Source organism: Ictidomys tridecemlineatus, chromosome 8 (assembly GCF_052094955.1).
Source record: "Ictidomys tridecemlineatus isolate mIctTri1 chromosome 8, mIctTri1.hap1, whole genome shotgun sequence".
Lineage (NCBI taxonomy): Eukaryota > Metazoa > Chordata > Mammalia > Rodentia > Sciuridae > Ictidomys > Ictidomys tridecemlineatus.
Window position 1 is genome coordinate 118,891,776 of NC_135484.1, and position 72,089 is coordinate 118,963,864.

At 41.9% G+C, this 72,089-nt stretch overlaps 2 protein-coding genes and 1 pseudogene across 2 annotated transcripts in view; all 3 read right to left on the bottom strand.

Moving 5' to 3' along the window:
* The window catches only part of LOC101976594 (butyrophilin subfamily 3 member A2-like), a 19,171-nt gene extending 2,488 nt beyond the window's left edge, over positions 1-16,683 (bottom strand). Inside the window, 8 exon segments of the mRNA XM_078018536.1 lie at positions 9,156-9,182; positions 11,512-11,538; positions 11,630-11,650; positions 11,929-12,129; positions 12,236-12,517; positions 15,304-15,516; positions 15,519-15,677; positions 16,665-16,683. Of these exon segments, the coding sequence (XP_077874662.1) occupies positions 9,156-9,182; positions 11,512-11,538; positions 11,630-11,650; positions 11,929-12,129; positions 12,236-12,517; positions 15,304-15,516; positions 15,519-15,677; positions 16,665-16,683 (949 nt within the window).
* Positions 16,684-29,039: 12,356 nt separating this feature from the next.
* Positions 29,040-31,537, bottom strand: LOC144365786 (protein cornichon homolog 4 pseudogene; annotated as a pseudogene).
* Positions 31,538-39,769: 8,232 nt separating this feature from the next.
* Positions 39,770-53,248, bottom strand: LOC101976868 (butyrophilin subfamily 3 member A2). The gene is made up of 9 exons (XM_078020235.1): positions 53,145-53,248; positions 51,281-51,628; positions 48,223-48,504; positions 47,916-48,116; positions 47,633-47,653; positions 47,514-47,540; positions 45,676-45,702; positions 41,527-41,553; positions 39,770-41,172 (listed from the first exon to the last, which is right to left on the bottom strand). The coding sequence occupies exons 1-9, from the start codon at positions 53,215-53,217 to the stop codon at positions 40,496-40,498; spliced, it is 1,683 nt and encodes a 560-aa protein (XP_077876361.1). The 5' UTR covers positions 53,218-53,248; the 3' UTR covers positions 39,770-40,495.
* Between the last annotated feature and the right edge of the window lie 18,841 nt (positions 53,249-72,089).

The window sequence follows — 72,089 nt, forward strand, 5'->3', positions numbered from 1 at the left end:
ACCAAATTAAAAACTCAAACGAGAATATTTCAAATAGACTTGATCAAGTAGAAGTCAGAACATCAGATAATGAAGACAAAGTTTATCAACTTGAAAAGAATATAGTCAACACAGAAAAGATGCTTAAATCCCATGAGCAATCTATTCAAGAGATATGGGATGTCATAAAAAAAAACAAATTTGAGAGTCATCAGGATAGAAGAAGACATAGAGATGCAAACCAAAGGAATGGACAACATATTAAATGGAATAATTCTAGAAAACTTCCCAGAGATGAAAGATGGAATGGATTGCCAAATCCTGGAAGCCTACAGGACCCCAAACATTCAAAACCATAATAGACCAACTCCAAGACATATAATTATGAAATAGCCAACATACAGAACAAGGAGAGAATACTAAAAGCTACGAGAGAAAGGAGGCAGATTACATTCAGGGGTAAACCAATTAGGTTAACGACTGATTTTTCATCACAGACTTTGAAAGCGAGATCCTGGAACAATATATTTCAAAAGCTGAAAAATAATGGATTTCAACCAAGAATACTGTATCCAGCAAAATTAAGCTTCAGATTTGACAATAAAATTTAAATCTTTCATGATAAACAAAGGCTAAAAGAATTCGCAGCAAGAAAACCAACACTGCAAAGCATTTTGAGCAAAATACTACAAGAAGAGGAATTGAAAAATAGTGCCCAAAACTAACAGCGGGAGGTATCTCAGTAAAGGGGGAGGAAAATAACCAAAAAGTAAAAACTAGCCAAACTAAAATAAATAAATAAATAAACATGACTGGAAGTACAAATCGTATTTCAATTGTAACCTTAAATGTTAATGGCCTAAACTCACCAATCAAGAGACATAGGCTAGTAACCTGGATCAAAAAAAACAAATCCAACAATATGCTGCCTCAGGAAACTCATATGATAGGAAAAGACATACACAGGCTGAAGGTAAAAGGTTGGGAAAAATCATACCACTCACATGGCCCTTGGAAGCAAGCAGGAGTGGCCATACTCATATCGAATAAAATCAACTTCAAACCTAAGTTAATCAAAAGGGATAAAGAAGGACACTATATACTGTTAAAGAGAACCATCCACCAGCAAGACATAACAATTATCAATTTGTATGCACCAAACAATGGAGCTGCAACGTTCATAAAACAAACTCTCCTCAAGTTCAAGAGTCAAATAGACTACAGCACAATAATTATGGGTGACTTCAACACACCGCTCTTGCCATTAGACAGATCCTCTAGACAAAAATAGAATAAAGAAACTATAGAACGCAATAGCACAATCAATAACCTAGACTTAACCGACATATATAGAATATATCAACCATCATCAAGTGGATACACGTTCTTCTCAACAGCACATGGATCCTACTCAAAGATAGACCATATATTATGCCATAAGGCAACTCTTAGTAAATATAAAGGGGTGGAGATAATACCATGCACCATATCTGATCATAATGAAATCAATGATAAAAGAAGGAAGGAAAAACCCTGTATCACACGGAAAATGAACAATATGCTACTGAATGATCAATGGGTTACAGAAGACATAAAGGAGGAGATAAAAAAATTCTTAGAGACAAATGACACTACAGACACAACATACCGGAATCTATGGGACACAATGAAAGCAGTTTTAAGAGGGAAATTCATTTCTTGGAGTTATTCCTCAAAAAAATAAAAAACTAACAAATAAATGAACTCACACTACACCTCAAAAACCTAGAAAAGGAAGAGAAAAACAACAGCAAATGTAGTAGAAGACAAGAAATAATTAAAATTAGAGCAGAAATCAATGAAATTGAAACAAAAAAATTAAAAATTTGATAAACTAAAAGTTGGTTCTTTGAAAAAATAAATAAGATCGACAGGCCCTTAGCCATGCTAACGAAGAGAAGAGAGAGAAATCAAATTACTAACATATGGGATGAAAAAGGCAATATCACAACAGACACTACAGAAATACAGAAGATAATTAGAAAGTATTTTGAAACCCTATATTCCAATAAAATAGAAGATAGTGAAGATATCAATAAATTTCTTAAGTCATACAATCTGCCCAGATTGAGTCAGGAAGACACACACAATTTAAACAGACCAATAACAAAGGAAGAAATAGAAAAAGCCATCAAAAGACTACCAACCAAAAAAAGCCCTGGACTGGATGGGTATACAGCAGAATTCTACAAAACCTTCAAAGAAGAATTAATACCAATACTTTTCAAGTTATTTCAGGAAATAGAAAAAGAGGGAGCTCTTCCAAATTCATTCTATGAGGCCAACATCACCCTGATCCTGAAACCAAAGACACTTCAAAGAAAGAAAACTACAAACCAATATCTCTAATAAACTTGGAGGCAAAAATTCTCAATAAAATCCTGGCAAATCGAATACAAAAGCATATCAAATAATTGTGCACCATGATCAAGTAGGATTCATCCCTGGGTTGAAAGGCTGGTTCAATATACGGAAATCAATAAATGTTATTCACCACATCAATAGACTTAAAGACAAGAACCATATGATCATCTCAATAGATGCAGAAAAAGCATTCGACAAAGTACAGCATCCCTTTATGTTCATTAGAAAAACTAGGGATAACAGGAACTTACCTCAACATTGTAAAAGCTATATATGCTAAACCTCAGGCAAGCATCATCCTAAATGGAAAAAAACTGAAGGCATTCCCTCTAAAATCTGGAACAAGACAGGGATGCCCTCTATCACAACTTCTATTCAACTTAGTTCTTGAAATACTAGCCAGAGCAATTAGACAGATGAAAGAAATTAAAGGCATAAAAATAGGAAAAGAAGAACTTAAATTATCGCTATTTGCAGATGACAGGATAATATATTTAACAGACCCAAAAGGGTCTACAAAGAAACTGCTAGAGTTAATAAATGAATTCAGCAAAGTGGCAGGATATAGAATCAACATGCATAAATCAAAGGCATTCTTGTATATCAGCAACAAAACTTATGAAATGAAAATGAGGAAAACCACTCCATTTACAATATACTCAAAGAAAATAAGATACTTGGGAATCAACCTAACAAAAGAGGTGAATGATTTATATAATGAAAACTACAGAACCCTAAAGAGAGAAGTAGAAGATCTCAGAAGATGGAAAAATGTACCCTGTTCATGGATAGGCAGAACTAACATCATCAAAATGGCGATATTACCCAAAGTTCTCTACAGGTTTAATGCAATGCCAATCAGAATCCCAACGGCATTTCTTGTAGAAATAGATAAAGCAATCATGAAATTCATATGGAAAAACAAAAGACCCAGAATAGCAAAAGCAATCTATACAGGAAGTGTGAATCTGGAGATATAGCGATACCACAGTTCAAACTGTACTACAAAGCAATAGTAACAAAAACAGTGTGGTACTGGTACAAAAGCAGGCACGTGGAACAATGGTACAGAATAGAGGACACAGAGACCAATCCACAAAATTACAACTTTCTTATATTTGATAAAGGGGCTAAAAGCATGTAATGGAGGAAGGATAGCATCTTCAACAAATGGTGCTGGGAAAACTGGAAATCCATATGCAACAAAATGAAACTGAATCCCTTTCTCTTGCCATGCACAAAAGTTAACTCAAAATGGATGAAGGAGCTAGATATCAAATCAGAGACACTGCGTCTGATAGAAGAAAAAGTTGGCTATGATCTACATACTGTAGGGTCAGGCTCCAAATTCCTTAATAGGATGCCCATAGCCCAAGAGTTAATAACAAGAATAAACAAATGGGACTTACTTAAACTAAAAAGTTTTTTCTCAGCAAGAGAAACAATAAGAGAGGTAAATAGGGAGCCTACATCCTGGGAACAAATTTTTACCCCTCACACTTCAGATAGAGCCCTAATATCCAAAATATACAAAGAACTCAAAAAATTAAACAATAAGATAACAAATAACCCAATCAACAAATGGGCCAAGGACCTGAACAGACACTTCTCAGAGGAGGACATACAATCAATCAACAAGTACATGAAAAAATGCTCACCATCTCTAGCAGTCAGAGAAATGCAAATCAAAACCACCCTAAGATACCATCTCACTCCAGTAAGATTGGCAGCCATTATGAAATCAAACAACAATAAGTGTTGGCGAGGATGTGGGGAAAAGGGTACACTTATACGCTGATGGTGGGGCTGCAAATTGGTAAGGCCAATTTGGAAAGCAGTATGGAGATTCCTGGGAAAGCTGGGAATGGATCCACCATTTGACCCAGCTATCGCCCTTCTCGGACTATTCCCTGAGGATCTTAAAAGAGTGTACTATAGGGATACCGCCACATCTAAATTCATAGCAGCAAAATTCACAATAGCTAGACTGTGGAACCAACCTAGATGCCATTCAATAGATGAATGAATTTTAAAAAAAATGTGGCATCTATACACAATGGACTATTATGCAGCACTAAAAAATGACAAAATCATAGAATTTGCAGGGAAATGGGTGGCATTAGAGCAGATTATGCTAAGGGAAGCTAGCCAATACTTTAAAAACAAATTCCAAATATCTTCTTTGATGTAAAGAGAGCAACTAAGAACAGAACAGGAAGGAAGAGCATGAGGAAAAGACTAACATTAAACAAAGATGAGTGGGAGGAGAGAAAGGGAGAGAGAAGGGAAAGCTTATGGAAATGGTAGGAGACCCTCAATGTCACACAAAATTACATATAAGAGGTTGTGAGGGGAAAGGGGGGGGAAACAAGGGAGAGAATTGAACAATAGCAGATGAGGTAGAGAGGGAAGATGGGAGGGTAGGAGAGGGGGGATAGTAGGGGATAGGAAAAGCATCAGAATACAACAGTCACTAATATGCCATTATGTAAAAATGTGAGTGTGTAACCGATGATATTCTGCAATTTGTATTTGGGGAAAAATGGGAGTTCAAAACCCAATTAAGTCAAATGTATGAAAGATGATATATCATGAGCTTTGTAATGTTATGAACAACCAATAAAAAAAGTATTGTGTCCAACTGCTATTTAAAAATAAATATATAAAAAATTAAAATAAAAAACATGAAGTATGGAGGGGCCACTGCAGCCTTCTCATGAAGACTAAACCAAAAAGCTTAACACCCTGGGATCAAAAAGCTGGATATCAATCTGAAACGTCACTATTCAGGTTTAACTACAAAATAATGCTTTCTCAAGGCACAAACACAAAACCATCCTAAAAACTAGGTTATCTTGTTATGTGATACAATTGAGGTTATCAAAATTTCCAAGACGTCCTTTTACTTATAAAGAACTGACTGTGCTGAACTTGTAAGGTTAACTCTAAGCCATGAGTCAAGAATTACATCTAGCTTAGCTGAACTTGGAGAATGACTATAAATCATGAGTGCAGGGAACTCAGAGAAATTTTGCCAAGTTAGGTGGCAATGAAGAGGGTTTAGGATGGGAGAGAAAGAATTTCAGAGTAGGAAACCAAGATATTCAGTGAGAGGTGAACACTAGTGACTTTTCTTCTATTTTTCACAGGTCAATAGGAGCAAAAACATCCTTACAGATACATCCTTACAGATACTAAAAAATATTGGGCCTACTCATTTGCCTCATACAAGAATTCCCTGAAGATATTGAAAACTTCCAGCTATAATAGGACCCATTGTCCTAAACTCCAGAGTGTGTGAATATGTTAAATACATGCCTAGGCAACATTACCAATGTGATTAAGGTTCAGGTTCTTGAGCTGAGGAGATTATTCTGGATTCTCTGGGTCAGACCAAACTAATCACATGAACCCTGTAAACACAGACCTTTCTTAGGTGTGTCAGAAAAGCAAATAGAATCACAGAAACAAGATCAAAAACAATTTGTATTGCTGGCTTTAAAGATAGAAGGACATGCCCTCAAAAGAAAAATTGCAGATGGCCTCTAGAAACTGAGCAAGACAACAGCCTCCAGAAAGGAATACAGCCTTGTCCCTACTTTGTTGAACTTCTGGCCTATAAAGACGTAAGGTAATATATTTGTGTTGGTTGAAGCCATTAAGTTTGTAGCAATTTGGCAGCAAATAGAAAACTAATATTCCTACATAGGTGTCACACCCAATGTGGAACAAAGCACTGTTAGAGAAATGTGCTTGCAGAAAGCATGAACATCCCTGTCTCCTGCACACAGGAAGCTGAGGACCCAGAAAATTCACACACTCTGCTAGAAGGTGAAGAGACAGGTGCAAGTGAGCCAGTGAAACAGAGAAGTCTGAAGATCAGAGGAAAAAGCTCAATATCAAACAGGAATAAGTGACCAAGAAACTAGACATTACCTCAGGATCAGGGGAAGGAGAACCAAGCAATGAGATGAGACCTGCCTTTTCTCATGAGACACCAAACAAGGGTCTTATGAACCAGTTTATACTAGCCTCCTGATGATGAGGACCTGAAACAACTAAGAGAAAACACATGATCCCTCTTCCCCCACTGTCCAAGGCCACAAAAGTCTCCTTCAATTCCATACTCTCTTTTGGGAAGAAGATATGAAGGTCATTGACCAAAGCAAAGTCTACATATGCCATACACTCCAAAATGTCAACTGGAAAGCTATTGCCTCCAACAGGAAAGAGCCTCAGGAACAAGATTAGAATAATTAAAATAATAACTAAACAACATTTTTGCTTTCTTAAAGATATGTGTTTCAATTTGTGCCCTCCATTTCCACTAATACAAGTTCAATCAGATACATTGGTATTTCCATCTCTGTTGAGTTGCTTCATAGAAACTAGATCATATAAAATGACTGAGCAAATGCAGATAATCCTGAGATAAAAGTAAATTTTGCTCACTTTTCACCAAGACATTAGTTGGTATCTTATTATAAATTTTACATATAATAACTGACTGAGATTATCAAAGAAGAAGAAAAGAGAGAAAAAGGAAGCAGCCAGGGGAGAAAAGGAGAAGGAGTGAAAGAAAAAAACTTTTGAAACTTTCCAGTGTGTCAAGTACTATGCTATTGCCTTAATGTACTCTTTACATACTTCCCACAGAAATTTTAATTTAAAACTCATTGTTATAATTTCATGAACAAGATGAGATCAGACATTTGTCCACCTTACACTGTGGACCTGTAAATATGAAAATGTTGCCAAGTTATGTGGCAATGGAAAGGGTTTAGGATGGGAGAGAGTGTTGATTCTAGTGTAGTAATGGTGTTTACTACACCATAGTGTACATAGAATTACAAAATAAAAGAGTATGCAAGTTATACATGAAAACATACAGACATTAATTCAGCAGAGAATGGGGAGATGGTAAAAAAGACTATTTGATCCTTATTTTATAATAAACATGTTCACAAGAAAATCATTAAGATTTTCAAAGAGTGTTCCTCACACATCTGAATCCAAAGCCTCCTTGATGCCATGACTCACCCTTCTCTGTCACTCAGAGCCTATATCCCTGATGTGAAAAAGAAACATCCAGAGCAGGAAAAGGGCATATTATACAAACTCAGATGACACAGGTCCTAAACTAACCCCCAGAGTTAAATGGTCCTCTGGATAATCTTTCATTGCAATGGAAACTGCCTTATCATATGGCTGACCTATCTGCTGCTGGAAGGTGGAGGTGGTCTCATTATCACAGGCAAACTCAATGAGATGATTACTTAGGAATGGCTTAATGGAATTCATACACACACACACACACACACACGTATTCACTGAAAATTCTCAAAGATGTATCAAGGAGTTGGACACATTTCATGCACACAAAGAGCCTGCAAATTCTCTTCACACTCAACTCAAACCATCTTGGATGCTATTTTTCAACTCTCACTGCTTCAGCACAACCAAAATTTCACTGTGAATCTTGGGCACTCTACTTTCCTTCTCACCTCCAATCTTGTCCACCTCATCCTTTCTTCTCTGATTTATTCCCAATCCTTTCTCAGAGAAACAATTTTAAATTCTTCAGGTTCCTCCTTTTATAATCTTCACACATTAAAAAAAGCATCAAAGACCAAGGCCAACAGGCAAAGCAAAATTCTCTTAAATGCAGAGAAAATTGTTGTGAACACCATAACTTACATTTTGTTCCTGTAATGTAAACACAAACACAGAACTTTGCATTTAATTTCAAATAGTTCACAGACCCCCTAAGCATTCTTGACCCCAAATTCTGAACACCAGAAACTCATTTCTCAGTCACAAAAGTGCTTAGAAGAAACCTATATAAGACAGCAAGTCACAGTATGAGGGGGCTGAGAGAAGACCAATATCCAGAGGACAAGAAAGAAACAAGAAAACCAAAAACCTGGACCCAAAGGATAGAAATCTGGGGTAAAGGTAATATAGAATCAAGGTCCCACATTAGGAAAATGAAAGTCCTAAGTTGTCAAATATGATTTCTGAAATTTCATGGAGACCAGCAATTCCTATTTACACAGTTCCAACCCTGCTCTAACCAGGTTCTGCTCAAAACTGAACTCTCCAGTGTCACTGCACCAACAACAAATACCAGTTGAACCCAATGTTTTCAGGGGGTATGTGAACACTAACCTGCAGGGGAGAATGGGTCTAGAACATGTTCACTCCTCAGCACCACAACATGAATAAAAATAAAGTAAAAATTTTATAAACATCTGGGAAATTACCAAAATTGAAGAATGATTTAGGGCTGAGGTTGTGGCTCAGAATTAGAGTGCTTGCCTAGCCTGCATGAGATACTGGGTTCAATACTCAGCACTACACAAAAAATAAAATAAAGGTGTTGTGTCCACCTACAACTAAAAAAAAAATGTTTAGGAAAAATAAAAAATGATTAAAAGACAGGGATGTGAGGTGAGTTCTGTGGTCCAATCTCAAGGAGAAGTCTCTGTGGTCTTCCAGTACAAGTTACAATCATTTTTCTCTCCATTTAGGAGAATTTTGCTTTCCTGTTGTGCTTGGCTTTTGGTTAATTTGGGCAGGGGACAGATTAATGTGTGATGATTAGGAAAGGGAAAAACATGAGAAATTAAAAGTATTTGCTGGGAGGGGTGGGAAACAAATTAGAGAAGAGAGAACAGGAAAACCCATCCCATCCTGGGTGGAGGCCACTGATACAGAAGGGCAGAGGAGGATCCTGGAGGAAGCAAGGGCAAGGAAACATCAGAGTCACGTACCTGCATACAGGGGGGCCTTCCTCCAGGCTGAAAGGGAACACACAGTGGTGAGACCACAGCTAAAACAAGCCTGCTCAGCATGAATGTACCTGTCCTGGCCTCCCCTCCATTCTAAAGATGAGACTACCCACAGGAGGAGAGAGCCAGAAAGGAGATGGCCTCGTGCAGTATGCAGGAACCACGGGGTGTTGTGGGAAATGCCCTGGACCACAGATCAAGACGGCTGCTTTACAGGCCAACTTCTACCACTGTCCCTCTGCTTTCTCTCCATCAGAAAACTGTCTCAAAACTCATAAAAATCCATACTCTGTCTATATTTATTCAGTTTTGATGCTAAGGATAAAAATTATACTCTGCATGGAAATATTTGAGAGAATAAAATATAAATCATTCCACAATTGTCAGAAGTCATTATTATATCCAGGCTTTTTCTGGCAAAGATATATTTGGGAGAGGGGTGGGGATGTATCCCATGGTAGAGGCCTTGCCTAGCATGCAGGAGGCACCAGGTTCACAATTCGGCACCACAAATGAAAAAAATAAAATAAAAATTTAAAAAGACATTAGGGAGGGGCTGGGGATGTGGCTCAAGCGGTAGCGCGCTCGCCTGGCATGCGTGCGGCCCGGGTTCGATCCTCAGCACCACATACCAACAAAGATGTTGTGTCCGCCGAGAACTAAAAAATAAATATTAAAAATTCTCTCTCTCTCTCTCTCCTCTCTCACTCTCTCTTAAAAATAAATAAATAAATAAATAAAATAAAAAAGTCATTCTTTAAAAAAAAAAAAAAAAAAGACATTAGGGAAATTACCAAAAATGAAGAATAATTTAAAGACAGGAATGTGAGGTGAGTTCTGGGGTAAAACTGCCCAACTTTTAACAGGCGAAATATTTCTAGAGAATAAGAACCATTATTTCAGGAAGTACTTGGTTCACTCTATCACATTCCCTGTGGGAAGCCATTCTAACACGTGATTGGGCGGCTCCCGTTAAGGGCCTGAGGCGCTTTGGCTGTGTCGAAGCTTTCCCTTTCCTGATGAGAGAGCCCATCCGTGTGGGGGTGTGCCTGACCACTGACCCCGGGGACCCAATCACTGACCCTGACCTTGGAGTGCAGCCCCCCCTCAACCTTCATTGGATGGAATTCTCCCCTAAATCTCTTGTTCCCTAATAAAAGGCTAGTCCCCAGAGTGCTCTCGCTCTCTCTCCTGCTAGCCCTGAGTAATCCCTGCTGCCCTGCTGGGCAGCTTAGAAGAGCGAACCAGAGGGGAGCCATCTCGGACCTAGCAATAGAAATAAGGTAACTGAGTCTTGTGTTTTATTTCGATCTCTTCTAACTAACTTTATGCCTAGAACCTCATTAATGAAACCACTGCACAGGCCGCGTGGTAGAATTCCCACCTGTGGTGAGCAGCCCACTTGGATTAGCACCTTTGGGAGCTGCAGAAAACATAATCCCTAAATGGTGATTTGTTGGGAGATGAACAGAAGGTTACACTCCTAAACTTAATGACTCCATTTCTGTATATGGATCATTTAATGATATCTTAGTATCTGCCTTTAAGCTTCTAGTGTAGACCAAAAGCTAGATTCATCGAAGGCTAAAAAACAATATTCTCACAGATGTCCCACAACGGTGATGGGAATGGGGTTCCCCTGGGTGGAATGGGCTGGCTGAAATATAAAAGCTAAGTAAAATGAAATGACGAAAAACACCACAGGACACATAAAATATTTTCAGAAAGAGGGAACAGGATGGGCTAGCTGAGCATACAAATGGAGCTTCTATACTAAAAAGGCAAAATGGAGCAAATGCTTGAATTTTTTATAATGGGGAACATCAAAGGCCTTCCATAGAATGTTCTTCAACAAAAAAGTTATAGGTGGGCTGTCTGGTTCCCAATGGGTTACACCCATCCCCAGAGCTACTATGAGGAATCTTCCTAGGAGGGCTGAGATAAAGGTCATGTGCCTTGTGCAACCAGTTGCATGGAAGAGCCAAGAATAATTCCCAAGTTTAAATCTAAAACCTCCCTGGCTGCCATACCTAGAGAAGACCTCAAGTAATTCATGGATGGCTTTCTGCACAATATAATGGCAAGCCAGGGTTGAAATAAGATGCAGAATATATAACAGATGAGGGGTCACCATCACACACAAGTTTCCAAGTGCTAAGTAGGAAACAGCAGCCCAGATCTAGGAAAGCTCAGGGAGCAGTGTTCTGGCTTCCACTAGCTTCCAATTAGCCTCCCAGGGATAGGGACCCACATGTCTGTGCTTAGATAGAGACAAGAAAAGGGGACACCAGGTCACAGGCAGGATAAGAAAACAAAGGATACCAGGAGAGTCACTTACCAGACAGATAAGCAGCTTTCCTCTCACCTAAAAAACAACATAGGAATTAGGGAAAGTAAGAACTAGAAAGTCTGCTACCAATGAATCACAGAAAATTCAGCAGGAGAAAAGAACTTACTGAGATCTGCCTGGAGTCCATCTGAAAGAAAATGAAAAACAGTGTGAACGCCCATCCCCTAGAAAAGAAAAGTCTGTGTGCCTGGAAAACCCAAGAAAAAAATTTTGATACTAGATACTAGAATTTCTACCTACACACCCACCCAAAACCATCAGACTCTAGCTCTCCTCTATGATCTCCTCACTCACCTCCTCTAGGCCCAGGACCCCAGATCTCCCTAGAGAGCTGGACCCAAGACTCTGGCCCCCGTCAGCTGTCCAACAAACCACAAGGTCTGCACTTGCTCCTTTCGGTCTTACCAATGGCCTTCAGCACCAATTTCTTTCTCTGCTGTTCATCCTTCTTAAGCCACTGCAGAAGCTCCTTTCTTTGCCTCACCTGCATCCTTCTGGAATGTACTTTTCTGATTAAATAGCTAGGCACCAAGAGTAGGAGCCCCAGCAGGGTCAGGACCACAGCAAATGCTGGCTTCCAGGGAGAAGCCTGAGGGAAGAAGGGCTCTGTGGCCCAGGCAGACAGAGGTCAGGGGCACACCCAGGAGAGCCAGCACACTCAGAGAGGCCAGCCCTCCCCACAGCTCTGCTGGGAGTGGGAAGCAGCACTGACCTGGGATGTAAATAGCCATGGCCTTCTCCTGGCCCAGGACAGGGTTGAGGACAGAGCAGGTTACATTCCCCACAGAACTGTCTCTCACCACCAGAGTGGCCTCCACACTGAACAGCTCCTCAGTGTCTTGGGTGTGGGCCTCAGAAAGCGCTGGAAACTTGTTTCCCCTGAGGTCTCTCCACTGCACCTGGGGCTTTGGGAACCATCCTGAGGCTTTGCACACCACACGCACTCCATCCTCTTCTGGCCCTTCTATGTGCACTTGGGGGTCAGAGCCCATCCCTGTGGGAAGGAAGCTGTGGAGCCCCAGGAGGCCACCTTGGGCCCTGGGTCCTCAGTGTTGCCAAGATATTATACAACATCAGGGGGAAGGTTTTCATGTTCAATTCTGGGAGTTCTATGGGAAGAGGGAATAAAAGGAAGGAGCACAGGGACCCACACAGGGCAGTGGGTTCTTCTCCCAAATAGTGAGGCCCAAAGCAAACAGGAAGTATTTGGTCCCAAGACTCCCTCCTTGAATCTCCAGTCTTCTCACCTCACACACTCTCCTGGGATATCTGTCTCTCTAGGTATATCACATCCAAAATTGTATTCAGTGACCACCTTTTCTCCTGAATTCTCTTCCCCTCCATCCATGTCCCCATGAGTTATCTTTACCAGGTTTCCTCACATACACTTCAAACTTAAAACTCCACAACTGAATTAATAAATTTGCACCACTTGTAATTAAATGATTATTAAAATAACCCTTCTTTATAGTCAATTCTCCCACTTCCACACACTTTTTACTGCCTTTACCTTCTGCCTCAGGGCCCAGGCATGGGATTCAAATTGTCAGTGAGAAATTAGCTAATGTGATTAGTGCAGAGGTTTGAAAAGCACTTGCACCTTGGTTTTACCCTCTGCCATTTCCACAGGAGGACAATCCTGGGCTGCCCAGTGGAGGATGGACTCATGTAACATTGCCTGGTCAACCTGCTACAGATGCCCTAGGTCAGCCACATGACCACCTGAAATGTGAGCACACCCAACTAAGGTGCACCTGGTGACATTTTCAGCTGACTTAAGAACAAATAAAAATTACAAGTAAAAAGCTTAATTCTCCCTGTTGAATAAAAGAGGATTCTCCACTTTTTCTTCTAGCATTTGCTTTGAGAAACTGCAATTACAAATAGGTACTTTCTCCTCTTTTGAAATGTTTATACATGATTTTGAAAACTGGCTAGGATTTTGCCAGCTTTGTATCTCAGGAATGTCTTTTTCAAGGACCTGGGAACCATTTCATTGAAATGTAAACATCAGGGAAGATGGCAACCCTTTGCCCCTTTTCTGTGGAAAGATAGGAGCCTAACTTATGTGGGCATCTTGCTCTAAGTTGTAAAACTACCTCCTGTCATAAAGCTAGAGAAGTTTATTTTTCTTCCAGATAAAGCCTATTAGATGAACCAGATGGTCTCCCAGACTACCAGGTAAATTTAGGATGAGTTATGTAGAACAAATACTGCTTTGAGCTCTCTTAGTTGAGAATTACTTATTGTTCATCTTGAAAACAAGTATACAAGATATTATATATGCTTGGCTATAAAAAGAAAGATGAAATTCCTTTCTGGTTGTATATTCCCTTTGCAAAAGCACCATTATATGTATCATATTTTGGTTTGATACTTATTCAGAAATAATGTGTTTTCTCATAGCATGGGAGATTTTGCTTTTAATTATGTTTCTGAAACATGACCAAAGATGTATAAGTAAACCCAGGTGATTATTAGCCAAGTTCAGGCCCAACTAATTGAACTCCCTCAGTGCCTGAATTAAATACATTCTTATTGCCAGATACACTTGATATTGTGGCTATTTGTTACACAACATTATTACAGCAGTAGAACTGACACATAATTATCAATAGTCTTGCCAAGAAAAAAAATAGTTCAAATAAAATTCTGGAAGTCTCTCAAATTTTCTCTTTCCCTTTCAAACTTTGTGCCCACAAATCTACTCAGTTGACTCTAGTTTCTAAACCTGTCTGACCCCTCCTCCCCCACCCCACTGCCATGCCTCAGGTCAGGCACTCATTCTCTCCAAATCATAACTGCACTCCAGGCCTCCTCCTTGCTCACCTCTAATCCTCCCATTCACAGCTGCCAACATGAGCATTCCCAGCATGGCTCTGTTTAGGATTCCCCCTACTCTGCACCCAAACTCCATAACACAGCACACAAGACATTTACTGCCTTCCTCTCCAATACTTCTCCCCAAACTCCATCATCTGAAACCCTCAGGGCCCTCACACTCAACCCCAAGAACTATCTGATCAAATGCAAGTAGCCATAATCACCATGTTGTATGCCCTCTGCCTTTTGACTTTCCAGCCCATCAACATCCAGGGCTCTTGTACCAGCCCAGGTGTGCACTCCTAATGACCTCATCCTGACACCTGTGAGTGGTGTTAATACAGGACAATCTTTTTATTCCATATTGCCACTTCTTACCATCTGACCCCTCATCCCGCCTACCAACCATGATGGCCTCATTATACCCAGAATAATCAACCATACCTCTAACTCAAAGGTTTCATACCAGGTGCTACCTCTGCATGAAATTATGACCTCCCAGATATCCACCTGGCTAAATACCTACTTTCTTTGTGTCTTGCTCACACTGTCAATAAGACTCTGCCTGAACTTCTATGTAACACTGCAGCCTGCCCTAAATTCTCACCACATCCTGAGCCCTTTACCTAGTTCTACTTGGTCTTTTTTCTCAAGTACTTATCACCTTATAACATCTTGCACTGAATTATTTTTATGATTTTTCTTCCTTTGATTTAAGAAGGTGACCTCCTCAAGGCTTGGATCTCTGTTACATTGAATGTCTCTGGTGCACAGAACAAGTCCCCACATATTTTAGATGCTCCATAGACAGTGATTGTATTGAATCAATGAATAAATGAATGAGCCATTTTTTCCTCTATTTCACCTATAAAATATGAGGGTAAATTAGATGGCACCTAATATTCCCACCAAATCCAGTACTCCCAAGGTCTCCAGAATAGAGGTCAAGTAACTAACCCACCACCTTCAGTTCCAAATCAGCCTCTTCAGAGAAGCCTCCATGTCTGAAGAAGCAGATGTACATTCCATTGTCAAAAACCTGGACATTGTGGATGCGCACTGCAGCCTGCCCCTGGGTGAGGAACTTGCTCACCAGTGAGGTCCGCCCTCTATAATCAGCCATCTGCTCTTCAGTCTGTTCCCATTGGTTCCAGTAGATGAACACTGCTTGGAGAATGTGGTGCAGAACCACCTCAGTTCCTTGTTCTCTGCATTCATGGCTGGGACTAGGGAACAGGGCAGTATGGCTTCCTCACCCAGCACTGCCACAATGGGGTGTTCAGGGCCAATAACCTGGAACTGCTCTGTGGACACAGATATGGGGGATAAAGCTAGAGAAACACAGACCAAAAAACAGAGAACAACACCATCAGGTGGGAAGGCCAGGAAAGCTGGGGCAGGGGCCAGATGAGATGACCCCTGAGGTTTGATGGATTTGGGAGAGATTATCTGACCATTATGATGTGGCCCAGAAATGATGCCAAAGACATTCCCTCATTGGCCTATGCTCCTAGTCCCAGGCCCTTGCATGAAGAAATCTCTAATTCAGTGGTTCTCAAGCTTTTATGCATCTTATGGGTGGAAGAGGAGGAGTCAGACTGGTTTAGAAACCCAATTCAACTGAATAGACTTATAGAGCACACATTACTGGACCCCATTCCCTGAGTACCTAATTCAGTAGATCTGGGGTGGGTCAATGAATGTGCATTTACAACAAACTCCAAGGGTGGTCTGGGGAGCACTCTTTGAGAACAACAGCTCTAACCTGGTCTGTCCCAGTACAAATGTGAAAACTGACAAAGAGCACACCTGACCAGCACTCTGGACACTCAGCCACACCCAGAAAATCCCCCTCTTCCACTTTCTACATTTTTTACTTCAGTACATATTTTTCTCCTCCACTGATGGAGGAGAGAAATACATGTGCACTTTAAAACACAGAGTCAAATGCTATTTACTGCTGTGAAAATCCTGCTGTCATCATTCACGGAAACCCCCATTACTGCATGTTCAAGAAGCAAGTTCATCTCACTCTCCACCCCTTGGTGCTCTTGGGCTTCTAAGGCTAACACATGACTCCTCTGCAGGACATGCTGCAATGCCTCCAAAGAGCTACTTTCAAGCCCTGTGCCACTCCACTCTGGTCTCAGCCACCATTACATCTCAACTAGAGGATGACTATGATTCCTGACCTCAGTGATCCTTTTAACATGTGAACTAATCCATGTTGCTGCTCTGCTCAAAGCCTCCACATGGCTCCCCAATTCTCCCCAGGACTGACAAGGTGGACCCCTTTCCCAAGACCTCTCTGAACTCACCTGTTGCTTCTCTCCCCATGGGCTCTAGTCAGTAACCCTGGCCTCTGTGTTTTCTCACACCTCAGCACACAGCCAGCTCTGCACAGGCTCCTCCTGCAGAAACCTTCCTTCCAAATGGTCCTACAGCTCACTCCTCCTTCTCCAGGGTTATGTTCCCATCTACACACCACCTCACTGAACACTGCTGCCTGCCCACACCTGCCTCCCATGCCCCTGACTGACCACCCCTTGCCCTGCTGCACATCCCATCACAGTCATCTCCTCCAACACACTTAGGCTTCTCTAGCTGCAATTATTTCTCACTGTCTCCTGCTAGAAGGCAAAATTTATGAAAGAATTCTGATTCTTTCATAGTATAGCACTTAACAATCAACATATCATTAATATTTCAGGAATAAATTGAATCAATGAATGCTTGCAGCACCAAAAAATGCAAGAAAACAAAAAATGAGGGAAAATGTATTTTCAAATATTTTTATATCTTGCTGTTTAAAACCACACAGGAAGACATATGGGGACACTCACCCATGGACAGCTGGACAAGGAGAAGCAGAGAAGTGAGAAAGCAGAGCAAGGAGTTACTGCAGTGCCCTTCCATATCTTTAGAGATGGGGAGAGAGATGAGAATGAGGGCCAAGACCTGCAGGCAGGAGGCAGGTCCAGCCCAGAGCTCCAGCACCTCAGCATAGAGAGCAGGGCTCAGGGCTGGACAGCAGTTCCCTGCTGGAGCAAAGCATTTCCTATTGATTCATCATACTAACAGGGTGGTGGGCCCCCCACAACCCAGACACTGACAAACAGCTGAGCCTGGGCTCCTTCCAGCTCTTCTGGGAACGATGTGAGACCAGGAAACCATTAGAGTTCCCTGGTAAGGAAATATTCCTTCCTTTCCCACCCCAACCACAGAGCAGCTCTACTCGGCCCAGAACACCAGGCTCTTCCTTTCCCCATACCTGGAGCTCTGTGTGAAAGCCATTCCTCTATCTCCCTGTTATTCACTCATGACCCCCAGAAAAGAGAGCCCAGATTCAGGGCCCCCATCAGAAAAGACATCCAGCTCCTACTTCCCTCTTGTTCTGCCCCCTAATTATGCCCAGGTTTGGCCTGGACAATGTCAGGGTCAGACACATCCTCAAGGAGGCTGTGGTGCTCATCACAGGAGCCCAGAACCCTGTCCTGGGAGTTTTTAGATGTGGAGTTCCCCTAAACCTGAATCTCAGCCCAGTCCCAAAGTGCAGGTCAGGTCTCCTTAAAGAACACTGGCAGAATCCTTGACCAGGACATGGTGCTTCATTGGCCACACACATCACCACACACAGGTTTGCCCTTGCCTTCATTTTCTTTGAGAAAGATTTCTGCCTGAGAGGTAAGCTACCCTTCCTGGAGATAGAGCAGAGAGGTAAAAGAGCTCTAGTCAGAGAAAAGATCCCAAATCACCTACCATTTGGAAGAAGCAGGGAGAAGGCAGTCTGTGGTATAAAGAAGGTCAAGTTCTGGGAGCCAACTTGAAGGGTGCCCTCTCAATGTGACCTTCTTGGCCTCAGTCTTCTTATCTGTATGATGGGCATAGTTGCAACATCTCTCCACCAAGTTTGTAATGAAAATGACATGAATTTACAGTCACTCTATGTAATTAGAACAGAGCCTAGTCCAAGAAAATGTTAAAGAAATATCATTAAAACAAATGAATAAAGGAACAACCCTCATTAACCTTCTCCTGGGTCTTCCTAGAACAAGACTGTCCCACCTACGCACCCCCACTGCTTCTGGTACCACCTATTCCTCAACTTCTTCCTGCCACCAGCTTCTCCCTGGATTCCTCCTCTTAGGTCACAGGTGTCTTCAAAGCCAACTTACCTGCTTCTCTGTTCTCCCACCTATGAAAGGCTGTGACTTCCTGGAGCATCTCTAAACACAGCAGCTGAACAAAGTTAAGAGTCACAAGGACCCCTGCTGTCCCCAAAGCTGCCCTCAGAATTTGCACCTGCCTGGAGCTGTTCTCAGAGCCAAATCTTCTGCTTCTGAGTCCAATGCTGGGGGATCAAACTCCTCATATCCAAGCAGCATTCAGTCCCCAGGAAGAGGGGGAAAGCAGAGCTTGGCATTAATTGCAGTGATCTCTGCAGAGTCTCTGACACTGGGCCCCCACTAAGCCCTACTAGTCAGAGGAGAAACCCCTCTCTGGCTCCTTCCACCATCTAAAGTGAAAGCTTGAAAAGGAGCCTGGGCAGAGTGTACCCTGCCCTCTGGACATCGCTCCCTTCACCAGAAAGAAGGCAGCAGAGCAGAGCAGCAAAAAGAGTGTTCCACAATTTTCCTGGAACACTGCAGAACAATGTAATGCCACCACCACCACCAATCCCTGCCCAAAGGGCAGACTTGCTAATGCCTACAGATGTCAGGGAAATCTTACAAAAAGAAGAAAACAAAATTATATTGAATCCCAACTAAGTATCAAAAACTGTGCTACTTAAATTTTACATATGCCATCTCATTATCACAACTGAAGAGATAAAGCCATGAGCCCTGCCATCTGATAACATCATTCTAGTAACTTCCTAGAGGAGGGAGAGGCTAGATGTGCCAGGAGACTGCCTCCCACCACCACATCTCCAGCCCAGCCCAGCCCCCTGCCCCAGGTAACTCAAGTGAGCAAGATCCTGAAAGGGACCTTGGACTCTCAGTTTCCTCAATTACAAGGCCAGAAAGCTTATCTCACCCTGACCTGAGCATTCTCCCTCCCAAGGTGCACTTTGCCTTCCATTTGGGGAGGAGGGGGCGGAAGCAGTGACAAAGTGCAGGTCAGGTCTCCTTAAAGAACATTGGCAGAATCCTTGACCAGCACTGGCAGGGGACACCGAACCTCACCACTGTCCTCTCCCAGCTCATCAGGATCACCATTCAGCTGCTTTGACAAGAAACACTATTCACTAAACCACAAATAATTTTTCATGTACAAACTTAAATGATCCTAATACTAATGAGGTTAATATTAACTTTCTTTTATGACCAACATGTAATAAATACCTCTTCCTTTTCCTATATTAAGTGTTTTCCAAATAGCTTCGGAAAAAAAACAATGGTTAATGTAAAATGTATGAAGTGCATTGGGATTCTAAAATGTGACAGTTGATATAAAGTAGTTAATTCCCCAGACCCCCAATTCTGTTCATACTGTGGATTGAACACATCCTGAAATGTCTAACCAGAAGTGGCTGAGAGAACCCTTAGGCCTCTCTCTCTCTAATTGGAGTCAGGGCCTGGCCCAGCCACCCCACTGAGTTCAGCTGCTGATCCCTCCTGGCTGGAGCACCTGCCCCACCACCCTCTGCATGAGCATCCACCCCCTTCCTCATCTGAGATTCCAGGAACGTAAAATATCACTCCCACTCAAGCCCTGAGATAGAAAATGGTAAGGGAATGAGAACAGAGTGTGAAAAATATACATGCCCATAGAAAATTGAGTGAAGCAAACAATAACTAAAAATTTAAAAGGAAAGACAGCCAATTGAGAGAAAGCTGCCATAAAAAGGAAGGAGCACAAAGCCAGCACAGGCACTGACCACATGTGTGACCCATCAGTGACCTGGGAAAAATTTACTGACCCTCCCAACCCCAGGTAGGTCAGGCCCATGTATGTTCAAGGGTGAAACAGGTGAGTCCCAGTGGAGGGATTTCAGAACTGGGTCATGGAAAAGGCCTACAGGTCTCAAAGGTGGACCTCTGCCCCTCAGAGAAGTAGAGGGGGGCCCAGGGAAGGAGAGGCCCTGTCCAGCCCCAAGAGGCACATTCTAACAGTCCCTAGAATGCTGCAGTCCCTGTTTCTCTCCTGTCACAGAGACTCCTCCCCCCAGGCACAGCCAGGGCCTCTGCTCTCCAATAACCACCAAGAAATACTTAGGCACGCCATTCACTGAGGGTCATTTTACCTTGAACATTTTATACCTCATTCCCATGATGATTTAGTACAATACCATGAGATGGTTCTCACTGTTCTCATTCTAGAGCTGAGGGATGGAGCCTCTACAATATGTGGAAGCTATCCAAGGTCATTGGGTCACGAGGACAAACACTGACAGAAGCAGGTCTCCCCCAAGGCACAGTATAAACCTAAAAGAGTTGGGGTCACCAACGCTATGAGTGCTCCAGGTACCTGGGGGCCAAAAGGGAAGGAAAAGAGTACATCAGAACTTCTATCGTAAAAAGTTTACCCTTACATTTATTTGGTTTTTAAGCTGAATAATATGTGTACATATTTGTTAGCTGCATGTTCAAAATACATAACTTTAAAAGGAGGGCATGTGGGGCTGAGGTTGTGGCTCAGTGGTAGAGCACTTGCCTAGCATATGTGAGGCATCAGGTTCAATTCTCAGCACCACATAAAAATAAATAAAATAAAAGTTCATTGACAACTAAAAAATATTTTTTAAAAAGAAGGGAATGTCTGGAACCATTTGGAAACTCCCTCTCAGAGAGGAAGGAAAAACATGCACCCAGCAAGAAGGTGCTCCATAGATGCCAGAGCACTCTGTAGCCAATGGAAAGGCCACCCAGGCAGTCTCTCCTGGTTTTCTCATCCTCTGCTGCCCTCTTGTGGCTAGAATGTGGCAGAGAGAAAGGGAAGTTCCCAGAAGGAAGTCAGAGAGAGGGTATGGAGTTGCAGACAAGAAATCTTAAAACTGTGGGGAGCTGGGGTTGTTGCTCTGAAGTAGAGAGCTTACTTAACATGTGCAAGGCTCTGGGTTTTATCTTCATCACCCCATAAAAAAATATATGAATTAAATCAAGTTTTTTTAAAAAAAGGAATCTTAAAAATGTTGAAAGGATAGAAATAAAATGCCAGATGCTGTAGGATTCCAAATATACGAAGTTAAGCAATAGACTGACAGAAGCTGTGATGAAAAAAATCAAATGAGGAGCTCCCTGGCAGACTTAGGAGGTAGTTAGGATAGGAAGACATAGCAGGGAGCCTCCTGGAGTGAAGGAAGGCTTCATATCTTCATCTGGGGTGCTTCCTCAGGTATACACACATGTAAACTGTGTAACTGGAAACTGGAGATCAGTGCATTCATTCACCTGGAGATCAGTGCATTCATTCACCTTCAACATTAAAAAAGAAAAAGCTGAGGACAGTGGCACACACCTGTATTCCCAGCAGCTCAGGGGGCTAAGACAGCAGGATTATAAGCTGGAGGCCAGACTTAGCAATTTAGTGAGGATCTAAGCAACTGAGCAAGACTCTGTCTCAAAATTAAAAAAATAAAAAGGGCTGGTAATGTGCCTCAGTGATAAAGCACTCTGGGTTCAATCCCTACTCTCTCTCTCTCTCTCTCTCTCTCTCTCTCTCTCTCTCTATATATATATATATATATATATATATATATATATATATATATATAAATCTCCTTCAAAGGGACACCCACAATGACCTAAAGACCTCCTGCTAGGCCCCACCTCCTAAAGGCTCCACCACCTCCCACTGGCACCAAGCTGGAAGGAAAAATATTTAAATGTGGGGGATATTTGTGACCCAAACAATAGTAGCATGTACTACTCCCTTGTTTCTTGGTACTAAGACCAGAGAGATCCCACCCCTGTCATCCCTCAGAAAAAAAAAAGACACATCACTTAATAGAGCAAGCAAAATCCCCACAATACACTCAACAGTGAGTCCAGTGAGATCATCCTTTGTAACTCTTCTTGGTGTGGATCAGGGCAAAATGCCAAGGTCCAGGTCAAAGGAGCAATCTTCAGGGACAATGAGAGGAACCCAACCTTCTGCTGACCCTGCTCCTTTAGAGGTAAGTTGATAAAGGAACAGATGGCCTGGGTGCCCTTCGCCATGGTGTCAGCTCAGAGAAGTTTTGTTAAAGTATCCTGCTGGTACCCGAGAGGATGATGCACATGTGCACATGGAGAATAGTCTCGCTCCTAATAGGATTATCATAACATCCCTCTAATAATGCACAAATAAAAAAATGGGCAAAAGAAAAAAAAAAAAAAAAAAAAAAAAAAAAAATATATATATATATATATATATATATATAAAGCAAACCACATTCACTCATTTGGAGGCTTTTCTTTTATTTCTTTCTCTCTCCAGTTTCAATAAATGCTAGTTCAATATCACATACTATGCTAGTTAGGGACAAGGCATTTTTTTATAAATCTTTACTGAAAAAATATTAAATAAATAAATAAATAAATAAGACTCTGGGACAACTATAGAAATCAAAGAATTTATTTAATTAATTTATCAGTAGTAGAATTGGAATTACTGTAGGCTGATTCACATAGTAGTTTAAGGAAAAGATGCTTATTGTGCAACAAGAAATACAATTTAAATTAAAGATGCTTTGATCCAGCAATCCCCTGACTAGTAATATATTCAAAGAAAAGGAAAGTAGTGTGACAAAGAGATGTCTGCACTCCCATGTTTATTGCAACACTGTTCACAATTGCCACGATATGGAATCAACCTAGGTGTCCACGATGGATGAATAGATCAAGAAAATATATGCAAACACAAACACACACATACACATATGACAAGCAATTCATAATCTTTGTATTAGCCTATTATTTCTCCAGTATGACACTGAAATGACATAAAACCCAACTCTTTAATGTTATCATGTTTTAAATAATTTTTCTTGGCAATATATAGAATGGATGCCATGAATAATATTGAGTTAGTACTAAGATAGGAACAAACCATGACCAAAACAACCAGAGACTGAGTAGACCCTACAGCAGCCAATCTATGTGGACAGTGAAGTGGACCTGGCCTGTGGGGTAAAGTTCATGCTCTCTTATGAAATTGGGTGGAGGGGTTTTGCATAACCTGAGCCTGTAGAGAAGCATCAAAAACCTTTTGGAGAAGTGAGTTCTGCTGTAAAACAAAGAGATTAGGATTTCAAGGATCTACACCATGGATTTGGATGTAATGAATGTAGCCAGGGGGAAAAAAGTCTTCCTTCTATAAAATCAAACATTTCCCTTTAAACAACATTAAAAACCTCAGAAAAGCACTTTACAACCTTGATCAGTATAACTTTCCAAGATAAACTCATTGCAATATGTGTACCTAGGTAACTTATAAGTCAAAACAATGTTAACAAATCCTTACAAATAGTGAGGATGTTAAGCACTCTCTCTGGAATTAGACAGCTGGTCCACTTGTCAGAAAGATTACTTCTATTTTCTATGGATAAAAATCATGTTATCTGCAGACCATCCTTTCTGTTTCAAAACAGTGTGCCTGTAGCTCCTTCAAAAATAACATATTTCATAAATGTACAGGCTAAATGGAAGGAAGGATATGACAAGTAATATTTTTCTGTTGTTTTTTAAATACTTTATATGGTAAAAATACTATCTTATTCAAATACAAAATATATACTGCTATGGTCATGGTTCTCAGGATGATGTAAGTAGTCGCTGGCTCCTCAACTGTTCACTATAGTGTTTCTTTTTTTAATTAGGTGTATATGACAGTAAAATTTATTTTGATTCATTATACACATTGCAGCACAAAATTTTCATTTCTCTGGTTGTACATGATATAACATCACACCCTATGTGCAGTGATTGTTACAGGTACCTAGGGTAATGATGTCCATCTCATTCCACCATCTTTCTACCCCCATTCCCCCTTCCCCCTCTCTCTCCCCTTTGCCCAATCAAATTTCCTCCATTTTCCCCATGCCTCCCCCTCCCAATTTTGGATTAGCATCCACTTATCAGAGAGAACATTCAGCCTTTGGTTTTCCGGGATTGGCTTACTTCACTTAGCATGATATTCTCCGACTACATGCATTTACCTGAAAATGCCATGATTTTATTCTATTCTAATGCTTGATAATAAACTTGATATTATTCCATTGTGTGTGTGTGTATATACCATTTATGAGTTGAGCTGCTATGTAAATTAAGCTGCTATAAACATTGATGTGGCTACATTACTATAGTATACAGATTTTAAGTCCTTTGGATATAGACAAAGGAGTGGAATAACTGGGTCAAATGATAGTTCCATTCCAAGTTTTCTAAGGAATCTCCATAAAGCTTTCCACATTAGTTGCTCCAATTTGCAGTTCCACCAGCAATGTATGCATGTGCCTTTTCCCCCACATCCTCATCAACATTTATTGTTGTCTGTTTCTTGATAACTGTCATTCTGACTGGTGTGAGATGAAATCTTAGAGTAGTTTTGATTTGCATTTCTCTAATTACTAGAGATGCTGAATATTTTATATATATATTTGTTGATTGAATATATATCTTCCTCTGGAAAGTGTCCATTCAGCACCTTAGCCCATTTGTTGACTGGATTGTTTGGTTTATTGGTGTTATAAATCCTGGAGATTAGTGCTCTATCTGACATGTGTATCACAAAAATTTGCTCCAAAAATGTAGGCTCTATTCACCTCATTGTTTCTTTTGCTGATAACAAGCTTTTTAATTTGAGTCCTTCCCATTTATTAATTCTTGATTTTGTTTCTTGTGTTTTAAGAGTTTTGTTAAGGAAGTCAGAACCTAATCCAACCTGACTAAAATTTGGGCCTACTTTTTCCTCTATTAGGTGCAGGGTTACTGGACTAATTCTTAGGTCCTTGATCCACTTTTATTTGAATGTTATGCATGGAGAGAGATAGGGGTTTATTTTCATTTTGATGCATATGAGTTTCAGGTTCTTCCAGCACCATTTGTTGAAGAGGATATCTTTTCTCCAATGTATGTTTTTGGTGGCATTCTCTAGAAAGAGATAACTGTATTTATCCTCTATTTTGTACCATTGGTCCACATGTCTATATGGGAGTCAATACCATGATATTTTTGTTATTATAGCTTTGTAGTATAGTTTAAGGTCTGGTATTTTGATGCCTCCTACTTCATTCTTCTTGATAAGGATTTCTTTGGCTATTATGGATCTCTTATTTTTCCAAATAAATTTTATGATTGCTTTGTCTATTTCTATGAGGAATGTCATTGGGATTTTGATCAGAATTGCATTGAATCTGTATAGTTCTTTGGGTAGAGTGGCCATTGTGACAATATTAATTTTGCCTATCCAAGAGCATGGGAGATCTTTCCATCCTCTAAGGTCTCCTTCAATCTCTTTCTTTTTTTCTATTAGTTACACATGACAGTACAATGATCTTGAAAATTCATACATTTGAATCAAATGGGGTGTAATTTCTTATTTTTCTGATTGTACAGGTTGCAGAATCACATTGATCATACGGTCACCCATATACATACAGCAATAATAATGTCTATTTTATTCTGCTGCCTTTCCTAACCTCCCTTCCCCTCCCCTCCCCTCTCATCACATCTCTCTACACAATCTAATGTGACACACTTCTTTTTTTTCTCCTCACAACATCATACATGCATTCTGTATAAGGATGAGGGTCTCCTTCCATCATCCATGCAAATCCCCTTCTCCCTCCTATTCCCTCCCACCTCTCTTCCCTATTTAGTGGTAATCTACTTCTCATGCTCTTCCTCCATATCCCATTTTGAGTCACCCCCCTTATATCAGAGAACTCATCTGGCATTTGTTTTTTAGGGATTGGCTAACTTCACTTAGCATAATCTGCTCTAATGCCATCCATTTCCCTACAAATGCTATTATCTTGTTATTTTTTAGCGCTGAATAATATTCCACTGTGTATAAATGCCACATTTTTTATCCATTCATCTATTGAAGGATATCTATGTTGGTTCCACAGTCTAGCTATTGTGAATTGTGCTGCTATAAACATTGATGTGGCTGTGTCCCTGTAGTATGCTCTTTTTAGGTCTTTGGGGTATAGTCCAAGAAGAGGAATAGCTGGGTCAAATGGTGGTTCCATTCCCAGTTTTCCAGAGTTTCTCCATACTGCTTTCCAAAATGGCTGTACCAATTTGCAGTCCCACCAGCAATGTATGAGTGTACCTTTTTCCCCACATTGCCAGTACTTATTTTTGTTTGACTTCATAATGGCTGCCATTCTTACTGGAGTGAGATGGTATCTTAGAGAGGTTTTAATTTGCATTTCTCTGATTGCTAGAGACGGTGAGCATTTTTTCATGTAGTTGTTGATTGATTGTATATCCTCTTCTGAGAAGTGTCTGTTCAGGTCCTTGGCCCATTTGTTGATTGGGTTATTTATTTTTATGTTGTTTAACATTTTGAGTTCTTTGTATACTCTAGAGATTAGAGCTCTATCTGATGCATTAGGGGTAAAAATTTGTTCCCAGGATGTAGGCTCCCTATTCACCTTGCATATTATTTCTCTTGCTGAGAAAAAACTTTTTAGTTTGAATTCGTCCCATTTGTTGATTTTTGGTTTTCACTCTTGTGCTATTGGTGTCCTATTAAGGAATTTGGGGCCTGCCCCCATGTGATGGAGATTGGGGCCAACTTTCTCTTCTATTAGACGCAGAGTCTCTTGTTTGATTCCTAGCTCCTTTATCCATTTTAAATTAAATTTTGTGTGTGGTGAGAGAAAGGGATTCAATTTCATTTTGTTGCATGTGGATTTCCAGTTCTCCCAGCACCATTTGTTGAAGATGCTAACCTTTCTCCATTGCATGCTTTTAGCACCTTTGTCTAATATAAGGTAGTTGTAATTTTGTGGATTGGTCTCTGTATCCTGTATTCTGTACCATTGGTCTACCAGCCTGTTTTGGTGCTAGTACCATGCTATTTTTGTTACTATTGCTCTGTAGTATAGTTTAAAACCTGGTATCGTGATACCACCAGTTTCACTCTTCCTGCTTAGAATTACTTTAGCTATTCTGGGTCTCTTATTTTTCCAGATGAATTCATTATTCCTTTTTTCTATTTCTGCAAGGAATGTCATTGGGATTTTGATCTGAATTGCATTGAATCTGTAATGTGCTTTTGGTAATATGGCCATTTTAATAATATTAATTCTGCCTATCGATGAGCAAGGTATATCCTTCCATCTTCTAAGGTCTTCTTCTATTTCTTTCTTTAGGGTTCTGTAGTTTTCATTGTATAGATCTTTCACTTCTTTTGTTAGGTTAATTCCCAGGTTTGTTTTTTTTTTTTTTTTTTTTGAGGATATTGTGAATGGAGTAGTTGTCCTCATTTCCATTGGTTCTACTCTGCTGGTAATACTCTCATTTGAGTTTTTAATTTGGTTTATTATTTCCTTTATTTCCAGGATTTCTGTTTGTTTTTTTAATAACCTCTATATCCCTATAGAGTTGATCTTTTGCTTCTTGGATTTGTTTATGTAATTCATTGTCAAAGTGATCTTTCATTGTCTGATTTTGCTGTCTAATGTCTTCCTTGAGACTCCAGATCATCTGAGCATGTATATCCTGAACTCTTTATCTGACATTCCATCTGCTGTAGATATTACCTCTTCTAATGTTGAATTGACATGTATTACTTGTGGTCCTTTCTTTCCTTGTCCTTTCATACTGCTCACGTTTCTTTACACCTTTGTGAAACTGTTGTGTTAATGATTTTCCCCTTATATATTTATATTGCTCTTGTATAGTTCCAAAATCTCTCTTTTGTGGAGAAAGACAAAGTTAACAGTTCCCAATATCAATAGTACATCATCTAAGCACAAGTTTTTATTATTAATACATTTATAGTTAGACTCTATGTCTACAGATGTTGACTTCAATTATTATTTTAAAATATAGTACTTAGTTTCATAAAAGGCATACCATTTCTGGTGGCATATAGGAAACTGAATTTCAGACATAGGATGTTATATTTAGGGGGAAAGGAGTGAGGGTATGGGGTTAATCTAACTTAGCAACTTTGGAGAACTCAAACCAATAGACATGTTGAACAAGAAAGGGTGCTGTATTTTGTCCAATGCTTTGTATCCATCAATTGATATAATCATATGATTCTTAACTTTAAGTCTATTGAAGTGATCAATTAATTTATTGATTTCCATATGTTGAACAAACTTTGCATCCCTGGAAAGAACACTACTTGAACATGGTGCACTATTTTTTTAATATGTTTTTCTATGCAATATACCAGAATTTCATTGGGCATTTTTGCATTAATATTCATCAGGGATATTGGTCTGAAATTTTCTTTCCTTGATGTGTCTCTGACTGGTTTTGTTACCAGGATGATACTGGCTTTGTAGAATGAGTTCAGAAGGGTTTCTTCCTTTTCTATTTCATGAAATAATTTGAGGAGTATTGGCATTATTTCTTCCTTGTAGGTCTGGTTCCAGGATTTTCTTGGTTAGTGGGCTTTTGATGGTGTCTTCTATTTTCTTACTTGAAATTGATCTGTTTAAATTGTGTATGTCCTATGACTGGCTTTGTGTTGATCATATGCCACTGTAGTGTATATTAACACCAACCACGCTTTCTTGGGATTCAGTTATTTATCACAGCTAAAACCATATTATAAAATACATGAGGAAATGAAGCAAGCGGAAACATGTTGATCATGGCTTCTTTTATGAGTGACTTTAGTTGACCTCAATTTTGTATTTCTGTTGGCTCAAACACCTCCATGTTGCCACTTGGCACCATAATGAACCAATCTATATTCCAAGTAGCAACAGCTAAGTTGAGAAGGAATTTGAAGCACTGCAAAGAAACAAGCAAAATACGGTGACAATGGTATGACCAAGAAATTCTGAGCAACAGGATCTAGCATTAATGTTATCCTGGTGTGGATTCTAAATCAGATGATATAATTCTGAGGTAGGCAGTGAGGCATATGAGGGCACAACAATTGTGGAGTGAGGAGACAAACATCCTCCATCATTCTCCTTCTCCTTTCCTTCATCCTCTGTTGCTGATGCTCTTTCCATCAAACTGACAAGTAATATATTTACATAAAGAAAATAGAAAATACTTAAAATCCACAAAAAACTCAACATATTTATATAATGTCATTGTTGGAGTTAACAATTTTGCCAAATTGATTAATGCCTCAATTACTCTTTCTCACATGCTGTGATCAATTCAGCACCCTCCATTAAAAGGTACTAACTTACTGTAGTTTAGATGCTTCTATCAAAGTCCAGATACCACATAAATCATTTGAACAAGGAAAATTTAACATAGACCTATTCATGTCTGAGGCCCTGGATTTAATATCTAGCACTGAAAATAAAAATAATTAACAAGTAAAAAGTGGTTTTATACTAAAAGAATTAAAGGAAGGCTTCAAGAATACAGAAATGGCACACATAGTGAGCAGATACTACCTCTTTGGACGAGGCAGAGTAGCAAAGAAAGGAAGCCACGTATGATAGGGTCTCCAGTGAGACTGAGGTGCAGAGCTCACTGGGGAAGATGCGACTACACTCAGAGAATAATGTGGGCAATCTCAAGAGCAAGAAGAGACACACCACCAGGGATTAAATTCAGGTTTCTTTATTAGGGTACTTAGGTAGAATATATGATCCAAAGGGACAGGACTTCCCTGGAGATTGGGAAATATTGAGCAAGATGTTTTCCATTCAGGGAATCTGGTCTGGTATGTTGTATTAAGATGACTAATCAGGAGATTGATCCAATCAAATATTAGCCCCTAGCTTCAAAAAGTTAGAATTGTCTTTCTATTGAAATCTTGTTCCTGCTTTGTTGCATTTCAGAAAATTTATACAGAACTGGAAAGTTACAAAGTAATTTATGGGATTATTTGGTACATTTTACATTTTGATAGTGGTTCTGCACTTAAGTTTCTTTTCCAGGTCAGAGGTAGTTCACAAGTTATTTTCCACATCCCAAGAGGCACATTTCTCCTTTAGAGAGTTTTTTTCTTTAGTATCCCTAAATTTCTACCTCATCTCCAAGGCCCATCCTCCATTCCCAAGATCCATCTTCAGATTGGATGATTTTCTACAGCCATTTTGTAAAAGAGCTCAAAACCAAGAGAAACAACTTTGCTTACTCACTAATTTATTATAAAAGTTCTTGTTAAGGATTCAGTGAACAGCCAGATGAACATGTACATAGGGTGAGGCCTGGAAGTCACAAGCACAGAAGTATCTATCCCTCTGATAGAGTTTCTGAGGCAAAACCCCAACATATGGATGCATTGTTGTTCATCAACTCAGAAGCTCCCTCAATATTTTTAAGGAGGTTTCACTGTGTAATTATGATTGATTAAATCAGTGACTGCTGGCAATGAATTAACTCAACCTTCAGCCTTATTTCCTCCCCTCTTTCAACTTTCTACTCATAAAATTTGTTTCTTTGGCAACCTGCCCCCATCCTGAGGTGACACAGGGGATGCTAAAGGTTATCTTATTAACATAAACACAGATCGCTGAAAGGGGTTTGTTATTCATAACAATAGACTCTACTTTCATCTACCAGGAAATTTCAAAGGTTTTAGGAGCAGTTTTTCAGGGACCAGGGAGAGAAACCACTTTTCAGATACCTAGAGCATAGACTAAAAATACAGATAAAGGTATCAATGAGTCACGTCACACCATTTGGAGTAGGGGCCAAGCAGAGCCGCCGTCCAAGCCCACAAGGTAGGCAGACCTGCGACCGACCAGCAGAACAGGCCCAGCGGCCTGCTGGCGTGGTAGACCCGTCACACCAATTGGAATAGGGGCAGAGCAGAACCGCGGCCTACACCCAGCACAGGCCCAGCGACCCGCGAGCGTGGTAGTCACGTAGGTAGGCAGACCTGGTAGGCAGACCTGCGACCGACCATCAAAACAGGCCCAGCGGCCCAACAGCGTGGTAGTCACGTCACCCCAATTGGAGTAGGAACAGAGCAGAGCTGCCACTCGTGCCCGCAAGGTAGGCAGGCTTGTTACCGACCGGCGGAACAGGCCCAGTGGAGTGCCAACGCGGAAGACACGTCACCCCATTTGGAGTAGGGGCAGAGCAGAGCCACCACCCATGCCCGCAAGGTAGCCAGACCTGTGACCCACCAGAGGAACAGGCCCAGGGGCCTGCCGGCATGGTAGTCACATCACCCCAATTGGAGTAGGGGTAGAGCAGAGCCGCCACCCACACCCGGAACAGGCCCAGCAACCCGCAGGTGTGGAACTCACGTCACCCCAATTGGAGTAGGTGCAGAGCAGAGCTGCCTCCCACGCCCGGAACAGGCCCAGTGGCCCGCCAGCGTGGTAGACACATCACCCAAATTGGAGTAAGGGCAGAGCAGAGCCACCGCCCGTGCCTCCAAGGTAGGCAGACCTGCAACCGACTGGCAGAACAGACCCAGAAGCCCGCCAGCGTGGTAGACAGATCACCCCAATAGGAGGAGGAGCACAGCTGCTGCCTGCCCAGCAAGGGAGACTTTTCAACTATACAAGAGCATTATAAATATGTAGGGGGAAAATTTCAAAAACACAACAGTTTCACCAAGCAGAAAGCAACGCGAGCAGTATGAAAAGACAAGGAAAGAAAGGACCACAAACAATGCAGGTCAACTCAACTTTAGAAGAGGTAATAGCTACAGCAGATGGAATGTCAGATAAAGAATTCAGGATATACATGCTTCAGATAATCTGGAGTCTCAAGGAAGACATTAGACAGAAAATCAGACAATGAAAGATCACATTGACAATGAATTACATAAACAAATCCAAGAAGCAAAAGATCAACTATAGAGGGAGATAGAGGTAATAAAAAACAAACAAACAGAAATCCCAGAAATGCAGGAAGCAATAAACCAACTTAAAAACTCAATTGAGAATACTACCAGCAGAGTAGAACACTTAGAACATAGAACATTCAGACAATGAAGACAAAGTATTTCAACGTGAAAAGAACATAGACAGCTCAGCAAGACTGTTAAGAAACCATAAGCAGAACATCCAAGAAATATGGGATAACATAAAGAGACCAAACTTAAGACTCATTGGGATACAGGAAGGGATAGAGGTCCAAACCAAAGGAATGAGCATTCTATTCAATGAAATAATACTAGAAAACTTCCCAGACATGAAGAATGAGACAGAATCCCAAATATTAGAAGCCTACAGGATGCCAAATGTGCAAAATCATAAGAGATCCACACCTAGACACATTATAATGAAGATGCCCAACATACAGAATAAGGAGAGAATTTTAAAAGCTACAAGAGAAAGGAAGCAGATTACATTTAGGGGTAAACCAATCAGGATAACAGCTGATCTTTCAACACAGACTCTGAAAGCTAGAAGATCCTGGAATAACATATTTCACAGTGAACAGTTAAGGAGCCAGCGACTACTTACATCATCCTGAGAACTGTGACCATAGCAATATGTATATTTGTATATGAACAAGATAGTATTTTTTGCTGTATTTTTTGCTGTATTTTTACACATGCTACAGAAATACAGAAGACAATTAGAAATTATTTTGAAAACCTATATTCCAATAAAATAGAAGATAGAGAAGACATCGATAAATTTCTTAAGTCATATGATTTGCCCAGACTGAGTCAGGAGGATACACACAATTTGAACAGACCAATATCAATGGATAAAATAGAAGATGCAATCAAAAGACTACCAACCAAGAAAAGCCCAGGACCAGATGGGTATACAGCGGAGTTTTACAACACCTTTAAAGAAGAATTAATACCAATACTTTTCAAGTTATTTCAGGAAATAGAAAAAGAGGGAGCTCTTCCAAATTCATTCTATGAGGTCAACATCACCCTGATTCCGAAACTATACAAAGACACCGCAAAGAAAGAAAACTACAGACCAATATCTCTGATGAACCTAGATGCAAAAATCCTCAATAAAATTCTGGCGAATCGGATACAAAGGCACATCAAAAAAATTGTGCACCATGATCAAGTGGGATTCATCCCTGGGATGCAAGGATGGTTCAATATACAGAAATCAATAAATGTTATTCACCACATAAATAGACATAAAGATAAGAACCATATGATCATCTCCATAGACGCAGAAAATACAGAATTACAGAAGACAATTAGAAATTATTTTGAAAACCTATATTCCAACAAAAGAGGTGAAAGACTTATACAATGAAAACTACAGAACCCTAAAGAGAGAAGTAGAAGAAGATCTTAGAAGATGGAAAAATATACCCTGTTCATGGATAGGCAGAACTAACATCATCAAAATGGCGATATTACCAAAAGTTCCCTATAGGTTTAATGCAATGCCAATCAAAATCCCAATGGCATTTCTTGTAGAAATAGAGAAAGCAATCATGAAATTCATATGGAAAAATAAAAGACCCAGAATAGCAAAAGCAATTCTAAGCAGGAAGTGTGAATCAGGCGGTATAGCGATACCAGATTTCAAACTATATTACAGAGCAATAGTAACAAAAACAGCATGGTACTGGTACCAAAACAGGCAGGTGGGCCAATGGTACAGAATAGAGGACACAGAGACTAATCCACAAAGTTACAACTATCTTATATTTGATAAAAGGGCTAAAAGCATGCAATGGAGGAAGGATAGCATCTTCAACAAATGGTGCTGGGAAAACTGGAAATCCATATGCAACAAAATGAAACTGAATCCCTTTCTCTCGCCATGCACAAAAGTTAACTCAAAATGGATCAAGGAGCTTGATATCAAATCAGAGACTCTGCATCTGATAGAAGAAAAAGTTGGCTCTGATCTACATATTGTGGGGTCGGGCTCCAGATTCCTTAATAGGACACCCATAGCACAAGAGTTCATAACAAGAATCAACAAATGGAACTTACTTAAACTAAAAAGTTTTTTCTCAGCAAGAGAAACAATAAGAGAGGTAAATAGAGAGCCTACATCATGGGAACAAATCTTTACTCCTCACACTTCAGATAGAGCCCTAATATCCAGAGTATACAAAGAACTCAAAAAATTAGACAATAAGATAACAAATAACCCAATCAACAAATGGGCCAAGGACCTGAACAGACACTTCTCAGAGGAGGACATACAATCAATCAACAAGTACATGAAAAAATGCTCACCATCTCTAGCAGTCAGAGAAATGCAAATCAAAACCACCCTAAGATACCATCTCACTCCAGTAAGATTGGCAGCCATTATGAAGTCAAACAACAACAAGTGCTGGTGAAGATGTGAGGAAAAGGGTACACTTGTACATTGCTGGTGGGACTGCAAACTGGTGCGGCCAATTTGGAAAGCAGTATGGAGATTCCTGGGAAAGCTGGGAATGGAACCACCATTTGACCCAGCTATTGCCCTTCTCGGACTATTCCCTGAAGACCTTAAAAGAGGGGATACTGGGCTGGGGATGTGGCTCAAGCGGTAGCGCGCTCGCCTGGCGTGCGTGCAGCCCGGGTTCGATCCTCAGCACCACATACAAAGATGTTGTGTCTGCCGAGAACTAAAAAATAAATATTAAAAATTCTCTCTCTCTCTCTCTCCTCTCTCACTCTCTCTTAAAAAAAAAAAAGAGGGGATACTGCCACATCGATGTTCATAGCAGCACAATTCACAATAGCTAGACTGTGAAACCAACCCAGATGCCCTTCAATAGATGAATGGATATAAAAAAAAAAATGTGGCATTTATACACCATGGAGTATTACGCAGCACTAAAAAGTTACAAAATCATGGAATTTGCAGGGAAATGGATGGCACTAGAACAGATTATGCTTAGTGAAGCTAGCCAATCCCTGAAAAACAAATACCAAATGTCTTCTTTGATATAATGAGAGCAACTAAGAACAGTGCAGGGAGGAAGAGCAGGAAGAAAAGATTAATATTAAACAGAGACATGAGGTGGGAGGGAAAGGGAGAGAAAAGGGAAATTGCATGGAAATGGAGGGAGACCCTCATTGCTATACAAAATTATATATAAGAGGTTGTGAGGGGAATGGGAAAATAAACAAGGAGAGAAATGAATTACAGTAGATGGGGTAGAGAGAGAAGATGGGAGGGGAGGGGAGGGGGGATAGTAGAGGATAAAAAAGGTAGCAGAATACAACAGTTACTAATAGGGCATTATGTAAAATTGTGGATGTGTAACCAATGTGATTCTGCAATCTGTATTTGGGGTAAAAATGGGAGTTCATAACCCACTTGAATAAATGTATGAAATATGATATGTCAAGAGCTTTGTAATGTTTTGAAAAACAAATAAAAAAAAGAGAGAGGAAAAAAAAGATATTTTAAAGGAGGGTGCATCTCAGCACTAAGGTAATAAGTTATTGTGATTTAGATGCTTCTATCAAAGTCCAGAAACACATAAATCATTTGAACAAGGAAAAATTAATATAGGCTTATTCATGCCTGAAGCCCTGGGTTTATTCCCTAGCACTGAAAAAAAAACAATTAACAAGTAAAATGTGGTTATCTACTAAAAGAAGTAAAAAAGAAGGCCCCAAAGAATGCAGAAATGGCATATATAACGAGCAGATACTACCTCTTGGAATGAGGCAGAGTAGCCAAGGAAAGAAAAAATGTACGAGAAGGACCCAATGAGACTGAGGAGCAGAGCTCATGGAGGAAGATGGACCATGGCCCACTGGAATGTTGAAAGGGATCTGTAATGCTTCGATTAACCAGGTGTAGTCTATCATAACACACACACACACACACACACACACACACACACACACACACACACCCTGCTCGAACATTTCTGACACCAGATGTATGGGATTTTCCACACCAAGTTATTCTCCAATTCTCTGCATTTATCTGGGGCTCCTATAATCCAACTAAGGAATTATCAGAGACTCCACAGGTTAAGTAGACCCCACAGTCTTACAAGTATGCCCCCATGACTTCAGATGACAATCACAAGATGACTCCTGAAGTTCTGAAGTTGTTGTCACTGTAAGGAGATCCAATGAAGTCTCTCCATTGGAAGAAGAAACCTCTACTTAGACCTTCAGACCCTTGCCCATACTGCAGAAAAGACGAAAGAATGTGTTAGGCTTTAGCAAAGAGAGGAAGAGCATCATTAGAAGGTGAAAAGTGAATATAGGAACCCTCAGAGAATAATGTGGACAATCTCAAGAGCAAAAAGAGACACACAACCAGGGATTAAGGTCAAGTTTTTTTATCAGGGTACAAATATAGAATATATGATCCAAAGGGACAGGACTTCCCTCAAGATTTGGAAATATAGGGCAAGATGGTTTTCTGTTAGGGAATCTGGTCTGGTATGTAGTTTTCAGCTGATTGATAAGGCGATTAATCCAATCAAATGTTAGCCCCTAGCTTCATGAGGCTAGTAGTGTGTTTCTATTGGAATCTTGTTCTGCTTTGCTTCATTCCAGAAAATTATGTGGAACTTGAAAGTTATAAAGTAACTTATGGGATTGTTTGGTGTATTTTTATATTTTGGTCTCTTTCAGTCCCTTAAGCTTCTTTGTCCAGGTCAGGAGCAGTTCACAGTTCTTGTTCCACATCCCAAAAGACATATTTCTCCTTTAAAGAGATTTTTCTCAGTATCCCTAAATTTCTATCTCATTCCCAAGGCCAATCCTCCACTCCCAAGATCCATCCTCAGACTGGATGATTTTTCTACAATCATTTGCTAGAATGGCTCACAAAACCAAGAGAAACAACTTTGTTTACTAACCAATTTATTATAAAAGATCTTGTTCATTGTGAATATCCAGATGAACAATGAACATGCACATAGGGTGAGGCCCACAAAAGTCTCCAGCACAGGAGTATCTGTCCCATGGTGGAGTTTGAGAGGCACCACCCCAACATACACATGGATGCAGTGTTGTTCATCAAGTCAGATGCTCCCTCAATGTTTTCATGGAGGTTTCACTGTGTAATTATGATTGATTAAATCATTGACTGCTGGAAATTAATTAACTCAACCTTCAGCCCTATTTCCTCCCCTCTTTCAACTTTCTACTCATAAAATTTGTTCCTTTGGCAACTTTCCACCATCCTGCGGTGACCCAGAAGTTTTCTAAAAGTTATCTTATTAACATAAACTCAGATGGCTGAAAGGGGCTGGTTATTAATAACAAAAGACTCTCCTTTCATCTCCATCAGGAAATTCCAAGGGTTTTAGGAGCAATTTTCAGGGAGAGAAATCACTTTTTAGGAACCCAGGGCAGAGACTAAAAATATGGATAAAGGTATCAATATAGACAGTTCTTACTAGGTCACCAAAAAGTGAGCCTTCTGCACACCACTGGAAGCTGCATCAACCAGGAAAAGCAGACCAGTGTGGAGGCCCATATCTGTAATCCCAGCAGTTTAGGAGGCTGAAGCAAGAGGATCACAAGTTCAAAGCCAGCCTCAGCAACCAGCCAGGCCCTAAACAATGCAGGAAAACTGTGTCTCAAAATTTAAAAAGAGCTGGTGGTGCTGGAGTTGTAGCTCAGTGGTGAAGTATATGTGAGGCACTGTCTTTGATCCTCAGCACCACATTAAAAAATAAACTAAACAGGGCTAGGGATGCGGCTCAAGCGGTAGCACGCTCGCCTGGCATGCGTGCGGCCCGGGGTTTGATCCTCAGCACCACATACAAACAAAAATGTTGTGTCCACCAAAAACTAAAAAATAAACATTAAAAAATTTCTCTCTCTCTCTCTCTCTCTCTCTCTCTCTCTCTCTCTCTCTCTCTCTCTCAAATAAATAAATAAACTAAATAAAGTTATTGTGTCCATCCACAACTTAAAAATATATATATTTTTTTAAAAAGGTTGAGGATGTCGCTCAGTGGTTAAGCATCCCTGGATTGAATTCCTGGTACCAAAAAAAGAAAGAAAGAAAGAAAGAAACAGAACTACCTTGCCTTGCAGTGGCCCCTCTACTGAATTGTACCAACAATCTCACATTGTGTCAGTTGGCAAAAAAGTATATACAAGATCCAGTTCCATTAACACAAAGAAGAACAACAGAGAGAATTTGGAACAGAAATGCAATGAAATGATACTGGACTCTGTCCACACCTTTGACTTTAATCTTTATCTATGCAACATGTTACACCATTTTACAAACATTTGAACTTCCATAAAACAACAAATCTACCATGACAAAGACACCTGACAAATGAAGAGGTTCTTATCTGTTCCACAAAATAAGGAAAGAAGCACTCCAGTCACTGTATACTACACTGCTATATTATTTACTCTTCAAATTCAGTCGGTCTTGTTGACTTTACTATTACCTAAAAGGTAACAATTTGTATGGAAAATCATAAATATAGAAGAGAAATAAAGCAAATGGTCAATAGATAAAAATACACACATATACCACAATCAAAGAGAAGATATACAAAACCAATATGACCTTGTTTCTAGAAGTACTGTGTGTTATATGTACTCTCTTTCTTCCAATTCCCATTCTGTGTTTTCTCTCCCCCAATCAGAAAACTGGTAAAGTGAATACAGCTTTATTCTTGCAGAGTCTAAGTCTTAATAGTTCTGTCTCTTCTTGTTTGCTGTGGTTTTCCATTAACCCTTAAGATCAGACTTGGAACTACTGAGAGGAAATATACTAACTGGACCTATGCTCATGGTCAAAGCTTTCTGAAATTCACCTTGCATCTGAAAATTCTCTTTTTCATTTATGTTTACTTTAGTAATTCTTGCCTTTCCTCAGTTGCAGTATTGACACAAAAGAGGAATGGTGGGAAAAATCAGAAGGTAGCAGGAAGGGTGGATATGATCAAAGTACAATATATGCATGTAGGAAATTGTCACAATAAAACCCAACATTTTGTACAATGAATATATACTAATAGCTTTTAAGGGAGGATCCATTCCCTTATCCTTAATTCTCTGGATTAACATATCACAATATTCTCAATGGTACCAGAAAGTTACTGAGGCAGGGAAAAACAAGTATATTCCATTCATCCCAGAATAGGAAGCAGATACCATAGAAAGTTGTTCTCTTCTCTTAAAACTCCATCATTTAAAAAAAAAACCTCCATAATTTATTAGAATTTGGAACTGAAATTTCCAAATTATTTCAGATATCCTCCAAAGGCTCATGTGTTAAAAGCTTGGTCCCCAGCTGGAGGCCCTTTTGGGAGGTTGTAGAAACTTCAGTAGGTAGGGACTAGGAAACAGGAAGGAAGTGGGTAAATGTGGTTGAAGACTATGACTTGTCCTGGGCCCCTTATTTCTCCCTCCCTTCCTCTCTCTTACTTTCTCTCCTCCCTCTCCCCCTTTCTCTCTCCCTCCCTTCCCCCCCCTTTCCCTTTGTCTCCCTCTCTTGCCTTCTGTCTGCTGTGAGGTGAGCCACTTGCTCCACCACCTGTTCCCTGTCATGACATGACATTCTGCCTCAGAAACAATGAAGCCAGATGATTATAACTGTGAGGAAAATAAATCTCTACTCCTTTAGGTTGATTTCTCAGTATTTTGTCGCAGAGACAAAAAGGTGACTAACAACTATCCATTTCCCTGGAAATTTTTGGATGATAAACTTTCTGGCATCTGATAGTCCAAATCTGAAAAATTAGAACTGGGGACGCTTCTCAACCTCAAGAGTCCTCTACTAACATGCAAGTCAAGTAATGTGATCTCCCCTTTGTTTGAATTTTTTTCAGACAGGGTACCACTAAGGTGCCCAGGATGGACTCAGATTTATGGGCTAAAGTGATGCTCCTGCCTTAGCCTCCCCTGTAGCTGGGAAAAGAGGTACATGCTGTTAAATCTATTTAAAATATTTTTAATACCAAAAAATATATATATCTCCACATTCTCTAAACCAGTTCCAAAACAGTCAACTTTTATCTTCTGCTATCTGAATATAAAACCTGAACTAAATTCTCATAACCACACATCTGATATGAACAAAGAGCAGGAGGACAAGCCCACTGAGCCTTCCAATTCTCATCTCAGGGGACTTTGCCACAGGGAATCTGTAAACCCAGGAACAGCCACAGTGAAGGATCACAGCCAGCAAGGGACAGTATGAAGACAAAACCTTGCAGTATCAGGGAAGTAATGGAGAGTCAGCCGCTGGGGGAGCACCATCAACACCACAACCTGAGCTGAACCCCTCCCTTGGGGTGCTCAGGATCTCCTCCAATGGAGGTGAATACTTAAGGGGTATAGGGAGCCTCTCAGAACCACTTGCCATGGAGCAGATGGTCATGGACACACCTCCATACATAAACATAAAGTATGGAAAGAGAGTTCCAGAGAAGGAAGCTGGAGGGAAAGAGAAAATGTGGGACCCATCAATCATGTTATAGAAGGAGACATCCCCTTCACTGTAGTCCAGGAAAACCCCAACCCTGTAGGTATCCTTCCAAGGAGATAACCAAGTCACAGGATCAGTCCCAGCAAAATAACAATTGTCCCTTTTCCCCATGACCCAAAACCCTCTATCTGGTATTTCCATGTATAAGCCTGGCATTTTTGAATTTTTCCTACAGACTCCCAGAGTCCATTTGCTGAAGAATTCATTATTTATCTCCACTTCCCAGTAACATCTTCCTGATGTGATGCCCTCAAGACCCAACACACTGCATTTTTCACTAGGGAACGGGATGGAAGTAGGTAAACGTGGTTGAAGATATTTCCAGGGATATTTCCAGATCAGACACGTCTTTTCATGAGAGACAGAAAGTCTGTGGTGAGCAGAGTCTGGATCCAGAGTGACAGGCCCTGTTGAGAGAGTTATCAATCATGCAAGGTCCTCACCGGCCCCAAGACAAAGCACATAGCCACCCACCACCTCAGAGCCACATAGCTGACTGAGCTGAGGAGGGCATAAGACTCCTGAGATATGAGTCTTGTAACTCAAGTCCATGTCCTCAACCAGGAGAAAGAGCCAGAGGCTGATTTGGGGGTAGACATGTGACATGACCCTTGAGAACCAATACCAGTTTTGTGACCATCACTTCTGCCACAGGAACATCATTGGTGATGCCAGTATCTCAATCACCATAGAGAACTTAAGGAGAATCCAGAAGCCATGAGGGCCACAGGAGGAACATCTAGAAGCACACAGTCACTCACAGGCTTGGAATTTTTCCTTCCGCCAATCTACAAGAGAACACATCTCATATCAGGGATTTGCAGAGTCTGTACACATCAGGGTCAGCACCCAGTCTTCTGAAACACAGCAATGTGGGAGGAAGAAGGGAAAAATCTGTGTGAAAACATTCAGCTGCTGTATTTATATCTTAATCACACACACACACCTGCTCTCACACACACACCACTAATACATAAACATGAAGTATGGAGGGGCCACTGCATCCTTCCCATGAAGACTAAGCCAAAAAACTTAACACCCTGGAATCAAAAGGCTGGATATCAATCTGAAAGGTCATGTTCAGATTTAACTACCAAATAAGGCTTTCTCAAGACACAAACACACAACCATCCTGAAAACTAGGTTATCTTGTGATACAATTGATGTTATAAAAATTTCCAAGACCTCCTTTTACTTATAAAGAACTGACTGTGCCGAAATTGTAAGGTTACCTCTAAGCCATGAGTCGAGAATTACATCTAGCTTAGCTGAACTTGGAGGATGACTAGAAATCATGAGTGCAGGGAACTCAAAGAAATATTACCCAGTTAGGAGGCAATGGAAAGGGTTTTAGGAAGGGAGAGAAAGAAATTCAAAGTAGGAAACAAACACATCCAGTGAGAGGTCAATACTAGGCCAATAGGAGCAAACATCCTTACAGATATGGGAGAACCCAAAAATTTTGAACCTAGTAATTTGCCTCACACAAGAACTCCCTGAAGAGATTGAAAACTTACAGCTATAATAGAACCCATAGTCCTAAACTCCAGAGTGTGTGAATATGTTAAATACATGACTAGGCAACATTACCAATGTAATTAAGGTTCAGGTTCTTGAGCAGGGGAGATTATTCTGGATTCTCTGGATCAGTCCAAACTAATCACATGAACCCTTGAAAACAGAGACCTTTCTTGGCTGTGGTCAGAGAAGCAGACAGAATTACAGAAACAAGGTCAAAAACATGCTGTGTTGCTGCCTTTGAAGATGGAAGAACAGGCCCTCAAATGAAAAATTACAGATGGCCTCTAGAAACTGAGCAAGACAACGGCCTCCAGAAAGGAACACAGCCTTGTTCATACTTCCTTGAACTTCTGGCCTATAAAGATGTAAAATAATATATTTGTGTTGGTTAAAGTTTGTAGTAATTTCACAGCAAATAGAAAACTAATATGCCTACATAGGTGTCACATCCAACATGGAACAAAGAAAGCACTGGCAGAGAAATGTGCTTGCAGAAAACATGACACTCCCTGTCTCCTGCACATAGGATGCTGAGGACCCAGAAAATATCACATGCTCTGCTAGATGATGAAGAGACATATGAGTCAGTGAACCAGAGAAGGTCTGAAGTTCAGAGGAAAAAGCCCAATGGCAACCAGGAATAAGTGACACAGAACTTGGACTTTACCTCAGGGTCAGGGGAAGGGAGACCAAGCATGAGATGAGACCTGCCTTTTCTCAGGAGACCCAACCCAGGATCTTATGAACCAGTTCACACTAGACTCCTGATGGTGAGGACCTGAAATAACTAAAAGAAAATACATGCCCACTGTCCCAAGGCCACATAAGTCTCCTCCAACCTCCATACTCCCTTTAGGAAAGAAGATAGAAAGGTCATTGACCAAAGCAAAGTCTATATATGTAATACACTCCAAAATGTATTCAACTGGAAAGCTTTTGCTTCCAACAGGGCAGAGCCTCAGGAACAAGATTAGAATAATTAAAATAATAACTAAACAACATTTTTTCTTAAAAATTTGTGTTTAAAGTTGTGCTCCCCATAACCACTAATACAAGTTCAATCACATACAGTGGTATTTCCATCTTTGTTGAGCTTCTTCATAGAAACTAGATAATATAAAATGGCTGAGCAGACCCAGATGACCCTTGGAGAAAAGTAAATTTTGTACATTTTTCACCAAGACATTAGTTGGTATCCTATTATAATTTTACATATAATAACTGACATATTAGAAGAAGAAAAGAGAAGGAAGCAGACAGGGGAGAAAAAGAAAAAAAGTGAAAGAAAAAAACTTTTGAGAATTTCCAAAAAAGTACGATGTTATGTGCCTTAATGCACTCTTCACATAATTCCTAAAGAAAATTTGAATATATGACTCATTTTTACAATTTCATGAACAAGATGAGATCAGACATTTTTCCACCTCACATTATGTACCTCTCAATATGAAAGTGTTAATTCTACTATAGTAATGGTGTTTATCCTTACAAAATAAAAGAGTATGCAAGTTATACATGAAAACATATAGACATTAATTCAGCAGAGAATGGGGAAATGGTAAAAAAGACTATTTGATCCTTCTTTTTTTAATAAACATATGTGCAAGAAAATCATTAGGATTCTCAAAGAGTGTTCCTCAAACATCTGAATCCAAAGCCTCCTTGATGCCATGGCTCACCCTTCTCTGTGTCTCACAGTCCATATCCCTGATGTCAAAAAGTAATAACAAGAGCAGGAAAAGGGAAGATTATACAAATTCAGATGGCACAGATCCTAAACTAACCCCCAGAGTTAAAGAGTCCTCTGGATAATCTTTCATTGCATTGGAAACTGCCTTATCATATGCCTGTCCTAACTGCTACTGGAAGGAGGAGGTGGTCTCATTATCACAGGCAAACTCAATAAGATGATTACTCAGAACTGGCTTAATAGAATTCACACACACACAAGTATTCATTGAACCCTCTCAAAGATGTATCAAGAAGTTGGTCACATTTCATGCACACAAAGAACCTGCAAATCCTCTTCACACTCAACTCAAACCACCTTGTATGAGATTTTCCAACGCCCACTGCTTCAGCACACCCAAAATTTCATTATGAATCTTGGGCACTCTACTTTCCTTGTCATCTCCTCTCTCGTCCCACCTCATCCTTTCTTCTCTGATTTATTCCCAACCCTTTCTCAGGTAAACAATTTTAAACTCTTCAGCTTCCTCCTTTTATGATCTTCACACATTAAAAAGAAAATCAAAGACCAAGCCCAACAAGCAAAGCAAAGTTCTCTTTAAAGCAGAGAAAATTGTTGTGAACATTAACTTGCATTTTGTTCCTGTAACACAAACACAGAATGTTGCATATCATTTTAAGTACTTCACAAACCCCCCTAAGCATCCTGGACCCCAAATTCAGAACACCAGAATCTCATTTTTCAGCAACCAAAGTGCTTAGAAGAAACCCAACTAGGAAAGCGAGTCAGAGTAGAAGGTGGCCGAGAGAAGAACTATATCCTGAGGACCAGGAAGAAATAAGAAAACCAAACCTGAACCCAAAGGGTAGAAATCTGGGGTAAAGGGAATACAGAATCAAGGTCCCACATTAGGAAGATATAAGTCCCAAGCTGTAAAATATAATTTCTGAAATTTCATGGAGACCAGCAATTCCTATTTACATAGTTCCAACCCTGCTCCATGCAGGCTCTGCTCACAGCTGAACTCTCCAGTGTCACTACACCAACAACAAATACCAGTCAAACACAATGTTTTCAGGGGATACAGCTAACACTAACCTGCAGGGGAGGATGGGCCTAGAACAGGTTCACTCCTCAGCACCACAACATGAGAAAACAAAATTAAAATTAAAAAAGACATTAGGGAAATTACCAAAAATGAAGAATGATTGAGAGTTTGGTTGTGGCTCAGTTATAGAGAGCTTGCCTAGCATGCGAGAGGCACAGGGTTCAATACTCAGCACCATATAAAAATGAAATAAAGATGTTGTGTCCACCTACAACCAAAAAGAAATGTTTACGAAAAATAAAGAATAATTTAAAGACAGGATGTGAGATGAGTTCTATGATCCAATCCCAAAGAAAAGTCCCTGTTGTCTTCCAATGCAAGTTACAATCATTTTTCTCTCCATTTAGGAGAATTTTGCTTTCCTGTTGTGCTTGGCTTTGGTTAGTTTGGGCAAGGGACAGATTAATGTGTGACGATATGAAAGGAAAAAAAAACCAAGAGAAGTTAAAAGTGTTTACTGGGAGGGGTGGGAAACAAATTAGAGAAGAGAGAACAGGAAAACCCATCCCATCCTGGGTGGAGGCCACTGCACAGAAGGACAGAGGAGGAGCCTGGAGGAGGGAAGGCCAAGGACACATCAGAGTCACTTACCTGCATACAGGGGGGCCTTCCTCCAGGCTGAAAGGGAACACACAGTGGTGAGACCACAGCTAAAATAAGCCTGCTCGGCATGAATGTGCCTGCCCTGGCCTCCCTTCCATTGGAAAGATGAGACTACCCACAGGAGGAGAGAGCCAGAAAGGAGATGGCCTCTTACAGTATGCAGGGACCACAGGGTATTGTGGGAAATCCCCTGGACCACAGATCAAGACGGCTGCTTTACAGGCCAACTTCTACCACGGTCCCACTGCTTCCTCTCTGTCAGGAAACTTTCTGCCTCAAAGCTCATAAAAATCCAAATTCTATCTTTCTTTATTCGGTTTTGCTGCTAAGGATAAAAATTATACTCTGTGAAAATATTTGAGAGAATAAAATATAAATCATTCCACAGTTATCAGAAGGCACCATTATATCAAGGCTTTTTCTAGCAAAGATATATTTGGGAGAGGGGTGGAGATGTAGCCCATGGTAGAGGGCTTGCCTAGCATGCACAAAGTGCCAGGTTCACAACTCAGCACCACAAATGAAAAAATAAAATAAAAATCTTAAAAGACATTTGGGAAATTACCAAAAATGAAGAATGATTTAAAGACAGGAATGTGAAGTGAGTTCTGCAGTAAAAATGCCCAATTTTTCACAGGTGAAATGTTTCTAGAGAATAAGAACCACTATTTCAGGAAATATTTGGTTCACTCCACCACATTCCCACCTGTGGAGAGCAGCCCACTTGGATTAGGACCTTTGGGAGCTCGAGAAAACATAATCCCTGGAGGGTGATTTCTTGGGAGATGAACAGAAGGCCACACTCCTAAACTCAATGACTCCATTTCCTTATATGGATCATTTAATGATATCTTAGTATCTGCCTTTTTTAATATTTTTAGTTTTAGATGGACACAATACCTTTATTTTATTTATTTATTTTTATGTAGTGCTAAGGATCCAACCCTGGGCCTCATACATGCTAGGTGAGCTCTCTACCCCTAAGCCACAACCCCCACACGCCCGCCCCGTTAGTATCTGCTTTTAAGCCTCTAGAAGCAGACCAATAGCTAGATGTATTGAAGGTGAAAAAACAATATGCTTACACCCATCCCGCACCGGTGATGGGAATGGGGTTCTCCTCAGTGGAATGAATTGGCTGAAAAATAAAAGCTAAGAAACATGAAATAACGAAAAAACCCACTGGACACAGAAAATACTTTCAGAAAGAGGGGACAGGACAGGCTAGCCAATCATACAGATTGAGCTTTTATACTAAAAAGGTAAAATGGAGCCCATTCTTGGTTTCTGTTATATCGGGGAAGATCAAAGGATCTTAGATCATAGAATGTTCTTCACCAAAAAAAGTTATAGGTGGGCTGTCTGGTTCCCAACGAGTTACACCCATCCCCAGAATTACTATGAGAAATCTTCCTAGTAGGAATGAGATAAAGGTCATGTGTCTTGGGAAATCTGTTGCCTGGAAGAGCCAAGGATAGTTTCCAAGGTTAAACCTAAAACCTCCCTGGCTGCCATACCTACAGAAGACCTCAAGAAATTCATGGATGGCTTCTTTCACAATATAATGGGCAAGCCAGGGTTGAAATAAAATGCAGAATACATGACAGACCAGGGGTCACCATCACACCCATGTTTCCAAGCTCTAGGTAGGAAACAGCAGCCCAGATCTAGGAATGCCCAGGGAGCAGTGTTCTGGCTTCCACTAGCTTCTGATTAGCCTCCCAGGGATGGGGACCCACAGGTCTGTGCCTAGATAGAAACAAGAAAAGAGGACACCAGATCACAGGCAGGATAAGAAAACCAAGGATACCAGGAGAGTCACTCACCGGACAGATAAGCAGCTTTCCTCTGATCTAAAAAAACAACACAGAAATGAGAAGAGGTAGGAACTAGAAAGTCCACTACCATCAAATCATAGAAAATTCAGCAGGAAAGCAGAACTTACTGAGATCTGTCTGGAGTTCATCTGAAAGAAAATAAAAACCAGTGTGAACGCCCATCCCCTAGAAAAGAAAAGACTGTGTGCCCGTAAAACCCAAGAAAAAATATTGATGCTAGAATTTCTACCTACACACCCACCCAACATCACCAGTCTGTCCTCTCTGATCTCCTCAGTCACCTACACTGGTCCCAGGACCCTGGATCTCCCTAGAGAGCTAGACCTCAGACTCTGGCCCCTGTCAGCTGTCCCTCACCACCAGGTCTGCACTTGCCCTGTGGGGTCTTACCAATGGTCTTCAGTGCCTCTTCCTTTGCCTGCTGTTTCTCCTCCTTAATCCGCCGCAGATCCTCCTTTTCCTGCCTCACCTGCATCCTTCTGGAATGTTCTTTTCTGATAAAATAGCTAGGTCCCAAGAGTAGGAGCCCCAGCATGGTCAGGATCACAGCAAATGCTGGCTTCCAGGGAGAAGCCTGAGGGAAGAAGGGCTCTGTGGCCCAGGCAGACAGAGGTCAGGGGCACACCCAGGAGAGCCAGCACACTCAGAGAGGCCAGCCCTCCCCACAGCTCTGCTGGGAGTGGGAAGCAGCACTGACCTGGGATGTAAATAGCCATGGCCTTCTCCTGGCCCAGGACAGGGTTGAGGACAGAGCAGGTCACATTCCCCACAGAACTGTCTCTCACCACCAGAGTGGCCTCCACACTAAATAGCTCCTCAGTGTCTTGGGTGTGGGCCTCAGAAAGCGCTGGAAACTTGTTTCCACTGAGGTCTCTCCACTGCACCTGGGGCTTTGGGAACCATCCTGAGGCTTTGCACACCACACGCACTCCATCCTCTTCTGGCCCTTCTATGTGCACTTGGGGGGCAGAGCCCATCCCTGTGGGAAGGAAGCTGTGGAGCCCCAGGAGGCCACCTTGGGCCCTGAGACCCCAGAATTGCCTACAAATTACACAACTTGAGGGGAGATATTCATGTTGAATTCTTGGAGTTATAGGGGAAGAGAGAAGAAAAGGAAGGAGCACAGGGATTCACACAGGGCAGTGGGCTCTTCTCCCCAACCATGAGGCCCAAAGGAAACAGGAAGAATTTGGTCTCAGGGCTCCCTCCTTGACTCTCCAGTCTTCTCACCTCATACACTGTCCTGGGACATCTGCCTCTCTGTGTGTATCACTTCCAAAATTCTTCCTGAATTCTCTTCCCCTATACCCATGTTCCCATGAGTTATTTTTACCAGGTTTCCTCACATACACTTGAAACTCAAAACTCCACAACTGAATTCATAAATTTGCACCACTTGTGATAAAATGATTAAAATAACCCAATTCCTCACCCTTCTTCAAAGCCAGTTCTCCCATTTCCACTATCTTTTTACTGCCTTTACCTTCTGCCTCTGGCCCAGTCCTGGGATTTGATTTACCCAATGAAAAATTAGTTAATGTGACTAGTGCAGAGGTTTGAAAAGCACTTGCACCTTGGTTTTACTCTCTGCCATTTCCACAGGAGGACAATCTTGGGCTGCCCAGTGGAGGATGGGCTCATGTAACATTGCCTGGTCCACCTGCTACAGCTGCCCTAGGTCAGACACATGACCACCTGAAACATGAGCACACACAACCAAGGTGCACCTGGTGAACTTTTCAGCTGACTTAAGAACAAATAAAAATTACAAGTAAAAAGCTTAATTCTCCCTGTTGAAAAAAAAAAGAAGAAGAAGATTCTATCCCTTTTTCTTATACCATTTGCTTTAGGAACTTTCAGTTACAAATCTACACTTTCTCCTCTTTTAAGATGTTTATATATTATTTTGAAAACTGGTTAGGTTTTCTGCCAGCTTTGTAACTCAGGAATGCCTTTCTCAAGAACCTGGGAACCATTTCTTTGAAATGTAAACATCAGGTAAGATAGAAACCCTTTGCCTCCTTTTCTGTGGAAAAGTAGGAGCCTAACTTATGAGGGCATCTTGCTCCAAGTTGTAAACTACTTCCTGTCATAAAGCTGGAGGAGTTTATTTTGCTTCCAGATAAAGCCTGTTAGATGACACAGATGGTCTCCAAAACTGCCAGGTAAATTTAGGATGAGTTATATGGAACAATAGTGCTTTGAGCCCTATTGAGGATTTGTTATTCTTCATCTTTGAAACAAGTATACAAAAGATTATATATGCTTGGCTCTAAAAAGAAAGATGAAATTCTTTTCTGGTTGTGTGATCCGTTCACAGATCATCAAAATATGTTTCACACTCTGGTTTGATGCTTATTCACTAATAAAAGTGTTTTCTCCTAGCATGGGAGATTTTGTTTTTAATTATATTTCTGAAACATGACCAAAGATGTATGAATAAACCCAAGTGAGATTAGCCAAGTTCAGCCCCAATTAGTTGAACTCCCTTAGTGCCTAAATTAAATACATTTTTATTGCCAGATGCATCTGAGATTGTAGCTGTTTGTTACACAGCATTATTACAGCAGTAGAACTGACACATAATTATCAATAGTCCTGTCACTAAACAACAAATAGTTCAAATAAAACACTGGAAGTCTCTGAAGTCTTCTCCTCGCCTTCCAAACGTTGTACCCACAAATCTATTCAGTTGACTCTAGTTTCTAAACCTGTCTGACCCCTCCTCTCCCACCCCACTGCCATGCCTCAGGTCAGGCACTCATTCCCTCCACATCATAACTGCACTCCAGGCCTCCTTGCTCACCTCCCATCCATCCATTCACAGCTGCCAACATGAGCATTCCCAGCATGGCTCTGTTTAGGATTCCCCCTACTCTGCATCCAAACTCCATAACACAGCACACAAAGCCTTTACTGACCTGGTAACTGCCTTCCTCTCCAGGAGTTCTCCCCAAACTCCATTATCTGAGACCCTCAGGGCCTCAACCCCAAGAACTATCTGGTCAAATGAAAGTAGCCACTTGTAGCCACAATCACCATGTTGTCTGCCCTCTGCCTTTTCACCTTCCAGCCCATCAACATCCAGGACTCTTGTGCTAGCCCAAGTGTCCACTCCTAATGACCTCATCTTGACATCTGTGAGTGGTGTTAACACAGGACCATCTCTTTACTCCAGTATTGCCACTTTCCTCACTCCTCCTACCAACCATGATGGCGTCATTATACTCAGAATAAACAACCATACTCCTAACACAAAGGTTTCATACCAGGTGCTCCATCTGCATGAAACTCTGGCCCCCCAGATATCCCCCTGGCTAAATACCTACTTCCTTTGAGACTTGTTTAGACTGTCAATAAGACTCTGCCCAATTCCCTATATAACACTGCAGATTGTCCTAACTTCCCAGCCCACATCCTGAGCCCATTTCTTAAATCTACTTGGTCTTTTGTCATAAGTACTTATCACCTTATGCCATCTTGTACTGAATTCTTTCTTATAATTTTTCTTCCTTTGTCTCTAAACTCCTCACTGCTGAGATCTCTGTTATACTGATATATCTCTGGTGCACAGGACAAGTTCCAAAATATTTTAGATGCTCCTTATACAGTGTTTGTATTGAATCAATTAATAAAAGATGAGTCATTTTTTCTCCATTTCACCTATAAAATGTAAGGCTAAATTAGATGATCCCTGATATTCCCATCAAACCCAGTACTCCCAAGATCTCCAGAATAGACATCAAGTAACTAACCTGCCACCTTCACTTCCAAATCGGCCTCTTCATAGAAGCCTCCATGTCTGAAGAAGCAGGTGTACATTCCATTGTCAGAAATCCGGACCTTGCGGAGGTGCATGGCAGCATGCCCCTCAGTAAGGCAGCCCCTCACCAGTGAGGTCCGCCCTCTGTACTCAGCCATCTGCTCCTCAGTCTGTTCCCGTTGGTTCCAGTAGATGAACACTGTTTGTGAGAATGTGGTGCGGAACCACCCCAGTTCCATGTTCTCTGCATTCATGGCTGGGACTAGGGAGCAGGGCAGTATGGCATCCTCGCCCAGCACTGCCACAATGGGGTGTCGAGGGCCAACAACCTGGAACTGCTCTGTGGACAGAGACATAGTGAGGAGAAAGCTAGAGAAACACAGATCAAAAAACAAGAACACATACCATCAGGTAGGAAGGCCAGGAAACCAGGGGCAGGGGCCATATGAGATGACCCTAGAAGTATGATGGATTTGGAAGATGTTTTCTTACCATTATGATGTGACCAGAAATGATGCCAAAGACACTCCCTCATTGTCTTCTGCTCCTGGTCCCAGGCCCTCCCATGAAGAATTCTCTAATTCAGTGATTCTCAAACTTTCATGCATCAGAACCACAAGGCTGCCTTATACAGCACACATCACTGGACCCCCCTCCAGAGTGTCTCATCCACTAGATCTAGGGTAGGCCAATGAATGTGCATTTGCAAGGAGTTCCAAGGGTGGACTGAGGAGCACACATTGGGACCTGGGAACTATTTGGGAACCCCAGGTCTAACTAACCCCTGTCTCAGGACAAACCTGAAAACTGGCAAAGAGCATACATGTGGCCTAGGTCACACTCTGGTCATTCAGTCACACCCTGGAAATTCCCCTCTTCCTATTCTAAATTATTTACTTCAATCTATATTTTTCTCCTCCACTGAGGGAGGAGAGTAATACATATGCACTTTAAAACACAGAGTCTGCTGTGAAAATCCTGCTCCCGTCATTCACAGAAACACCCATCACTGCATGTTCAAGAAGCAAGTTCACCTCACTCTCCACCCCCTTGGTGCTCTTGGGCTTCTGAGGCTACCACATGACTCCTCTGCAGGACACGCTGCAACGCCTCCAAAGAGCTACTCTCAAGCCCTGTGCTGCTCCACTTAGTCTCAGTCACCATTAAATTTCAACTGGAGGATGACTAGGATTCCTGACCTCAGTGATCCTTATAACACGTGAGTTAATCCATGTTGCTGCTCTGCTCAAAGCCTCCACAGGGCTTCCCACTTCTCCCTAGGCCTGACAAGGTGGACCCTCCTTCCCAAAACCCCTCTGAACTCACCTGCTACTTTTCTCCCCATGGGCTTAAATCCAGCCAACCCTGGCCTCTGAGCTTCCTCACACCTCAGCACACTGCCAGCTCTGCACAGGCTCCTCCCCCTGCAGGAACCTTCCTTCCAAATGGTCCTACACTCACTCCTCCTTCTCCAGGGTTATGTTCCCATCTACACACCACCTCACTGAACACTGCTGCCTGCCCACACCTGCCTTCCATGACTCTGACTGCCCACACCCTGCCCTGCTGCATTTCCCATCACAGTCATCTATGGCTAGTTGCAGTTATTACTCACTGTCTCCTGCTAGAAGGTAAACTTTATGACAGAATTTCTGTCTGATTCTTTCATAGAATAGCACCTAACAATCAACATTTCATTAATATTTCAGGAATAAAATGAATGAATGAATGAATGAATGAATGCTTGCAGCACAAAAAAAGGCAAGAAAACAAAAAAAAATGAGGAAAATGTATTTTCAAATGTTTTTATATCTTGCCTTTTAAAACCACAAAGGAAGACAGATGGGGACACTCACCTGTGGACAGCTGGACAAGGAGAAGCAGGGAAGTGAGACAGCAGAGCAAGGAGCGACTGCAGCGCCCTTCCATATTTTAGAGCTGGGGAGAGAGATGGGGCTGAGGGACAAGACCTGCAGGCAGGAGGCAGGTCCAGCCCAAAGCTCCAGCACCTCAGCATAGAGAGCAGGGCTCAGGGCTGGACAGCAGTCCCCTGCTGGAGCAAAGCATTTCTTGTTGGCACATCATACTAACAGGGTGCTAGGCCCCCCACAACCCAGACACTGACAAACAGCTGAGCCCAGGCTCCTTCCAGCTCTTCTGGGAAGACTGTGGGACCAGGAAACCATTAGAGTTACCTGGTAAGAAACTGTTCCTTCCTTTCCCACCCCAACCACAGGGCAGCTCTACTAGGCCCAGGTCACCAGGCTCTTTCTCTCCCTATACCTGGAGCTCTGTGGTGGAAGGCATTCCTCTATCTCTCTGTTATTCCACACCACTCATGACCCCCAGAAAGGAGGGCCCAGACCCAGGGTCTCCATTATGAAGAACATGCAAGCTCCTGCTTGCCTCTTCTTCTGCCCCATAATTATGCCCAGGTTGGGCCTGCTCAGTGTCAGAGATAGACACATCCTCAAGGAGGCTGTGGTGCCCATCACAGGAGCCCAGAACCCTGCCCTGCCTTTTAAGAAGTGGAGTTCACCTGAACCTGAATCTCAGCCCAGTCCCTTCCATTGTGGTCTTAGAAATTGTGCTTCATTTGGCAGGTGCCAAGCCCTTCCCCACCAACAGGTTTGTCCTTGCCTTCTTTTTCTTTGAGAAAGATCTCTGCCTGAGAGGTAAGGGACCCTTCCTGGAGACAGAGTGTAGAATAATGAGCCCTGGTGAGAGAAAAGACACCCAAACCACCTACAATTTGGAAGGACCAGAGAGAAGGTAGTCTGTGGTATTGGGAAGAACAAATTCTGGGAGCCAACTTCAAGGCTGCCCTCCAGGCTCAGCCACTCTCACTGTGACCTTCTTGGCCTCAGTTTCCTTGTCTGTCTTATGGACATAGTCACAACATCTACCTCCCAAGTTTATAATGAAAATGGCGTGATTTATAGTCACTACATGTAATTAAAACAGGGCCTGGTCCAAGAAAATGTTAAAGAAATGTCATTATAACAAATGAATAAGGGAACAACCCTCATTAAGCTTCTCCTGGGTCTTCCTAGAACAAGACTGTCCCACCTGCCCACCCCCACTGCTTCTCACACCACCTCATCCTCTGCTCCTTCCTGCCACCAGCTTCTCCCTAGATTCCTCCTCTTAGGTCACAGGTGTCTTCAAAGCCGACTTACCTGCTTCTCTGTTCTCCCACCTATGAAAGGCTGTGACTTCCTGGAGCATCTCTAAACACAGCAGCTGGAGAAATTTCAGAGTCACAAGGACCCCAGAAGACCACAAATAATGCCCTCAGAATTTGCACCTGCCCCAAGCTGCTCACATAACCCAGTCCTCTGCCTCTGAGTCCAACACTGGGGCCACAAATTCCTCATCTCCAAGAGGCAGTTGGTTCCCAGGAAACAGGGAAAAAGCAGAGCTAAACATAAGCTGCAGTGATCTCTGCAGAGTCTCTGACACTGGGGGCCCCACTAAGCCCTCCCAGTCAGAGGAGCAACTACTCACTCACTCCTTTCCACCATCTAAAGCGAAAGCTTGCAAAAGGAGCCTGGGCAGAATGTGCCCTGCCCTCTGGACATTGCTCCCTTTACCAGGAAGAAGGCAGCAGAGCAGAGCTGCAAAAAGAAGGTGCCCATCATTTTCCTGGAACACTGAAGAACAAGCCCAGAATGCCACCACCAATCCCTGCCTAAAGGGCAGACTCCCTAAAGCCTAGAGATGTTAGGGATATGTTACAAAAAGAAGAAAACAAAATTATACTGAATCCCTATCAAGAACTGTGCTACATAAATTTTACTTATGGGTCTCATTATCACTAATGCAGAGATAAAGCCATGAGTCCTGCCATCTGGTAACATCATCTAGGAAGTTTCCTAGATGAGGGAGGGGCTAGCTGTGCCAGGAGACTGCTCCCACCTCCACATCTCCAGCCCAGCCCAGCCCCCTGCCCCAGGTGACTCAAGTGAGCAAGATCCTGAAAGGGACCTTGGACTCTCAGTTGCCTCAATTACAGGGCCAGAAAGCTTATCTCACCCTGACCTGAGCATTCTCCCTCCCAAGGTTGCCCTTTGTCCTCCATTTGGGGAGGAGGGGGCGGAAGCAGTGACAAAGTGCAGGTCAGGTCTCCTTAAAGAACACTGGCAGAATCCTTGACCAGCACTGGCAGGGGACACAGAACCTCAGCACTGTCCTCTCCCAGCTCATCAGGATCACTGTTCACCTGCTTTGAAAAGAAACACTATTCACTGAACCACAAATAATTTTTCTTGTTTAAACATAAATTATCCTAATACTAATGAGGTTAATATATACTGTCTTTTATAACCAAAATTAGTCTTATCTTTTACCTCTATCAAGTACTTCCTAAATAGCTTCAGATAAATGCCTAAAAATTCTAAAAATGTGAGAGTTGATATAAAGTACTTCACTCACCTAACCCTCCAACCCATTCTGTTCATACTGGGGACTGAACTCATGCTAGGGAAGCCCCCTGCCATTGAACCACATCCCTAGCCCTTTAACCCCTTTTCTTAGAATACAGGATCATCTCTTTATCTTGACACTGCTAAGATGAGTTCACTGGGTTACCTTCTACTGCAGGAAAAGGTTTAAAGAACTGTTTTCTGGCTACTTATTTCTAGAAAAAAAATGAAGAGGAAAAAGACACACAAGTTGGTGAATTTTGTTTCAGTTTCAAAGTGTCCCTCCAATCTTTATCCAGCATGAACCTGGTTGATGGGCTGCCCTGTGACCTGGTAGCCCACTGAGCAGAGTCCCAGTAGTATGGCTGTGCAATCAACTTCTTCTGAGTCTGCCCATCTGCCTCTCTGGTGGGGAGACCCCTCCCAGATGAGGTTGTCACCTCCAAAACTGAAATATCCAACCAGAAGGGGCTGAAACCCTCCTGGCTTATGCCTCCCATTCTCTTAGTGGAGCCAGGGCCTGGCCCAGCACCACTCTGAATTCAGCAGCTGAGCCCTCCTGGCTGAGCACCTTCCCCACCACCCTCTGCATGAACAATCCACCCACTTCCTCATCTGAGATTCCAGGGGGAGGTAAAGTATCCCTCTCACTCAAGCCCTGAGATAGAAAAGGGTATGGGAGTGAGGCCAGAGAAATAAAAATTGTACATACCTATAGAAAATTTAGTGAATTCTATTAAATTAATAAAAAAAACAAAAAATAAATAAAAATTTAAAAGGAAAGATAGCAGACTGAGAGAAAGCTGCCATAAAAAAAGGAAGGAGCAGGGCTGGGGTGTGGCTCTTGTGGAGCTCTTGCCCAGCACATGTGAGGCACTGGGTTCAATCCTCTGCATCACATAAAAATAAATAAAATAAAGGTATTGTGTCCATCTACAACTAAAAATGTTTTTTTTTAAAAAAGAGAGGCTGGAAGGGCCTGGCATTTGGTCCTACCTATCAGGAGATGAGACACCAGAATGGACACATTGGCCCAGAGTATCTGAAACATATTCGCCAGTTACTGCAATGTTAGATCACTTGCAGAGAGCCAACACAGGCACTGACCATATGTGTGACCCATCAGTGACCTGGGAAGAATTTACTGACCCTCCCAATCTCAGGTAGGTCAGGCCCATGTATGGACATGGGTGAACCAGGTGAGTTCTAGTGGAGGGATTTCAGAACTGGGTCGTAGAAAAAGGCCTAAAGGTCTCAAAGGTTGACTTCTGTCCCTCAGAGAAGTAGAGGGGGGCCCAGGGCAGGAGAGGCCCTGTCCAGCTCCAAGAGGCACATTCTAAGAGTCCATAGGATGCTGCACATCCTGTTCCTCTCCTGTCACAGAGACTTCTCCCCCCAGGCACAGCCAGTGCCTCTGCTCTCTAATAACCACCAAGAAATATTTAGGCACACCATTCACTGAGAGTTTTTTTACCTGGAACATTTTAAATTTCATTCCCATGATGATTTAGTACAATACCATGAGGTGGTTCTCACTCTCCTCATTCTAGAGCTGAGGGATGGCGCCTCTACAACATGTGGAAGATATCCAAGGTCATAGGGTCATGTGGACAAACAAGTGTGCCCCCAAGGCACAGCCTATATCTAAAAGAGTTGGGAGCACCACCACTTATGGTGCTCCAGGGATCTGGGGGGCAAAAGGGGATGCAAAAAGACATTAGAACTTCTATTATAAAACCTTTAATCTTACTTCTCCTGGTGTGATATCTGTTTTTATAAGCCAAATAACTCTTGTACATATTTGTTAGCTGCATGTTCAAAATTCATAAATTTAAAAGGAGGGCATGTCTGGAACTGTTTGGAAACTCCCTCTCAGAGAGGAAGGAACAACATGCACCCAGCCCGAGGGTGCTCCATGGATGCCAGATCATTCTTGGGCCAATGGAAAAGCCACCCAGGCAGCCTCAGCCAGTTTCCTTGGCCTCTGCTGCCCCCTTGTGGCTAAAATGTGGCAGAGAGAAAGGGCAGTTCCCAGAAGGAAGTCAGAAAGAGAGGGTATGAAGTCAGACAAGAAATCTTAAAAATGTCTGGGGCTGGAGGTGTGACTCAGTGGTAAAGTTTCTGTGAGTTCAATTCCTGGTACAAAAAAAAAAAAGAAAAAAATTAAAGTCAACAGGATAGGGCTAGGGATATAGCTCAGTTGGTAAAGTGCTTGCCTTTCAAGCACAAGGCCCTGGGTTCAATCCCCAGCACCACAAAAAAAAAAAAAAAGAAAAAGAAAGAAAGAAAAACAAACAAACAAAGTCATCAGGCTAGAGGTGAAAAGACCTGGGCATAATCCTGCTTCTCACTTGATAGACTTGGGACATTCTGGCTGCTGTAGGCCTCTGGTCCTACCTGTGAAATACAAGTAATCTGAGTGTCAATCTCTTATGGTTATTTTATATAGAGAGATTACACGGCTTAATGCATGCAATTATTCACTTTTCTGAAGTACTAGCTCAGATTCAGATTCATTCTACAAGAGAAATGACTCACCACAGAGGACAATACAGGGAACAAGGTCAGCATTTCTGCCCAAACCAAGTCTACCCTCAAATTAGTCTACCCACATGACCCCACTCCCACTGCTCCCCTGAGAACAGGGAGGATGAAGATCTCTTCCTGGATAGCCCCCAACACACAACTGCAAAAGGCCCCAGCCAAACCTGGTTCTGCCCTTCCCCCAAACCAAAAGCTTTTCCTCCTCTCCCCTCCCCTTTGGTCCTCACATTCCCCTACTGATAGGGGAATAGGCACAATCTCTACTGCCTACTGATAGGCTATAGGCACAATCTCTACACAAACTTGCTCAGTGAGCATTTATTAACAGCCAGCTGCATGTATCTGGAACAACAGAAAACAATTTAAAAATTCCTTTGCCTTGAGCAGTTATGATCTAGTTAACTAACAGGATCCATGGTAAAGTGGAGAAAATTACACAGCAACATAGATAAGAAATGCAGGCTCCCAGAGACACCTAAGATAAGATACACCTAAGATAAGGTACACCTAATATAAGGTACACCTAATATAAGGTACACCTAAGAAAAGCCCAGGTCAGAGGAGCTTTTGAAGCACCCTCAGTTTTCTGGCTCTGACTCTGGGGAAATTGAATTCTCTGGGAATGGGAACAAAGCTGAAAATGTCACCAGGAAAACACCCTTTTGAACCTGAGAAACAACCCTTTTTAATAACTGGTCCTCTCTTCCAAACCAAATTATCCACCTAGCCAACCATGCTGACATCTGGGACCTCCTTGGCTGCCACTGTGAAACTAGATACAGACTGAAACTGGACAAAACTGGTTTTAAGCCTAAAGGATGCCATGTGGACCTGTTATTCACCCCCAGACTCATTTCCACTTCATTGTAATTATCTTGCTTGGTCTGGTCCCCTTATGACCCAGATTGAAATCAGCTCAAAAAGAAAAGATCAAATGAAAGCAGCCCAGGTCAGACATGGTGCCTTGAGCCTGTATAATCCCAGCTACTCGGGAGGTTGAGACAGGAGGATGGCAGGTTCAAGCCAGCATGGGCGACTTAAAGAAAATAAAATAAAAGGGCTGGAGATGGAGCTCAGTGTTAGAGCACTTGCCTAGCATGCTGAAAACTCTAGGTGTGATCTCCACTATGAAAGAAAGAAAGAAAGAAAGAAAGAAAGAAAGAAAGAAAGAAAGAAAGAAAGAAAGAAAGAAAGAAAGAAAGAGAGAGAGAGAGAGAGAGAGAGAGAGGGAGGGAGGGAGGGAGGGAGGGAGGGAGGGAGGGAGGGAGGGAGGGAGGGAGGAAGGAAGGAAGGAAGGTCGGTCCTTATCTCCAGAATGAACCTGACCCCAGAGGTCATGATAATCCTCCTTCTCCTTAAATCCCCACTTTCCCCCCTTATTCTTAAAAGGGCTCCCTTATCTTTTGTTTGGGTGGGAAGCTCATCAGAAAGTTATCATCTCTAGGCTCCTCTTTATTCTGCAGCCAAAGAATAAACTTTCCTTCATGTATAATCAGCTCTCAGTTTTTTTATTGGTTTCATAGCTCAGAGAGGGAGAAAGGACCCAGTGTGGGTCAGAAATTGGAAAAAAATGACTGCTCAGCTCCTGCCCTCTCTGAGAGACCATCTTCTTCTCACAGAGACACTGACTCTGAAAATTTGAATCCGAGATTCAAAGGCTGAGTGTGAGAAGGGTAGAGGACTATAAGAAGGGCTGAGGACTCTGCCCTGCAGTTTCTGCTGAGAAGAACACTGTCCCCAGTGCGTGAGAGCTTCCCCACCTCATGGGAACTTCAGCCCTCACCCCTGTGGGCTGGGCGCCGGGGTCAGAAGAAAGGGAAAAATGGAGGGGGCCTGGGAAGCGAGTGCCACTGAGAAGGTTCAGCTACACAATTGTAATGAAAGGGCTGTACATTGACCAAGGGCCAGTGAAGGGGACAGCAAGGAGCCATTACCCTCATACACACACCCCCAGGCATGAAGGGGTGAGGAGCAGAGAAGCCCCCGCAAAAAAAGGAAGCCTGACACTGACAGCAGTATGGGTGAAATGCCCACCCCCTCTCCCTCCATGCAGGGCTCCCCCTAGAGCTTCCTATTAAACAAAACCCATAAGAAACTGCCCGCAAGGGGGCCCCAGAGTGATCTGTCCATCAGATGTGAATATGGAGTCAGTCTCCAGGGTCACAAAGCAGAGAGGGGAAGGATGGAGGATGGATGGGGGGAGGGAACAGACAGAGATTATGGAAAACATGAAGGACAAAGTCCAGGCCATGGGGCAACAGGTAGGACCGTTAATAAGATAATCCTCATCCTGTTCCCTCTTCACCTCAGACACCTCCCCAGGTTACTGCCAGATAATGACCCTCCCTCCATAGAGAAGAAAACACCAATAACCAACTCACTGACAAGGAGAATCCAGGTGCACATGGAGGTGGAAGAGGTAGAACATCAGTCCAGGTGGCTCAGCGGTAGGACAGGATGAAGGGAAGCACTGGGTTCTGTCCACAGATCAGAGCCCTTGATGTTTGCAGGCCCAAAGTCACAGCCCAGCCCATCCTGACACTTCTGTTCCTCCCCTGTTCCTCCTGCCTCTGTTGCTGGCTGAACCTCCAAGGAACAGGGGCAGTTCCTTGTATGGAAGGGTAGTAGCCTCCCAACAGGAGGTAAAACAGCCCTGAGGTGTGGATTCTAGACATACTCACCCCTGGGAGCCTCCAACCACCTCTACCATCCCCCAGGATTGCAGGAAGAATGGCTCCCTGTGTCCACTCAGTTTAGCTTTTGGTGTTTGTTTTGAACCACTTTAAAACAAATAACTTCTCCTGCTTTTTGACCAGCAAAAAGCTGCACATACTTTATGTATACAACTGGATGAGTTTGGAGACAAGTATATATCCCAGGAACCATCACCACAATCTATGTCATAAATTATCATCTTCAAAACTTTCCTATGATAAAAGAAAAATTCTAAGGTATTCTAAACTTAATTACAAAGGTCAGAGCATGGCGAACTGTTCTGGTTTGGATACGAAGTGTCCACCAATGTTGAAGGCTTGGTCCCTAATGCAGCAATGTTCAGAGGGGCTTTTGGGGGAGTGATTAAATCATAAGGGCTCTGACCTCATCAGTGGATTAATCCATTAATAGCTGAATGAACTACTGAGAGGTGGTGGAGTCTATAGGTAGTGGAACCTAGTTGAAGGAGCGGGTCCTTGGGGGGCATACTCTTGGGTACTACATCTTGTCCCCAGCCTCTTTCTCTCTCTATTTCTCTCCCGGCAGCTTCCTAGGTACCATGAGCTGACAGCTTTCCTGCCGTGACCTTCCACCATGACATTCTGCCTCGCCCCAGTCCTGGAGCAATGGAACCAGCCAACCATGGACTGAAATCTTTGAAACCTTGAGCCCAAAATAAATCTTTCCTTCTCTAAGTTGTTTTTATCAGATATTTGTCACAGCAATAAAAAGCCAATACAAGGAAGGAAGGGGGGAGTTAATCAGTTAAGCTAAGACTGAAACCAACAAAAGACTGTTCCACATTCCTAAATATATGTTAGAACTCACTTAAAACCCCTGGAGACTGACCATTAGGTGCCAACACCTCCTGCTTAAGTATAAGCTTCCCTTGGGGAATGAAAATGACTGAATGATATTGTTCTATTGTGTGTATGTACAGATATGTAACAATGAATCCCACTATTATATACAATTATAATGCACCAATTTAAAAAAAAATGTTTAACCCTTCCTAAAAGCTATTAACCCCGACCAATCCAGAAGCAACAAATAACTTCTCCTGCTTTGTCCTCCTGTTCCAAAACCTTCCCTTCACATTTTCCTTTTCTTTCACCTATACGCAGTACAGGTTCATTGTGAATAATTTATGCTTTCTTTCTCCAAATTTTCATTATAAAAATGTTCTTCACTCTCAGGTCCCAAGAACATTTTCCAAGTGCTTTCTAGCCTTGCTGCCAGGAATTGTAGAAATTGTCCCAGGATTTGTTTCTTTTTTGCTAGCACCTATTGGGTTATTTGTTCATTTGTTTGTTTTATTTTGTTTTGTTTTGTAGTACTGGAAATTGAACCTAGGGGTACTCTACCACTGAGCTACATCCCTATCCCTACATCCCTTTAACTTTATTTATTTTTTTATTTCGAGACAGTCTCACTACATTGCCCAGGCTGGCCTCAAACTTGTGACCCTCCTGCCTCAGACTCCCAATTTGGAATTCCAGTTGTGTGCAACCACACCTGGCTCTTGCTAGCACTTACCAGTTCAATAAGCCTTTTTATTTCAAAGAACTCTCAGTCTCAAGAGTTTTAGTTTAATGCCTCCAGCCCTTTGTTTGGTGTGTGTGTGTGTGTGTGTGTGTGTGTGTGTGTGTGTGTGTCAAGAACTGACTTTTGCCATAGTGTGCCTCTTGGCAACTTTTAAGTGTACAATGCAGTATTATTAACTATAGGCATTCTGTGAACAATAGAGGTAGATTTTCTTTTTAAAGAAATTCCATACAAAACATAAAAGGGAAAAAAATGCAACAAGGACTCCTGAAGAGTTTTCAGTGCACAGGGCTCTGAGCTCTCTGGCTTGCATCTGAAAACCAGTGGCCTGGATGTCCAGCACTATGGCTGTCTGGGATTGGCCTCAAGCCACTGGACCCACTCCTCCTTTTCCAAATCTTTCACTGTGGTGAACTTAGGGCCTTCCCGTGGCTCCAAATCATGCAGCCCTTCATTCTGCAGTTGCCCCCCTTCTCCCTGTGAATTCCCACCCCACCCGCCTGCTCAGGGAAGGTCGGGGCTTCACCCCTGTCTCTAGTTCTCCCTTACCTGTCTGCCCTGACCTGCCCCCACCTGTGCATTCCCATGCATTGCTCCCGCCCCTCACTACTCTTACTGGTTAGGGGGGTTCTTCTGCTATCAGAAGAATCAGATTAAAGGCACAGGCAACAAGAGCAAGACCCTTTATTGGGACTTGAGCATAAGGGAGACACAGCACTGACCAAGTGAGTGTCAAGCTGGCTCCCAGGACAAAAAGAGAGAACTAGTTTTATTCATGTGAAAAGGTGATGGGGTGGCCTCGAAATTAGAAATAATTGGCTTTAAGTAGATTTTTAAAGATGTTTTTCTTTTCCTGGGCCAGTGCTTCGACCTTGAGGAAGCGGTAGCCATCTCCCATAGTGATGCTGAGTCCTGCATAAACATCTTTGCCCAGGATGAGGATGAGTTGCTGCTGCTGTTAAGAGAACTCACAGATGGGGAGTGGAAAGGAACACCAACCATGACAGTAACAAGCTAAGGGTCCTAGAAATATATCGTTTCAGTGATTTCTCAGCAGTTTTATCCTGCATGGCTTTATGTCCTTAGAGACCCATAGCCCAGGCATCCTGGGTTTAATGGCACCCAGTTTCTGAGGCCAATGAGACTGAGAGGGAGCAAGTGAGGGGCCAGAGGAAAACAGAGCTAACGTGCCATGAGTTCAAGTTCCTCAAGTGCATTGATCCTTTTCAGCGGACAGGGGCTGACTGCCTCATTCCCCCTAAAGCCTTTACTCTCTTAATCTTAAGGGGTGCTGTTTTTCATGGGGGGTTCCTGGATAGCTCACTGCCACCCAGAGAAGCTAAGCTAGCCTCTGTGGACAAGAAGCATCCTGTTTCCCTTTGACCAGCACTACCCCACCCCTAGTGTTCTTGCCTGTCAGTTCTTCTCAGTCCTTCCTGCTCTGCTCACTGCCATTGGGTGTCAAATAGGAAACTCAAAGAGATCCCCAAAACCTCTAGTCCATAGCTAGTACATAAAATGGGGTGGGTGGGGTGGATGGGGTGGACGGAGCACAGAGGAAAGGGGATGTATGTGAGGTAGCCCTCAAATGGCCCAGGGACAGCTGTGCTAAAAGTGACATCATCTTGACAACCTCTGCCCATTCCAAAGCATGCCTTTGGGGAAGAAGAGGTGGGGTCTCTCTGATACCCCTACATCCTCTAAGGAAGGGTCAGTAGCCCAGACATAAGTGGTCTCTGTGGCAAAGGCTTATTCATCTAAAACAAAGAGCAACTGGAGAGCCTCCTGTCTCAGCCTCCTGAGACACTGGGAATATAGGCGAGTGCCACGGCGCCCAGCCCTTCTTATTTTTTGAAACAGGTTCTCATTAAGTTGCTAAGGCTGGCCTTGAATTTGTGAACATCCTGCCTCAGCCTCCTGAGTTGCTGGGATTACAGGCATGTACCACTACACCCAGTTTGGACTTTATTTTTAAATTCAGATTTGCCACCAACCCAGTAACTTACTTGGTTCTACATAAACGCACAGAAGATGGTGTTTTCAGCAAGCTCTCAACCATAGTCACCTGTTGGAGAATACAGTACAGGTATAGTGCACACCTGAAATCCCAGTGATCAGGAAGGCTTCTCAGTGGTAGACTGTCCCTGGGTTCAATCCCTAGGGAAGGAAGGAAGGGAGGGGAGGAGAGGAGAGGGGAAGAGAGGAAGGAGATGGTAGCTCAAGTGGTAGAGCACTTTCCTAGAATGTACCAGACCCTGGGATGATCCCCATTACTAAGGAGGAGATTTTTTTTTTTTTAATTAAACAGAGGAAAAGAAAAAAGACATGCTGGCATAAGCTGGGGGACAACATCTGGGAAACATTTAGGAGAGGGAGAACTGTGGAAGGGCCAGAGATGAGAAGGAAGAAAGAATCTCAGGCCCTGCCATGGTCTGGGTAATTTTCCCCAAAAAGTTTCACATGTTAAAGGGTTTGTCCCCAGCGTGGCAGTATTAGGAGGTAGGGCCTAGCGGGAGGTTCCCAGGTCACTACAGGCATATCTTTGGAAGGAGATAGTGAGACCTCAGATTCTTCCTATTTCTTTTTGCCTCCTAGCTGAGGAAGTAAGTTATTTTCTTCTGCAATATTCTTCTGCCACAGGCCCAGACCAATGGAGTCAATTAATCATGAACTGAAACCCATGAAACAAACCCACGCTTCAAACCCATGCAGCAAAATAAAACTTCCCTCTATATAAGTTTATTTTCTCAGGTATTTCAGCACAGTAAAGAAAAGCTGAATAATATAGGCCCTGAAAGATGGGCTAGAGAGAACAGAGGACCTAGGGAGTAGAGGGCATTGTAGAAGAGACTCAGGCAAAGCCTAGAAGGGATGCATTACCGACTTCGTGACTTCTTATGTCCTACATCAGAAGAAACAGATAAAGACACAACTGCAAGGAGAATGAGACTCTTTATTGGGACTTCTGCTTGAACCAGAAGGGAGACACAGCACTGACCAAGAGAGTGTCAAGCTGGTTGCTTGAACAAACAAGAGAGCTAGTTTTTATTTCCATGTAAGGATTACAAAAGTGTGCTAGAGTCTAGAAATTTTAATTGGCTTTGGGCACATTTTCTAAGGTATTTTCTTTGTGGGTCCCATGTGAGCACTTCAACCTTGAGGGAGGAGCAGTCTATTGGTCAGCCTAGCACCAAATATTCCATCTCCATATTGATTTTGCATCCTGCATAAACAACTGTGCCCTGTGATAAGGGTAAGCTGCTGCAGCTGTTAAGAGAACAAATACTTGTGAAGTGGAAGAGAACACAAATCATGTAACAAGTTAAGGGTCCTGGGAATTTGCAGTTTCCATGACACCTCAACAGCTTTATCCAGAAATGTTTGTCCTTAGAGAGTCAGAGTGAGGGTATCCTGACTTTAATGATACACCTGGTTTCTGAGGTCAATAAGACTGTTTAAGAGTGAGAAGATAGAGAAAGGCTCTTAATAACTAGCAAGCCCTGAGTTAAGATGGGACATCAAGGAAAAGTACATTCCATAATTTTAACAGCTAACAAGCTATGAATTGAGGTCTCTGGAGTACATTCCTCCTTTTCCGGTGGGGGTGGAGGGACAGACTGACTGTCCTATTCTTTGCTCAGAGTTTTTATTCCCTTAATCTTAAGAGAACACTGCTTGGGGGTATTGGGGGAGGTCCCTGACTGTCTAAGATGGAGCCCAGTCCTGTCTGGGCCCCATGGCTTAAATCTAGATGTTCATGGTAGGATGAGGAGTCAGCTTGGGGATTATGATGAAGGCAGAGGTGACCAGATTAGCTGGCAAATGGAGTGTGACCTAGGTTTCCAGCCTAAGTAATAGGATAATGACTTTGCCAGGGGGGAGGTAAGAAGAGGAAGGAGATGTTGGAGCAGGGAATCAGAGTTTAAATTTGGATGCATTTCTGGGAACACTCCGCTGGGGAGTTAAGGAGGCAAAACATATGGGTCTGAGGTCTAAGAAAAGGTCTGAGCTAAAGACCTACATTGTGTAGCTATAGCTTCTTCCCAGAGCTTCCAGAGGGGTGTTCACAAAACTTCCCTTCACACCCCATTTGTATCTGTCTGTCTTTCCCACCTTTATTAGGAACTTCTGAGGGAAGGGGCTTGGAGGCAAAATATCCTTCCTAGAAGACAGATTTTCCTTATACTTGAAGCTGGGCCAAGTTCAGAGACTCCATGAGGAAGACAGGCCAGGGGAGGGAAGCCCTGGATCCACAACTGTGCCCAGCTGGAGACCTGGGCCCATGAGAGGTGCTCCCAGACTCATCACTAATACAGGCCAGGAGTTGGAGATCTGACCTCCTCTGGTGATAACCAAACACTGGGGGAGAATGGACTATGAGTAGATCACAGAAACCCAGTCAGGTGACCACTGAACATTGCACCATCTCAGACTGCCACCATGGCACACCATACCGTGATCCCTCACCCAAACCATTCATCTCAGGATCTTCTAACCCCTAGGAATCTGCTCCATCAGCTACCCCTGGACATCAGCTCCTGGGCAGGTTCTGAAGCCCCAGACAACCACTTGCTGCCCCACCACAGTGTCACACCTTGTCCCTATTACCTCTCTACCTCCAACCCTCCCATCTTCTAGTCCTCCCAGTCCCCATGCCCACCAGGCCCTTGAGTCCCAGATGCACCTGCCTAAGGACTTCTTCCTTATCAGGAGAAAACATTATGATTTCACCGAAACACATCCAACAGGCCTCTATCTTCAGTAAGTATTTGGTAAAATTTGGCAAGAGAGGCAGAAAAACAGAGAAACTGTGCAGATTCACATGTCCTTTGGATCTCTGGGGCTTGGAGCTTGGGGACAATTACTAAAGGCCAAGAAGTTGTTTCACTAATTTTATTTATCTATCAATCAGAATGAATTTCTTATGCTAATAAAATTTTTATACATTTTGATAGTTTCCTTAATTTAAGACCCCCAGCCCATGATTGTTCTTCTCTTTAAAAAAAATGGCAGATAATTCATTTGTGAAGTCTTTAATTTTTTTCTATTTATGTGATTGTTTCTAAATTTTTAAATGGAGGATTGTCATAATCTATGATCCTGTGTATCCAGTAAAAATTTTAAAGTCTATTTTCAGGATTAATTGCCAGTCTTCCTGGGAAAGAGATGGCCCAGAAAGCTCCCCAGGGCATGATCTCCTAGGACAGTAGCTGACACCATTTTACAACCCCTAATAGAAAAACAGAGCTGGGCAATGCTCATCAACAACTGTCAACTAGAATTATACACTTCCTGATGAAAAAACACAACACAACACTACTTATGACATATCCTGTCATAAAATAGACCCTGAGCCATTTCAAGTCTTTAAAATCTAACAGAAAGAACAGGGGAGGCAGAGGAACATGATAAATGATAATGGATGCAATTAGCAAAATTTAGAATGTGGAAAATCCTATAAGAAATACGACATTTCTTCAACAAATATATGTGGGGGGATTAAGAGAGACTTAAGCTCCAAGCTCTAATTTTCCGGGGGGAAATGGCCAGCATCTCATTGCGGGGGTTCTTCTGCCCAGAGGATACCAAGCCACCCTAAATCTTAATATGTCAAGTAATTAACAAATAATAAAACACAAACACTCAGAAATACATTTTCAAACAGTGAAGTCCCTGATAGATCTAGTCCACATGAGTTCTTGAAGTAGACAAAGAGAAAATGGCTCTGGTGGTTTATTTAAGGGGGAACATCAAAGGCAGGGATAAGTTTTCAAGGGTGAGTCTTGCTTCAGTGATGTTTTGCACTCAGCAGGTTGATTGACATCTCGGTAAGTCACACTCATCTCAGGTGTTTTGTGGAATCTTAGGTGGAGCTTGAAGAGAAAGTTCACCTGCATCAGGCAGTCAATCCCTTTGGGGGTTGCTCCAGGAAGGTCCCAGTGCCAGACTTATCTCCTCAGGAGGATACTAGCAACATAGTCCACACACAGCCCACAGATGGCTAATCACTAGGAAAACACCAAATTCCAAAAGAGGACATCCTACAAAGCGTTTGACCAGTACTCCTCTAAATTATCAAGATCAGAAAAATCAAGGAAACTTTGTAAAACTGTCACAGACAAGAGTCCAAAGACACTGGACAAATATACATAATGTGGTACCTTGGATGAATCCTGGAACAGATAAAGGACATTAGGTAAAGATTAAGACAATCCAAATAAAATATTGACTTTAATGATAATTATCAACATTGATTTATTAAGTATAGCAAATATACCAAATTCATGTGAGATGTCAGTAACAGGGGACACTGGACGCAGGGTACACAGAAACACTGTATTATCTTCTCATTTTTTTCTACAAATTGAAAACTATTCTAAAAAATAAAATATATTTAAAAGAAGAGAGACAGCGCTCAGTAACTCAAAAAGCTAAGGAAGGAGATCATAAGTTTGAAGCCAGCCCCAGCAACTTATCAAAATTTTTTAAAAAGTAAATATTTAAAAAAGGACTGGGGATGTAGCTCAGTGTTAAAGCATCCCTGGATTCAATCCCCAGTACCAAAAGAAAAAAAGAACAGAGACTCAAAAGACATATCAGCTTAATACAATGTATGATTCTTTCTTTGGTCCTGATTCAAACAAACTGTGGTGTATGTGTATATGTATATCTATTAGACAATTTGGGAAATTTGAACTTTGCTTATTTTGAGATAAGAAGGAATTATTGCAAATTCTAGGAGCAATAATAATATTGTGGTTGTATTTATAAAGAGTTCTTACTTTGTTGTTGTTGTTGTTGTTATTGTTGTTGTTGTTGTTGTTGTTGTTATTGTTGTTGTTGTTGTTGTTGTTTTGTTTTGGGTACCGGTGTAAAGGTCTGGCGAAACGTCGGAGGGAGAGACCACCCAAGAGACTGACTCCATGCAATTGGCAAAAGGGGATATTTATTGGGGATCCATTCCAGCGCGATGGGACTCTGTGCTCACTCAAGAAGGGAGAGCAGCCCAGAGCCCAGAGCAGAGTTCAAGTGGAGCTTAAGTACACTTTTTGGAGAGGGTGGGGGGCTTTGCATACATCAGAACAAATCATCATGAGGCGCAGGAAAATTGAACAACAACCCTGAGTCAGGATTAGTGCATACATTGGCAGGAACAATCAGGCAGGAGTGATTGGTGCTCCTAGGTGGGGTACACATTCAAACTGATTGGTTTAGGTCCTGCAATGCCTACGTGCCAAGCAACTCGGAACCCTTAGCTATTAAACAACCAGAAAGTCAGTGGAAATATTTACTGGGCAGTTCCAGTATTGTCCTAACAGCTACAGGGATTACAGGTTTTGGGGGTAGCAGAGGGACTCTAACAATACTAGTCTTTTATTTTTTAACCCAATCTCTGCACTTTGGAAACTTTAGGATGCCTGGTCTTTTACACTTTAACTCAGGCTCTGCGGCTTAGAATCAGCTTGGAAATTTTACCTTTACACCGGGGATTGAACTCAGGGGCACATGACCACTGAGCCACATCCCAAGCCTTATTTCTAATTTAGAGACAGGGTCTCACAGAGTTGCTTAGCACCTCACTTTTTGCTGAGGCTGGCTTTAAACTCGTCAGCCTCCTGTCTCAGTTTCATGAGCCACTGGGATTACAGACATATGCCACCACACCCCTCTGACTCCTTACCTTTTAGAAATACTAAAATACTAACATTAGAAATGATATGTCTAGGGGCTGGGCACCGTGGCGCAGGCCTGTAATCCCAGCAGCTCAGGAAGCTGAGGCAGGAGGATCAAAAAGGCAGCCTCAGCAATGGCGATGCAGTAAGCAACTCATTGAGACCCTGTCTCTAAATAAAATACAAAATAGGGCTGGGGATGTGGTTCAGTGGTCGAGTGCCCCTGAGTTCAATTTCCAATAGCAAAACCAGAAAAAAAAAAAAAAGAAATGAAATATCTAGAATTTGTTCTAATAATCTAGGATGGAGTGTGGGAGTAGAGATGGAAACAGAGGGGGCTGCGATGTGGCTCCAGCCTCATTCGATCCTCAGCACCACATACAAATAAAGATATTGTATCCGCCAAAAACTAAAAAAAAAAAAAAAATTAAAATTTCTCTCTCTCTCTCTCTCTCTCTCTCTCTCTCTCTCTCTCTCTCTCTCTCTTTAAAAAAAAGAGAGAGAGAGAGAGAGATGGAACCAGAGTATTCCTGAAATAATAATTTATTACATCTGGATGATGGGTATGTGAGAGTTCTTTGTTTAATTGTCTCAGCTTATGTGTATGTTTGAGTTTTCTGTGATAAAATTTTTAAAAGCCTCATATGCTCTCCTGCCATATATCTTTCCTCAACTCTCCATAACAAAATTCTTGAAGATATTTCAAAACATAAAATGTCTGTACACCTATCCTCTTACAGATTTATTGAGGCACAATTTATACCTCACAAAATTTATCCATTTTAAGTACACAATTCAATGAATTTAGTGTATTCATAGTGTTGTGAAACTATCACCATAATCTAATTTTAGATTATATCACCTCCAAAAGAAACCTTACGTTGGAGCAGGGAGTATAGCTCAATTATAGAACACTTATCTTAGATGCATGAGGCCCTGAATTCCATGTTCAATACCAAGCACTGAAAAAGAAGGAAACACCTTATGCTCATTTGCACTCATGCCCCATTGCAACCCCGATGGCTAGGCAATAGTTAATCTTTCTGTCTTTGTAGTTTTGTCTATTATGATCATTTAGTGTAAATGGAATCATACAATATGTGATCTTTTTACTTAGAACTCTTTCACTTGGCATGTTTTTTAGGCACATTTACATATCAGTACCTCATTCCTTTTTATTGCTAGTTTCATTGTATGGATGTACCATATGCTGTTTACCAGTTCACCAACTGATGGATATTTGGGCTGTTTCCATTTTATGGATGTTGTAAATAATACTGCAATGAACATTATTATACATGTACCTATGTGGACATATACTTTCATTTTTCTTGGACAATATGGAATTTGTGGGCCTTGTGGTAAATCTACAACGAACATTTTAAGGATTTGCGAAGCTGGTTTTCAGTTCCAGGACAAGATGGAATAAATGCACTTCTGATTCTTCCTAAGAAATGCAACCACAATCCTGAATTTTATATATAAAACAAATAAAATAAAATTGAGATGAGAAAACAGATTGGCTAAAAATCTCAAGCTCCAAAGAATATGATGGTGAGGGGCTGGGGATGTGGCTCAAGTGGTAGTGCGCTTGTCTGGCATGCGTGTAGCCCAGGTTCAATCCTCAGTACCACATACAAAAAGTTGTTGTGTCTGCCGAAAACTAAAAAATAAATATTAAAAAATCTCCCTCTCGGAAAGGGGGGAAAAAAAAAAACAAGGAGAGAAACGAATTACAGTAGATGGGATAAAAAGAGAAGATGGGGGGGAGGGGGGATAGTAGAGGATAGGAAAGATAGCAGAATACAACAGTCACTAATATGGCATTATGTAAAAATGTGTATGTGTAACCGATGTGATTCTGCAATCTGTATTTGGGGTAAAATGGGAGTTCATAACT

Bases quoted from the DNA above. Each gene is read 5' to 3' on its own strand.
- LOC101976868 (XM_078020235.1), bottom strand. From the start codon at position 53,217: ATGGAAGGGCGCTGCAGTCGCTCCTTGCTCTGCTGTCTCACTTCCCTG. The intron at 47,654-47,915 runs GTAAGACCCCAC...ATTTTCTTTCAG, and splicing joins AGAGGCACTGAAGACCATTG to ATGAACTCCAGACAGATCTC. The intron at 47,541-47,632 runs GTAAGTTCTGCT...TTGTTTTTTTAG, and splicing joins TGAACTCCAGACAGATCTCA to ATCAGAGGAAAGCTGCTTAT.